Here is a 70,526-nt window from a genome sequence, read left to right on the forward strand (position 1 = left end):
CTCCTGTTGATACACCCCCTCTTGGGGGGGTGTTGCTGATTTGACTACATTAGCACCAGCATTCTTCTGTTTCAGAAACAGTAAAAGGTAATGGTAAAGGGACCCCTGACCATTAGGTCCAGTCGTGGCTGACTCTGGGGTTGCGGTGCTCATCTCGCTTTATGGGCCGATGGAGCCGCCGTACAGCTTCTGGGTCATGTGGCCAGCATGACTAAGCCGCTTCTGGCGAACCAGAGCAGCGCATGGAAACGCCGTTTACCTTCCCGCCAGAGCGGTACCTATTTATCTACTAGCACTTTAACATGCTTTCGAACTGCTAGGTTGGCAGGAGCAGGAACCGAGCAACGGGAGCTCACCCTGTCGCGGGGATTCAAACTGCCGACCTTCTGATCGGCAAGTCCTAGGCTCTGTGGTTTAACCCACAGCGCCACCCGCGTCCCTTCAGAAACAGAGGGATTTGCAAAATGCGCCAGGACAGGCAGAATGACTCCTGCTTCACATTTATGGTTAAATCCAGAGATGGGGAACCTGTGGCCCTCCATTGCTGGAAAACTCTTGTCACACACATGCAGGATGAGGCCGGCAGTTGTTCAGAACAGCACTTAGAGGGCTAACTCCTGATTCAATCAGAGATGCTGAGAGGGGTGCAGTGGGGGGGGGGTTGCGAGCGAAGCAAAGAAGACATTTTTACATTCAAGGTCTCAGAATAATTTATTAAATACATTAAAATCTGTGTTTTCAAAGTTTCACCATTTAAACAAGGCTGATTGGAAAAAGACACAAATAAAAAGGGTCGTTGAAGAGGATCAATTGTCCTATAAAAACCACGTGGTGCTGGGAATGTGAACGTTTGCATGTCCATGTTGCTGGATCAGCCACCCAGCAAACTTGAAGGAGCTCATGAAGAGAGGCTGGCCGAGAGAAAGGAAAAAGGCTTCACTACTCCAGAGGTGGTGCTTAGCAGATCAGACTTGCACACACAGAAAAACATAACGCCCAATGTGGTAAATAGCCATGGGAAAAATAAACCCCCACAAACCCACAGACACACACAGTGTGTCAGAAGACCTGCTTTAAAAGTACTTTGACATTGGCTGTTCTGTAACATTGAGATTGCAGAGGCCAGGAGCCTCTCTGGGCAACAGCTAGTCCACTTTTAAAACTGCTATGCTAGTAAGCAGCCAGAACTCTCTATTTGAAGGAGGAGGCAAGAAACTCCAGAAGGAATATGGCCAACCAGCCTCACACCTCCACTGGCCATGAGCTGCAAAGCTGCAGAGCCACTCACTGTGGAGCACAGCACGAGACCTGTTCCCACCCACTGTTGTCCAATGGATCAAGTGCATCACCACCCAAAGCTCCTAACTATTTGGAATGATGCTTAACAAACTGTATGTTTTTCTTCTCTTTTCCAAAAAGCTCTCCTCCTTCCCCTCCTCCATCTGGACTCACTTCCTGGGAGAAGCAAAGTCAAGAGGTAGAGTTAGGCTAGAATTGTGATTGTCAGTTGTCTCCAGTCTGTGGATTACAGGGGTGGCAGAGAGAGGGGAAATGGTAGCTACTACAAGCACTCAAGAGCCAAAAAAGGAACTACTACAAGCACCCAGAGTAAAAATCAGATGTGCTATGCCACATTTTTTTAAAAAAATGGCAGGGAAATGCCAGTTGCCCTACATCAGAAGGAATGTTGATAGCAGCTCTTCCTGCACTGCCTGTACTGTTCTCTAGAGGGCAAGCTAGTGCAAAAGGGCGCACTGGGCTTAAATCACGGGATGCCCAGCAGAGAAGCAATTTGTCTACACCCACACACCTTTTCTGGTTAGCACACAACAGATATGGGGTGGCACTCAAAATATATACATATGTACATTCATTCATTCATTTGTTCATTCATTCATTCATTCTCTCTCTCTCTCTCTCTCTCACACACACACACACACACACACTGATCTGCACACACCTCAATCTTTCCATACACGATGACTCCCACATTTCAGATAAGGCATCACGGGTGTTCGGATTATAAAGCAGCAAGTAAGATGATGAACTGTACAGCACAAGGAAAGAGACTGTTGTGCAAGGCAGCCATGGCCCAGGGAACTATTGCTGGGGGAGAGAGCGCCCCCTCCAGGCAATGTTTTGTACTGTCCTTTCTCCCAGCTTGGCACGCCAGACATCAGGTTGTGAGCTCGTGGCTAGTTGCCATTGCTCAGGCTGGAGGTTGCGCTGCTGCAACTTTGTTCATATGAAGGGGGTGCCTCTGGAAGGAAGCAAAAGAGAGAGAGAAGTTGAAAGCCATCTAGTTCAGAGTTTTCAAACTGTGGCCACACAGTCAGTCCCTAGTCATTCCCTAGTCATTCTTCGGAACTTAACTTCACAGGAGGCTGTGATGGCCACCAACTTGCAAGGCTTCAAAAGAGGATTAGACCAATTAACAGAGGAGTAAATTTAATGGTGTCTACTAGCCATGATGGCTATCCTCCATGGCAGCAATGATTCTGAGTACCAGTTGCTGCAACTTGCACAAGGGGAGAGGGCTCTGGAGCTCAGGTCCTGCAGGCATCTGGTTGGCGACTGCGAGAATGGGATGCTGGACTAGATGGGCCACTGGCCTTCTGATGTTCTTATGGTCCACAGATCAGTAGACCATGAGCTCTAACCGTCTGCAGCCTGAGGAACATAACAAGCTGCCAGTGGTCCATTCAGTTCAGTGCCGTTGAGGCTGCCTAGTTGCAAATTCCCCAGGAAAGAGACTCTCCCATTCTTTCTGGGAGATGCTGGGAACTGAACATGGGATCTTCTGCATGCAAAGCAGGTGCTCTGTCACAGAGCTGTGGGCCTTCCTTTTTAGTCTTGGAGGAGGAGGAGACAAAGATAGAATATACTGGCTTTGTCTGTCATCTGCTCTGGTGCCACTGGCTGCTGACCTCCCTGCCCTTCTGCCCCACCAGTCCCCATAGGCATCACACACTGCTGTCCATATGGGAAACAGCACAACCCCTGGGGTCTCTGCCCCAGCCAGGGAATCCTATCTGAGGCTAGGCAGCTGCTTACCGTAGGGGTAACCCCAGGTGCTATACTCTGGAGGCAGGATGAGGGAGCTGGCTGTGGGAACCGGAACCACCGTCCCCTCGGCATAGTAAGGGACCGTCGCTCCTGTCGAGAGGCAGAGTGTGGGGTGGTTGGGCGAGCTGCCCTGCTCAGAGTCTAGCCTTGCTTCCGGGAAGCTCAAGCCTGGTGCATAGCTGAAAGGCTGCTGCTGGGAGTGGCTCTTGGTGGGGATGGAAATGTTGTCCATGGGGTGGTAGCCACCGGCAGCCTCCTCGTCCACCGGTGGTGCACTCGGGATCACGGGCGACGGGACGTGAGGGACCGAGCGGGTCGGGTTGAGGGGGATCCTGTTCACAGCGATGTTGCCAATGTAGATCGGGAGAGCAACAGAAACCTCAGGAGATTTCAGGGAAACCTAGGGGCAGGGAGACAACAATATGACAGCAAGCATGAGGACATTGCAGGGGTTTGGACTGGATGGCCCTTACAGCCCTTCCAACTCTATGACTCTATAAGGAGCAGTCCTGTGGGGTCAGACCAAGGACCCATACATCAGGGGTGTGGAAGTGTCAGTCCCAGTGGCTGAATATGGCTCTCCAGACCTCTCTGTCTAGCCCTCAGGTCTACATTTCATCCCTCCCTAGGGATGTTGGTGCCTGGAAGGTGTTTTTTTATTATTTACAAAATATATGTGCTGCTTGATACACCTGTTTCCCTGTTAACTCACCCACTTTTGCTTCTGGCCCTCAAGAGGCTGCCCAGGAGGAAATGTGGCCCTCGGGCTGAAAAAGGCCCCCTGCTGCCTCTGCTATATTGGTACCCACAACCTGTGCTCCTAATCCTCAGCAGAACCTGGACCTTACCTGGATGTAGTAGTCAATATGGATGAGGCTGCAGCCTTGCAGGATGGACTGAGGCAGCGCTGGGACGAGAATCTGCTCTCTCCATTCTGCATGCTTCCAGGCCTTCACAGGAGAACCCTCCACTTCCGCTATGGTCCTCAGGTCATAGATCCACCGCTTGGATTTGTAGGCAACTTTCTGGGTTTGGGAGAAGAGAAGGGGAAAATAAGGTACGTATAGTTAAAGCTATGGTTTTCACAATAGTGATGTATGGAAGTGAGAGCTGGACCATAAAGGCGGCTGATCGCCGGAGAATGGATGCTTTTGAATTATGGTGCCGGAGGAGACTCTTGAGAGTCCCTTGGACTGCAAGAAGATCAAACCTCTCCATTCTGAAGGAAATCAGCCCTGAGTGCTCACTGGAAGGACAGATTGTGAAGCTGAGGCTAAAATACTTTGGCCCCCTCATGAGAAGAGAAGACTCCCTGGAAAAGACCCTGATGTTGGGAAAGATGGAGGGCACAAGGAGAAGGGGATGAGAGAGGATGAGATGGTTGGATAGTGCTCTCGAAGCTACCAGCATGAGTCTGACCAAACTGCGGGAGGCAGTGGAAGACAGGAGTGCCTGGCGTGCTCTGGTCCATGGGGTCACGAAGAGTCGGACATGACTAAACAACTAAACAACAACCAGACCTACTCCAAGTACATCTAATTTAAAAAAAATGGGCCTATTATTCTGAGAAGAACTGAGTTGAATACAACCCTATAGTTTTGCCTTGGATTCATCAACAGCTAATCCTAATTCTTCATAAAGACAGCTTCCTATGTTTGCATCTGCAGCAAGGGAACGAAAAATGAACAAGTGCCCCTCAAGCAAAGCTGAGCACCTAAAATACACTATCAAAAGCCTAGCCCGGTTACCTGGATGAGGCTGGCTACAATGGTGCTGGAGTCCCGGCCTGATTTGTTCTCAATGTCTGTCCGCAACTGGATGACCTGCCCTACAACGTAGCCCTTGAGGTCTGTGGTGGCTGTCAGGACCACGTTGCCAGTTTTCACGAGCTTGTAGCTGAACTTCTTTGTGATCGACGTTGTGTTTGGCTGCTGCAGAAAAGGAACACTAGGATGAGAAGGGAAAACACAGCCTGCCTGCCACTGAGTTAGGCCCCACCTGCACTATTCATTTAAAGCACTATGAGGCCACTTTGAACCATCATTGGCTTCTCCTCTAAGAATCCTGTGAACTATAGTTTAAGGTTGCTGAAGATGACGAGGAGATTCCTATTCCCTTCACGGAATTCCCAAAGTGGTTTAATGAACTATCCCTTGGGATTGAAAAGCAAGGTGTGGGGGTGCCTACCACCTTCTTTCCTTCCCACCAACTCTTACCTCAATCTCAGGGATATCATTCAGGTTCAGCGGGCAGAGGACATAGAATATCTTGCTGCATTTGTGATCCTTGGAAAACCGTGGTGTCTCTATCACAGCTTTGACCTGGTGCAAGACCTTCCCAAAGGGACCCTCAAAGGATGTAGGAGCTGAAGCTGTTTTCCAAAGAGAAAAGAGACAAGACATGGCATATAATGTACTTCCCCCCAGCTTTTAAACACCCACACAAACACACTTTCTTATGACTTGCACTAGAAAAGAACAACAAAAATATTTTGCCAAAATCTCATTCTACTCTAGGAAATGGTTTTGACATGCATATGTTTTGCAAACATTAGAAGTAAAACCAAAACCGTACATCTTCTTGATTTCTGATGGTTTTGGGGAGGAGGGTGATGTGGGGCATTTTACAACCATAAGCACGGCTAAACCAAGACATTTTGGCACCTGAGGCAGACCCCAAAATGGCACCTCCCTCCCCACCAGGGAAGAAATGGTGAGGGAAGATCTACATCAGGAATAAGGTGGGGGTGGGAGGAAAGGTTGACATCAGGATCTGTTGCCCTGGTGGATCTTGCCACCTGAGGCAGTCACCTCACTTCGCCTCACGGCTGAGCCGGCCCTGACTATAAGGCAGACCTGCACAACTTGGCAGTAGGTAGGGGCCAAAATTAAAATAGGCTAAACTTCTTCGGACCAATTTCCAAGTAAAGGTATAATTAATGATTAAACTGTTTTGCAAATAAACCATATTTTTAAAAAGGGAAATTTCAATTAAGATAAATTAACTTGGTGGGCTGCTGCGCAGCAAGGGTGGGGTAAGAAGCCCTCATGTTGCTGCCGCTCACCGCATAGCAGGTGTCAGCTGCGTTGGTCCCTGTCCAATGCCAGTAACGACCAAAAACACAGCGGAAATATATGACTCTCACTCCTCTCGGACTAGAGATAGATTGGCAATGGTTGGTTGCCGTGGGTTACGTGACAAACAGGAGAGAATGTTCAGTGGCAACCCATCCACCAAATTACATGATGAGCACAATCAGCGCTTTTATTCTGGGGGTACGCAGGGGTATGCAGTACCAACACCTTTTTTCCCTAGAAGAAAAACATTGGGCACAATAGCAGAAGGCAGTTCAAGTGGCACATGGAAAAGCACTCATTACATCTTTACTTTCGTTTACATTTTTTGCAGGCCATCCTTGGGGGATCTGCAAGTGGGCCGTATGTTGTGCAGGTCATAAGGACTAGAAAATTGTTGCTTTCTTTTTTTTAAAAAAAGGAAAAGCAGGCGGATATTGCAAGCTGCCTTACGAATGCCAATTGTTTTTATTTGTTTAAAATATTCATGAATCACCTGCAATCAAAGCTCTCTAAGCAATGTACATTACAGAATAACATATGGAGCATGCGTAGAACAAAAATGGTACAGTATTTTTTTTTTAAAAGGGACAAGATAAAATCGATGTTCCAGAAACAGCATGATGAAATCCATACAATCCATAATTAGTATAGATATCAAATTTCAGAATGTAAATATTCTTAGGAATGTTCAGTTCTGTGCTTTGCATCAAAGTCTGTTTTCAATTTGGTGTTTGCATGGACTATGAACAGCCCCAGACAGACACGTTCTTCAACTACCCCTCTTTCTAAGCATTTTTAAATTCTCTTTAGAAGATTTAGAAGTTCCTAGTTATTTTAGTTAACTGTTTATTCTTTATATCCCCAGCTTCCTTTAAACAAACAAACCCTCAAGACAAACTGGAAACACCCCCATGGACACCAGCTTAACAACTCTGCAGGTAGGCTAGGCAGGAAAGGTGTGACCAGCCCAAAATCCACCCAGTGAGCTTCCTGACAGAGAAGATGTTCTTATGCACATCCACAAAGTCAAAGCTCAGCCATTCAATTAAAACAAACAAACAAACAAACTATGATGAATAAGCAGGGGTTTTGGGGGGAGGGGAATAACGTTCTTGTTTAATGTTTCACGGTTTTATATAGAAACAACCAATTTTAAAAATTAAGCGAGAGAATGGAGTGCATGATTTGAACCTGAAGACCCTGATAGGTGCAAAAAAATTTTTTTTGGGGGGGCACTGCAGATCAGCTTCTGTTCCACATATTCAGCTGTAGGGCTCATTCACACTTGCCCCGTGCTTTCTAGGCAACAGACCCGCACTTTCCTGGTCTGCGCTAGAGTACTTTCCCCAACCCCACCACTTTCCCCAAGAAAATCTGATCTTTAACGCCAAACTGGAACAAATGACAATTTGGGCTTTTCTGCAAGTTGCCAAGGGCCTTAAACAGTGGGTTTCCATGAGGAAAGCGGCTGAGGAGGAAAAAATTAAAATAGAAATGCTACGACACAGACTGGAAAAGCACAGAACTGTGCCTAAAAAGCACAGTGAACCATTAGTGTGTATGAGCCCATAGTGACTAGTGACCATGTGAACTCAGATGAAGGGTCGTATATATATATATATTTAATAAATAAACCAATAAATAAGACAGGGAGCCCAACAGGAGGTGCTGCCAAAGGGGAGGAAGAGCCAACCCATTCTAGTTCTGTCCCCATCCTCCTCCTCCTCCTCCTCTTCCTCCTCCCTCAACAAAGGCAACATTGAGATGGAGTAGGAGGCGGCGCAATCTGACAGCTACTGGACTTGGCAGTAAGCAGCAAGGTAGACAGGTGGGGGCTGGCTGAAAGCAGACTGTGGTTGTTAGAACAACACCTCATTCACATTCATTCACTTGACACAAAACCATGGGTAGCTCTTGCACAGGTTTTGGAATTCCCACCCCACAGAGGTGCATCTGACATCTTCATTGAATAGTTTTTGTCGTATGCTGAAAATAAACCTCTCTTTTCTGTCCGCTGATGCAACTGAGACCCACCACACTCCTATGATTTTAACTTAGTTGTAAGCTGTTTTAACAGTGTATTTTAAATCATTGCAGCCTGCCGTGGTAAGTTAGGGTGAAAGGCAATAATAATAGCAATATCTGACAGCAGTTAAGCACTTGCATGACACCCCAGGCAACCCTGTGATTGTGCTCACAGGACATTAAAACCGAGGTTATAGGAAGTCTGAAGTCACTGTTCAGTCGCAGTCCTGGAAATCAATGGGAACAAGAGAGCAAAAGAATAAATTCACTATACCTGGAAGCAGGAACTGGAAAGGGAATGTGTGCTCCCCAGCTGCCAGGACCCCTGCAAAATATAAATGCAGAATAAGTGTAGGTAAAAGAAAAAGCCAGCAGGGAACTGTAAAACAGGACTTAAGAAGAAACAGGCCACATGCCCATCTAGACCCACATCCTGGCCTCACAGTGGCCAGCCAGGTAGCCTCAGTGAGAGGCTCAAAAGGAGGGCCTGAATGCAAACACCCTTTCTTCACTAGTAATTCTCAGCAGCCTCTATCCAGAGGCATATACTGCCTCCAACAGAGGAGACAGAACGAAATAAGAGCATGGGTCAGGCTAGTGGCCCATCTAGTACAGCATCCTATTCTCACCTTGACAAACAAGATACCTGCGAGAAGCCCAGAGGCAGGACCTGAGCACCCTCTGCACTTGCAATCCCAGGAACTGTTATTCAGAGAGGGTGGGGGGTAGAACGTAAAAAGAACCCTGTGGCTGGATCAGGCCAAAGGCCCATCTAGTCCAGCATCCTGATCTCACAGCAGCCAACCAGATGCCCCATCTTACAGGAGACTTTTTAATATATATTAATGTTGCAATACATATATGAGATGGGACACGGGTGGTGCTGTGGGTTAAACGACAGAGCCTAGGGCTTGCCAATCAGAAGGTCGGTGGTTCGAATCCCCGCGACGGGGTAAGCTCCCGTCGCTCGGTCCCAGCTCCTGCCAACCTAGCAGTTCAAAAGCATGTCAAAGTGCAAGTAGATAAATAGGTACCACTCCGGCGGGAAGGTAAACGGCATTTCCGTGCGCTGGTCTGATTTACCAGAAGCGGCTTAGTCCTGCTGGCCACGTGACCCAGAAGCTGCACGCCGGCTCCCTCGGCCAATAAAGCGAGATGAGTGCCACAACCCCAGAGTCGTCCATGACTGGACCTAATGGTCAGGGGTCCCTTTACCTTTACCTTTCAAGACATTAGCTGTAACAGCACGTGTATGACGGAATCTGTCCCATTTCTTCATTTTCTGAATAGTTGGGTGGCACTTGGGTCTTGCTTACAAGTCTCCCGTAAGATGGATTTTGATTAGATTATCAACCCTAATCAAATTTGGGCCACCAACCTGGATGGCTTCAAAAGAGGATTAGATATATTCATGGAGGAACAGGCTGCTGGCCACGATGCCTCTGTTTTACCTCCGCTGTTGGAGGCAGTCCGCCTCTGAGTGGCAGATGCTGGGAATCACAAGGGGGTGGGGAGAGGGGCTGTTGAGCTCAGGACCTGCCTGTGGGCTCCCTTATTGAGGTTTCTAGTTGGCCACTGTAGGAATAGAATGTTGGACCAGATGCAGGTCTCTTTTTACATTCTGCCTCTTACATAGAGTACAATGGTACTTCTGCTTGTGAATGGGATCCGTTTCGGAGGCCCGTTAGCAACATGAAAAGAGCGCAACCTGAAGCGCCATATCTGTGCAGGTGCGCGATGCGATTTGGTGCTTGTGTGCATGCGTGAAGTGCAATTTAGCACTTCTGCGCACGCGGGAGTGGCAAAACCCGGAAGTAACCCTTTCCGGTACTTCCGGGTTGCTGAGGGACGTAATCTGAAAGAACGTAACATGAAGCGGACGTAACATGAGGTATGACTGTAGGAAATTTACTAGTTGCTACTTCAAGTTAATTAATAATCCACAGGCCTTCAACATCTCACATGAAAATGTTTGACTTCATACGACAAGGGTGAAGGAAGCTCAGTTAAAAAAAAAAAAAAGAACACCAACTAAAAATGTATTTCTCACTGTTCAATTTTTTTTTTTTTAAAAAAAAAGATTAGGATAAATGCTGTCACCAGCATACCCTTTAGTAATACAAGTACACTCTAAATGTTGCTTGTAGATCTCCATAGCTTGGGATGCAAATGAAGACATGTGAGAAACTGAATCAGTTCCCATTTCATTGTGACTCTACCCAATTAACACTTCCCAAAGGCAGCAGATGAACCCAATGCATCTATCATTTGAAATTCACACCCCTCCAAATTTTGCAGGGCGGATCTCCAATTTTTAAAAGTATGTAAAAAAATAGAGTATATACTTGGGGAAAGTGTACATAAAAATACTGATGAAAGCAATATAATAACCTATACTATATTAGGGGAAACTGGCTGCAAAAGTGCAAATTTTAGACAAAATTACACACAATTTGCATACATCAGAGGAAATGCAAACTAAATCCTAATATGTTTAATGGAGTTTATTCCCATTTAAACTGAGAATGGCAACCAGACAGACTTTGCAACTCAGTCCCACAAGACTGTATATTCGTGGTCAGGAAAAGCCACAAACCACTGGGTGGTCCATCCTGGGAACAGAATGGCCAAATGTGCAAAATGAATCTGGTTAGCTTGTCTTTATAAAAATAATTAACACGCTACAAATATGATTATCACACAATCATCATATCATACAATCAATATCACAAAATAACAATATCATAAAATCATATCACACTGTCACACATTCATCCAATCATATGTGGGGGGTATCATTGAGGGCTATTATATCTGATGATGTTATGATGTGATTGTGTGATATGATATTATGATATAGTGATTTGTGATATTAAGATTGTATGGCCTTGTGATGTTGTGATATCTATATGGTGTTGTATTTGTATGATCGTATGATTGTAAGATACAGTGGTACCTTGGGTTACAGACGCTTCAGGTTACAGACTCCGCTAACCCAGAAATAGTACCTCGGATTAAGAACTTTGCTTCAGAATGAGAACAGAAATTGCACGGCAGCAGCAGGAGGCCCCATTAGCTAAAGTGATGCTTCAGGTTAAGAACAGTTTCAGCTTAAGAACGGACCTTCGGAACGAATTAAGTTCTTAACCCGAAGGACCACTGTATTGTGATCTTATGATTGTATGATAATGTGATCTTGTGGTTGCATGATTTAATGATATGGCTGCAAAATATGGTTGTATAATATCATTATTGTGTGATATTATGATATGAACTTGTAAACAGGGGCATTTGTGAGGGTGGTTTGAGGGGAAGGTCCCAAGTGCTGCCTCAGGGGGTACCCAGGACCAAGAGACATGGGTGCTGAAGGAGCTGCTGCAGTGACCAACAACACCTGTGCCATGTTCGTCTTCTTGCCCAAGAAGGTGCAAAACTATACTCGGTTGCCTTGCTGAACGAGAAGGCACAGCAACTTGAGCTCACTTAGCCACACTCTGAGCTACTGGCCAAAAGGAGGAATTCCTTGATATAGCAGAATGGATTGTCCTGGAGCAGTGATGCAGATGAGGCCCCCTAGGACCCAGACATGTAGGACGCGGGTGGCGCTGTGGGTTAAACCATAGAGCCTAGGACTTGCCAATCAGAAGGTCTGCGGTTCAAATCCCCGCGACCGGGTGAGTTCCCATTGCTCGGTCCCTGCTCCTGCCAACCTAGCAGTTTGAAAGCACGTCTAAGTGCAAGTAGATAAATAGGTACCGCTCCGACAGGAAGGTAAACGGCGTTTCCGTGCGCTGCTCTGGTTTGCCAGAAGCAGCTTAGTCCTGCTGGCCACATGACCCGGAAGCTGTACGCCGGCTCCCTTGGCCAGTAAAGCGAGATGAGCACCGCAACCCCAGAGTTGGCCATGACTGGACCTAATGGTCAGGGGTCCCTTTACCTTTACGAGACTGGGCAGGAAGCTGAAAGGCCTTCATGCATGGGTGGATTTTTCATCCCTCCAACTCCCATCAGCCCCACACAGGATGCCCAATGGCCAAGGATCCCATGATGGCTGGATGGGAGCTGTTATCCAACAATGTTGGCTACCCCAGTGTGCTCAGCTTCAGGCTCTTCTTGTCCTACAAATTGGCTGAAATATAATACCCTGCCTGGCCACTAGGGGGATCAGCAGTAGCTTTTCAAATATAGGTATAAATACAGGGTGAGTCCTTTAAAAAAAGTCCTGTGGATACAGAGTACACATGTTCCACGCGGCCTCTTTTAAAAGACTCACCCTGTATAAATTAAGCTCGGTGCAGTCACCTATTGTCTAGTTCTGGCATACTTGAAAAATTAACTGTACCTGTACACCACACCATCCCCTCCTTAGACAGTACAGTGGTACCTCGGGTTAAGTACTTAATTCGTTCCGGAGGTCCGTTCTTAACCTGAAACTGTTATTAACCTGAAGCACCACTTTAGCTAATGGGGCCTCCTGCTGCCATGCTGCGCCGCTGCTGCACGATTTCTGTTCTCATCCTGAAGCAAAGTTCTTAACCCGAGGTACTATTTCTGGGTTAGAGGAGTGTGTAACCTGAAGCGTCTGTAACCTGAAGCGCATGTAACCCGAGGTACCACTGTAATGCATATTGCTTCACAGCTGGAAGAGCCATAGTTCACAGGCAGAGCATCATGCTTTGCATGCAGAAGGTCTGAGGTTAAATCCCTGCATCTCCAAGTAGGATTGGGTGAGATCCCTGCCTGAAACCCCGGAGGAGCTGCTGCCAGCCAGTGTAGACAATATTGAGCTACATGTGCCAATAGCCTGATGCAGTATAAGGCAGTTTCCTGTGTTGCTGAAGCCTTGCTGTGTCTGGGGGCCCTCCGGTTCATTCTGCTTAGTGCAACTCTGTACATACAGCCCAGAGGCCTTCCTTGATGGCACCAATGACTCCTCCTCCAAAAGGTGTATAGAGGAGCACAGCTTAAAGGGGAAGCCACCCCTTGACCTCTGTGCAACTTTTTGAGGAAACAGCTGCAGCGCTGTGCTAAATGCATCCCAGCATGACTCCAAATTTGTAACCACTGGGGAATGCAAATCCCATACAACTGTAAAAGGAAAAATAAACTGCTAAGATTTTTTTAAAGCATGTGAAAGCGGTCAGCTGAGCAAAGACTGCTAGAACAGGGTGGTCCCCAGGGCCGGATTTAGGTTCGATGAGGCCCTAAGCTACTGAAGGTAATGGGGCCCTTTATATGTGATATTTTAGGGAGCTGGCTAGCAGGTGGGGGGCCCATTACTTACATCACAGGAGCCTACAGAACACAAAACACTGTTGCTATATGTAGGTTTTATTTTATTTGTTTTTCATCTTATATAGTGGTACCTCAGGTTAAGTACTTAATTCGTTCCGGAGGTCCGTTCTTAACCTGAAACTGTTCTTAACCTGAAGCACCACTTTAGCTAATGGGGCCTCCCGCTGCCGCCGTACCGCCGGAGCACAATTTCTGTTCTCATCCTGAAGCAAAGTTCTTAACCTGAAGCACTATTTCTGGGTTAGTGGAGTCTGTAACCTGAAGCGTATGCAATCTGAAGTGTATGCAACCTGAGGTACCACTGTATTTTGGAAATGTACATCCAGCTTGTTTTTTCCTTTAAATTTTTTTGGGGGGCCCAAGAGAGTGAGGCCCTAAGCTATAGCTTGTTTAGCTTATACGTAAATCTGGCACTGGTGGCCCCTATTTAACTGAAGAAGTAAGTACCTTTATGTGAAAGTAGAGTACATTGGTACCTCGGGTTACATACACTTCAGGTTACAGACGCTTCAGGTTACAGACTCCGCTAACCCAGAAACAGTACCTTGGGTTAAGAACTTTGCTTCAGGATGAGAACAGAAATCGTGCTCCGGCGGTGTGGTGGCAGCAGGAGGCCCCACTAGCTAAAGTGGTGCTTCAGGTTAAGAACAGTTTCAGGTTAAGAACGGACCTCTGGAACTAATTAAGCACTTAACCCAAGTTATACAACTTAAGAAGAACTGCTTGCTCCTATATAGGGCCCAGTATAAGGCTGGCTGTTGCTGAAGCAACATTAGAGCTCTGCTTCCCTCCCCTCCCCTCCCCAACACTGTACTGTATCTTTGTTCTCTTCTGGCATTTAGTGTGAGCCTTGCACAAGGAAGTTTAGCATCTCCTTGCTGTGGCAGAGGTCAATGCTTGCAGCAGGACAACTACCTTTTCTCCACAACCCATTATTTGAGTACTGAGCCCATCAAAATATCTCTCTCTCTCTCCCCTCCCCAACAAAATATTTCCCTTGATTGTTGAGAGAACAGAATAAAACTTGGTGTCTACAGTCTACTGTGCAATTCTGTTTACAGAGCAAACAAAAGCCTAATCCCCACCCCAGAGGGGGAAGAGGAAAAGATGCAATTGACAGCACTCACAATACTCGAAGCAGAAGCTCTCAAACACTGAGAGTTGTTACTAAAAAGAGACTTGCTGGTTAGTGACTTTAGGCAACTTCACAGTCAATGAGAGTTAAGCAGACAGAGGGCTCATCCACAATTCTGCTTGTCCCACTGCACAAACATCAGTCGGGTTTTCTGTGCATTTATGTTTGTTCTGATTCAGTGTTAATCAGTGGATTAAAAAGCAGCAGAATGAAAAACCACTCAGGCTCGTGCCTGGAAAGCATAGGACAAGTGGAAGTTTGGATGAGCCCAGGGAGTGATGCATTTGAGAGATGCCTTGGGGTGATGGGCCAAGGTTTGCACACAGTACAGGGGAATGCAAGCCTGCCTTACAAGAGGGTTGTTGCAAAGATGAATGAATGTCTGCCAAGTTCTTCACACATTCTAAAGTGTGCTGTGCTAGACGCCAACAGCAATACTAGGTTGGTGTTGTTCTCAGAGGTTGAGGTTTGAACCCCACTCCTGCTGTGTCCTCACTAGGAAGTCTGCAGCAAAGCCACTTTCAGCTTCTTGTCTGTGTTATGGGTGGGGGGAGAGATATTGACAATGACCTACCCTAGAGGGTTGTTGTAAAACGCTTATAAAAGTAATGTGAGCTAGCAGCAGGAAATGCTGGATCCATGTACAGTGGACGCTCGGGTTGCGAATGTGATCCGTGCGGGATGCACATTCGCAACCTGCAGTGTCGCGTCTGTGCATGTGCGGTTGTGATTCGGCGCATCTGCACATGCACGAAGAGTGATTTAGAGCTTCTGCGCATGCGCGACCGCTGAAACTCGGAAGTAACCCGTTCCGGTACTTCCAGGTTTCGGTGGTCCACATCCCGAAAAAACACAACTGGAAGCAACTGTAACCCAAGGTATGACTGTAAAGAAGCCCATAGCTCAGTGGGTAAAAGCCCCTGGCATTGCATGCATAAAGCACCACTGTCAACCCCCTGGCATCTCCAGCTAAGGGCATCAAGCACAAAGGCTGGGGGTTGACTTCACCCCCAGGGCCTCAGAAAGAAGTTCAAAACTCAAGCAGATACTATTGGGCTAGACTCTTCCCAAGTCACCTTGACTCTGCTCAAGTTACCTTGGTCCAAGAAGTCTTGATCAGAGAAACAAGCCCTTTTTCCCCTCCAAGATTTGCTCAAAATGCCATTTCTCCCCATTAAAAATAAAAAAAAAGTCTTGATCATGGCAGACAGGAGTTCAGTGTATAAAACTCTAAAAACCATTCAGGGCTTACTTCATTCCCAGAAGCCTGAACAAAGGGCTCAGTGTCTCCCCACACAAAAGCTTTTCCTGAAATTTGTTCACAGCTAAAAATACCTCTGAGAGAAAGTCATTATGCCTAGAGGCTGCTAGGTCAGATTCCACCTGTAAATGCCCCCTCCCATTGTCCCCTTTGTCCAGGGAGGAGACAGGCAGGGGCTTAGGTGGGAGCAGTGAACTCAGTGGAGAGATAGCTAGGAAACTTCTTGGAGAGCGTCATGCCTTATTTCTGCAGAAAGCCATATGGAGCTTTCATTTAGAAAGAAAAGAAAACTGAGCAGTATATATTGATGGTCTGCCAGTGTAAGCAAGGCTTAGAGCAAGATTTTCTGGTCGAGCCCCTCCTCCTGCTCCAGGCACAGACAATAAAAGCAACAAATATTTTGAAGGATGATTTGTTGGTTTTTCGTCAAGTTACACACTAATTTATCGTTGAGGTAATTGAAATACAGTGGTACCTCAGGTTACAGACTCCGCTAACCCAGAAATATTACCTCGGGTTAAGAACTTTGCTTCAGGATGAGAACAGAAATCGTGCTCTGGCGGCAGCGGGAGGCCCCTTTAGCTAAAGTGGTGCTTCAGGTTAAGAACAGTTTCAGGTTAAGAACGGACCTCCGGAACGAATTAATTATTTAACCTGAGGAACCACTGTACTTGCACAGATTTCACCAGCCAGCAAGATCAGGAAAGAAGAGGTTTTAAAGATTGTTTAAAAAACCCGAACATGCCAGAGCTACAATTCCCAGTAACCCTAAACTACAGTTCCCATGTACGCAGTCTCAATAGTTATAGTGGGAATTCCTTGCAGATTACCACAGTGCCTGGACACAATCAATCAGGTTGGGTATCCACAGCAGTGACAAGAGGAGAAATGACCACAGGGAGGAGAGCAGAGAGAAGAAATGCCATGATGCAACTGCAGTAGCACAACCAGCCACTTTCACCTGCCCCACCTGCAACAGAACATGTCTCTCCCATTTCGGTCTCTACAGCCACAGCAGGCGCTGCAACTCTCCAACAGTTTGACCCCCGAAGATGCACTCCTCCATTGTCTCCTGAGACAGACAGATGCCAACTCAAAACACACACAAAGGCTGGGGAAACTCTGACCTATAACTCCCATCAACTCTAAAACTTGGGGCTGATAAGAACTGGAGTCCATCAGCATCGAGAGGGGTCAAAGGTCTCTCAGCTTTGTTTTCCTTTAATTGTTGGGAGTGTGGCAGGGATAAGGCTTGTTCTTTTTATTGTATGTACAGTTGGATGAGAGTTGGGGGGTTCTGTTGTATATCATTTTAATTTGGCTTTTAATTAATTTTATCCATTTCAATTTATTTCATTATTAAGTGTCACTGAAACATCTCCCCCCCCAATAACGCGATTAACCAATAAAATAACAAGCCAAAAATCCTAAACTCTGAATTCTCAGCCCATTGACATTTTCCCCCCTGTGATGCTTTTTATTTGATTTTCTTTCGTTATACAATTACATATTCCAATCTATACTTTAACTTACGTTGAATGTAAAACAAATCCAAAAAATATCCACATTTCTTCACCCGTGACTTCCCACAACCACACTGCAGCTTCTTCTATTCTATTTTTCTTTTCATTTGTGTTGATTACCTTTGTTATCTCATTTACACACAATAAATAACATATCTATCTGAATTTTTACTTTGTGAAATTTAGTCAATACATATCAAGGGTTTGATTTGGGAACAATGTTTTATAATATATTCTTCCACACTTTCCCACTCTTTTAAGTCTTTGGTGTGATTGTTGCCCGATTACCACTGACACAAGGCCGGTACCTTTGCTGTCTTGTTTTGTGTGCCTGCTAAAAACACTTCTGTTTATGCACGCCTCCCCAGACATGTGAAGTTGACATATATTTTAATCTGTATTTTTACCTTATAAAGCATACTTTTAATTGTTGAGTTTACTCGTTCTGCTCTTCTTAAGACTTGTTTTTTTGCTGACAATTCCAATGTTGATATACTTTGTAAACTGCTTAGAGGACTTATACGCAGTTAAGCGGAATCTGTCTTTTGTTAAAATACTAATAGTAAAATGCACACTAATAGTGGGCTACTAATAGTTGTAACAAAACACAAAAACTTGCTATCCACCTTTTGAAATGGCAACAGAAATATTTGGCGTCTTTCGACCCTGAAGGTCGAAATATAAGCAAGAAATATAAGCAAGCCCCTGATATAAGCAAGAACCCTCTCCCCCAGCGCTACCTCCTTCGCCCTCTCCCCTCTGAGGTGCAGATAAGTCTGTGGGATAGAGGCCAAGTTTCCATGGCTTTGAATGCAAGCATATCTCTGCGCCTTTCCCATCCCATCCAGGTGGCTGCTACCTGCCTCACTGGCCACACTGCTGAATTGTTCCCTAGAATATAATAACAAGGCACAGGTTGGATGCTTTGGAGGAGGCGATCTGGTTTCAGAGGAGAAGAGACACTCGAAACATGAGCAGCAAAGGTAACTTCATCATTTTCTGTGAGGGAGGCTGTTTGGGAGCTGCAAGGAGCCAAGAGTGGCCAGATCCTGTCTGCTAGAGAAGAGGAACTGCATTCCGTGGAGCAACAGTCAAGGGGCTTGGAACACCCACTTGGGAACAAAGCAGCTTATTATGTTCCTTCTAGCTCAGTACAGAGCAGGCTTGTCCCAACTGTTTCAGCCCCAGGACCCACTTTTAACCCAAGCTTGCATTGGGGAACCACTGCTTAATCCTTTACCATATATTTACATGATGCTAGTAGGGCTGAGACATCACCTTGCCAACAAAGGTCCGTATAGTAAAAGCCATGGTTTTCCCAGTAGTGATGTATGGAAGTAAGAGCTGGACCATAAAGAAGGCTGATCGCCGAAGAAATGATGCTTTTGAATTATGGTGCTGGAGGAGACTCTTGAGAGTCCCATGGACTGCAAGAAGATCAAACCGACCCATTCTGAAGGAAATCAGCCCTGAGTGCTCACTGGAAGGACAGATTGTGAAGCTGAGGCTCCAATACTTTGGCCACCTCATGAGAAGAGAAGACTCCCTGGAAAAGACCCTGATGTTGTGAAAGATGGAGGGCACAAAGAGAAGGGGACGACAGAGGACAAGATGGTGGGACAGTGTTCTCGAAGCTACCAGCATGAGTTTGACCAAACTGCGGGAGGCAGTGGAAGACAGGAGTGCCTGGCATGCTCTGGTCCATGGGGTCACGAAGAGTCAGACACGACTAAACGACTAAACAACAACAAGCAGGGCTGAGAATGTCCCCTGTCTGAAACCCTGGAGAGCTTCTGTCAGTCAATGAAGACAATACTGAGCTTTATGGACCAATGGTCTGACTCAGTATAAGGCAGCTTCCAGTCTTCCTATTCACTAGTCATCTGCCCACTAACCAGTTAAGACTGCATATATTCAAACCTGTTTTGGCTTCTACATCCGAAGGTGGAAAAGGAGAATGAGATAGAAAGCTTATCATTTGAAGCAAAAGCAAGCTGGTCATATCCACTGCGACACTCCTGTATCACACAGTCATGGCTTCCCTAAAGAATCCTGGGAAGTATATCTCATTAAGGGTCCCAAGAATTGACTGGAGACAGAATCTCCATCACAGAGCTAAAGTTCCCACAGTTCCTTGGGAAGAGGGACTGAGTGTGATGACCTATCCTGAAATTGTACCTCTGAAAGGTGCAATTTATTTATTTTTAAACTTGAGGTAACCTTTTCCCCTTACCTTTTAAAAATTAAATAATAATTATTTTTTGTATGGGGCCGGGGGCCGGAATGGATATACTCCCAAAGCCAAAAATCCACTATATCAATATTCAGTAAGTTGTGGCCGTTTCTAATCCAAACCATTGTCTGCTTGAGTTTATTATTCATATCTTACATTTAGCCACTGCCCAGGGAGGGGGGTGGCACTATGACTGGCCCCACAATATACTAACCAAGCAACTTTGTGGTGAGTTCGCCCACCTTATTTTTCAGGGGAAAAACAACTGGTGAGGTGAATAGGGGTCTCTTGACAACTTTCAGAACTATGGTTCTCAGGGTTCTTTGAGGAAAGTGGCATGACAGAATCAAGGGTTGAAAAGAAGCCGTCTTACATTCTCCATTCTACGATTCAATAAACCAAAGGCTTAGTTGAACTAACAAGCATACAACCTTACTGGAAACCAATTTGGTAGTGTATTGTGTGTGTCATTAGGTACACACACACACACACACACACACAGAGAGAGAGAGACTTGGCACAAATGACGATGCAACAAAGTCAAAAGGGATAGCTGTGTGTGGAGCATACAGCTCCAATACAAAACTCCCTCAGCTACCAACCCAGCCAATCTTAGTTTTGACACGAGGGAGGGAGGGAGGGAGACTTCTACCCAGTTTCACATGTGAAGACCCACCTGTTTATACAAGAAACCAAGAACCACCTGTTGGGTCAGGCCTGCATCCTGTTCTAGATCCAGGTGCCAATTAGAGGAGGTGGGAGTGAGGTAGGGAGAGCCAGGAGGGCCTTTGGGCCAGAGTCACAAGTTTAGACATTTGTTATATATTTATACACATCAGCCCAAACGTGATGCACTCTTTCAGCTTAAAGCTCCAAATTTCAGCAAAGTATAGTTGTGATTTAGTAAGAGACATGCATTCTTTCCCCCCCCCCACCCCCATGAGTCATCAATACTTTTTTTTCAAAAATAGCCAGGGGCATTGAAAGCTGGAAGTGGCACAGGCCTCTCTGGACCTCCGAGAAGGTCTGCTGATGGACCTCTGTGGTCTGAGTCCGTCTGGTGACTCAGCTCTTGTGCATGTAGTAAGCTGCTGTTGAGAGGTTTATGTGACGCACGAACAACTCCACCTGGTTGCAAATGGAGGTGATGTCAGAGGAAAGATGGGAATTCAGACACAGAGGATTAGACATAGCCAGGCTTGTATCTGCACATGTGGCTTCAGCTTGCTGTCTGAAGGCATGGAAGAAGGAAGGGACCTTTTTGGCTTGCTTTCTGGAGTGCAGACAGACTACCCAGCCAGTGGGTCAGTGTTGCTTCCCCAAAGACTCTGTGAAATGTGTTATAGGAACTAAGGAGGTCCAGGTGCGCCCAGAACTACCATTCCCATTAACCTGGGACCAGTTTACCTGAAAAATCACCTTACCCCATAAAGGCCTGTCCAACCACTCCATTCTGCAGAGCAGGCAGGTGCCACGTAACGCTCTTTCCGCATTTGTAGGAAAACAATCTTTTAGTGTGGCAGCACCTGCACTTTGGAACTCCCTGCCTATTTACATCAAGCATGGACTTCCACCATACTCTTTTTGGTGCCTGCTAAAAACATTTCTGTTTAGGCAAGCTTACCCAGACATGTGGGTTAAACCACAGAGCCTAGGACTTGCTGATCAGAAGGTCGGTGATTCGAATCCCCGCAACGGGGTGAGCTCCTGTTGCTTGGTCCCTGCTCCTGCCAACCTAGCAGTTTGAAAGCACAAAAGTGCAAGTAGATAAATAGGTACCGCCCCGGCGGGAAGGTAAACGGCGTTTCCGTGCGCTGCTCTGGTTCGCAAGAAGCGGCTTAGTCATGCTGGCCACATGACCCGGAAGCTGTACGCCAGCTCCCTTGGCCAATAAAGCGAGATGAGCACCGCAACCCCAGAGTTGGCCACAACTGGACCTAATGGTCAGGGGTCCCTTTACCTTTATCCAGACATGTAGAAAGCTGACCTGTATTTTAATCTGTTTTTAACTATTTTTGCAAGTTTAAATTTTCTTGTTTTGAACTGAGTTGGTTAAAAAAAAAAAATCAACAAAACTGGTTTTCTTTCTTTTTTTTGTAAACAGCTTTGAGGTTCTTTTGTTTTTGTCTTGCAATCAAGTACAGTAGTATATATTTTTTTCTGAAATAAGTAAATAAAATAAAGTTTGAGAGCACTCCGGGACCAGAGCTCAGTGGCAGAAGGTTCAGCCCACGGCATCTTTAACTAAGAAAGATCAGGTACTGAGAAAGGCTTCTGCCAGAGAGCTGCTGCCAGTCAGGGCTGGATGAACCAACTACTGGTATGTGGCAGCTCCCCCCATGATCCTAGGAGACTCTGGTAATCAATTCCAGTTCTCTTTTTAAAATTATTGCTGTTATTATGTATGATCATTATCGGTATTAGTAGCAATAAGTACCAGCAGCCTCATAACCACCCAGAAAGGATCACAACAGCATCATCAAAGCAAGCACTTCTTGTAAAATAAAAACAATATTTTTAGACCCTGCACATCAAAAGCAACTAGAGCAGCTTCAAAAGCAACTAAAAACACCTCACCATAAAAACACAAAATTACCAAGCGTTAAAAAAAACAAAAAGTAGGGAAGAAAACAGCAACCTTTTTAAAGAAAATTGAAGAACCAGCGGTGCAGTCCCCAAAAACTAAAGTTAAGGGGTGGGGTACAATCCCTTGGAGGGTGGCCACTTGTGCATTGAGGGGGGGGGAGGGCAGGGGAGGAAATAGGGCTTGCTGATCAGTAGGTCAGTGGTTCAAATCCCCGCGACGGGGTGAGCTCCCGTTGTTCAGTCTCAGCTCCTGCCCACCTAGCAGTTCGAAAGAACATCAAAGTGCAAGTAGATAAATAGGTACTTCTGGGTTTGCCACGTGCGTATCCTGAAGGATACATAACAAGAGGGGCACGTAAGTAGAGGTACCACTGTATATCTCAAATAAAACATAAAACCATATAATAAAAACCACATTTAAAAAGTTAAAAAGAACAATTACACCTACAGCAGTCTATGTAGTCTTTGCCTCTCCGGGACCCATCAACTGCATTGCTTTCCCATAAAACTAGTACAGTACTGGGACTACATTTCCCATCAGCTCCAGCCATCGTGGCCAATTGTTAGGGATCATGGGAGCTATAGCCCATCAACATCTAGAGGGCTAAAGGTTCCTTTAGCTCTGCAAATGAGGCTGTGCTAGAGCTGTGTCTTAATTGTGTTAAGAGGGTCACGAGATTGCACATAGTTTCCCCTTGCTCACATATCCAATTCCCTCTGTTTGCCTAACTGGCTAGTTATCCCTGGCTACTTGTTCCATCAAGTTAACAATGGTTAACACCAGGCTTCCTCAAACTCGGCCCTCCAGATGTTTTGGGACTACAATTCCCATCATCCCTGACTACTGGTCCTGTTAGATAGGGATCATGGGAGTTGTAGTCCCAAAACATCTGGAGCGCCGAGTTTGCCTATGCCTTGGTTAACACTGATCTGGGCTCCCACCCAGGCCCTGATGTCAGTTAGCAGAACTGCAGTAAAGATAGGACTAATGTAACTATTAAAGGTTAAAAGAAAAAGAAAAAAGGTAAAGGACTCCTGGACGCTCAAGTCCAGTCAAAGGCAGCTATGGGATGCAGTGCTCATCTTGCTTCAGGCCAAGGGAGCTGGCGTTTGTCCACAGACAGCTTTCCAGGTCATGCGGCCAGCATGACTAAACCAGTTCTGGTGCAACAGGACTCTGTGACGGAAGCCAGAGTGCACAGAAATGCTGTTTACCTTCCCACCACAGTGGTACCTATTTATCTACTTGCACTGATGTGCTTTCGAACTGCTAGGTTGGGAGAAGCTGGGACAGAGCAACAGGAGCTCGCCCCATTGCGGGGATTTGAACCACTGACTTTCCAATCATCAAGCCCAAGAAGTTCAGTGGTTTAGAGCAAAGTGCCATCCACTCCCTCTAATGTAACCACTAAGCCTGGTTAAGATAAACCACCTACAGTTTCATCTAAACTTACCTTCTCTTGTAAGAAACAACGCTCCGAATTATCTAGTAGTTTGTGAGCACCACGGCATGTTTTCCCTACAAAACCAGAAAACAGTGGCCACAGAGGCTGTTTTTCGCTATAATACTAGCACTTGGAGGTTACCTAATGAAAACCTACAGACCAGGTAAATTCAGGGAAGGCAAAATAAATTGCTTCATGCAACAAGCAATTTATAGAGGAACTAGGTGTCGCAAGGTGTGACGGACACAGGTGGCTTCCGAAGGGAGTTAGACAAATCCATAGACAAGATGTCTAATCAATAACTTTTGGCAAACAATAGCCAGGTAGAACCCCCATGTTCAGAGGCAGCATGCTGGCAAATTATCAGCAGAAAGATGTCCTACAGCCTCTCAAGAGCCAGTGCCCTTTAAAGAGTCAGAGCCCAGCAATCCAGATTCAGACTGGAGTACGCGTCTGTTGCAGAACTTGCCAAAACACTTGGAGGGATGAAATCCTCAGCTGTTTTTTTCCGTTTTGCTCTGGGCATTTAAAGGCAGAAGAGGAACCTCCTACTGAAGGCAACAACCTGAAGTTTGTTCTCTCTCTCTCTCTCTCTCTCTCACACACACAAACCAAGGCTCTAAGCAAGATCCCAAGGCCACCTGCAACAGCAAAGGAACACTGCCTTGTGGGGCTTGAGGATCGAAGCTGGAGCAACACTTTGGCTCAGGGTATACAAGTAGCTTCCCCTCACCTTGCTTCAAAGTCCGCAGTCAAGCAGAAGTTGCCAAGCGAGTCTGGCTGCTCCCTTCGGCCACATTTCCCATTTTTTTCAGTGCGTCATTTGAAATTCCTCTGCTCTTACACACCCTTCCCCTCCCCTCCAGTGTACATTTACTAACAAAGCACCACTGTGCAGCAGTGGCTGCTGCCGTTTTTCACCAACTAGTTTCGATGCTCAAAATTAATCTGTGCCCTTTGCAACCTGTTTGCCAGCCAGTGGAAGGCGCCGATCATTCAACCCTAGAGAGTCTCTGGAACGTGGCCAGGTCCCCTATACACCTTACGCCGTGGATCTGTGGCTCATTAACAGGAATCTTTCAGGTGGGCAGGGGCTCTTTTCAAGAGGAGGCAGCCCCCAACGAAAGATGCTGTTCCCACCAGGGAGGAAGCCATTGTGCCCAGAAAAGCGATTTTTTTTGTACTAGTTAAATGCCCTTCCTTCTGAGGGACAGGATGTATGCAAGAAGGAGAACTTGCATTGTTGCTGGGAGCACACTGGTTCTCTTTAATATGATACTGCCTTACATTGTACATGGGGCTGCCCTTGAAGATAGCAGGGGAACTGCAGTTAGTACAGCAGGGGCCACCAACCCTCCAAGGCCCACTTGAGCGCATTTGGGGGTTTGGGAAAGTTCTGTAGGTGCCACCAGCCCAGCCACCTTTCTCTCTGCTTCTCTGAACTAGCAAGAGACAAATGATTACAGTGGTACCTCTGGGTGCAAACGGGATCCGTTCCGGAGCCCCGTTCACATCCTGAAGTGAATATAACATGCAACTGCGCAACTGCGCGCATGCGGGTTGCGTTTTGCCGCTTCTGCGCATGAGCGTGACGTCATTTTGAGCGTCTGCGCATGCGCGAGCGGCGAAACCTGGAAATAACACGTTCTGTTACTTCTGGGTTGACGTGGAGCACAATCCGAAAATGCTTAACCTAAAGCGTATTCATCCAAGGTATGACCCTTCACCCTATAGTCCCAGCACAGGTTACAGCATTAAAGCACAGTATTATAAGGAATTTTAAATTTAAAGCGCACAAACGTTTTGCTTTTTCCAAGAGTTCTTGTTAAAAGCTGTATACCCAGCGGAATTAATCTGAGCCTTGAAAAGCATATAGAGCCGAAAGTGGAAGTGGGGAAGGCTGTCACTCTCTCAACTTCCTCCTTCAGCTCAGGACTTGATCTCCTTCCGCAGGGCGTGTAAGACAGAGCTATTCTGCCTGGCCTTCAATCTGAATTAGCCTGATCCTCTATTCCCTTTTCTCTTCTATGAAGAAACCCTTTTTGGGACCCCACATTTAAATTCTTCCCTGGTCTCCTTGCTGGCCCTAGTAGGACCAACTTGGCCAGTTAGCCCTGGTGATCATTTGATGTCTACTGCCTGGGTTCCCCCCCCCTGCCCAAAATGACCCCAGAATTTTTGAATTTTATTGATATTGATGCTGCATTTTACGTTGTATTTTATGCTATTTTTAATCATTGTTTTATATTTGCTGTTAGCCGCCCTGAGCCCGATTTTTAAACTGGGAAGGGTGGGGTATAAATGAAATAATAATAATAATAATAATAATAATAATAATAATAATAATAATATGCACTTCTCAAGTGTGGTGGTGGAGAGGTAATGCCCCTCAAAACCAGTGCTTTAAAAAAAGAAGAAAAAGGTGTCAGTATTCACCACGAAGCTGTTACAGCAAGTGCTACACTTTTAACATTTGGAAGAAAAAGGTGCTGGTACGGTGAAGTTAAAAAGCAATAGTCACCACCAAGAGGATAGTAGGTGGGGAGTGGGTGCAAGTGAAACACCTCAAGGGCTATCACTCATGACCAAGAGGACACAGGGGAGTGGGGGACTCAAGAGATTCATGGGCACCAGAGGAAGACCCTCTTAAATACAGAACCTTGCCAATGCTCAATAGTTCCTCCGGCTTCCAATCCGTTTCCAGTCCCAAGGTTCTGGTGCTCAGCTCTAAAGGAGGTGTGGGGAACCTCTGGCCTTCCAAGCGTTTGTTGAACTGCAACTCACATCAGCTCCAGCAAGCATGGTCAGTGTGGCCAGGGATGACAGGAGTCAAAGTTCAGCAACACCTGGAGGACCATATGCTTCTTGCACCTGCTGTAAAATCCCACATGGTTTGGGACCTGCCCACTCCCATTACCAACCCACCTGCAAACCAAGGTCACCTGCCAATGCTGTATTCAGGATGCCCTGCAAGATGCAAGGCAGGTGGCAACTAGAAGGGGAAAGACAAGAAGAGCATTTTCCACTTGTTAAGCTCTTCCCCCCTGCCCAGCAGACACCTGGTTTTATAGCATCCTCTAATAAAAGGTGAAAGGGCCAGTGGTTTGACTCAATATAAGGGGAGAAGCAAAATGGCCTCATAATACTGGGGTAGTGGGAAAACAGACTGTAGTTACTGATTGACCCATTGCATATCTACCCCTCCCCCCTCTTTTCTCCAAGGAGCTCAAAGCTAGCCTTACTGGTTTCCCCCCTCCTCATTTAATCCTCACAACAACCCTGTGAGGTAGGTGAGGCTGAGAGGTAGTGACTGGCCCAAGGCACCCACCGAGCTTCATAGCCAAGTGGGGATTTGCAGCCAGGTCTTCCAGGTCCTAGTCTGACACTCCAAAGGCAGAGTTAGAGACTTATGCATAGCTGTGCTTTGACTTTTACCAGCTACCAGGAAAAGAGTCTGAGACCTCTTCAGGAGACAGTACAAGTCCTTGCTGCCACACAACTGTTTCAACAACCAGACCCATCTACATCCAGAGTTTCCTCCTCCAATCATACCTTTATCAGCCATTGAAAGGGTTGTATTGAAGTACTGCTCCTCCACAGTCCATGCAGTGTCATTTATTTTGCTGGAGACCCCACAGGAACCCACACAGCTCACCTTGATAGCTGGAAAGGAGAAGAGAAGAAGAAGAGGGGAGGAGAAAATATTAGCTTTCTTGGCAAGCCAAAATAAAGAGTATCAGTATTTATCAGCATATCAACATAGGAAGCTGCCCAGTGCTGAGTAAGGCAATCAATTCTCTGAAGTTGAGGAACCTTGTGGCTCCCTAACTATGCTCTGTTAGAAGTCCAGATGTTGCTGGCACCGAGCCATGACAGGGTGTTCTCGGTGTTTTAAAGCAGTGGCACAAATATACCCAAGGTTCCTCTAATACAGACCTGTCCAACTTTTCATACCAAGTGGGCCACAATAACTGCCTTGTGGGGAGGAACAGGAATGAGGTCAACATTTGATGCCCCTCCAGCCCTTGTGCTGCCTTCCCAAAGCTGAGTAAGTGAGGCAGCAGGCTTTGGGAAGGAAGCATGAGGCTCTGGCACGGTCCTAGAGCCCTCATGCCTTCTTCCCAAAGCCCAGCATCTCAATAACCAGGCTTTGGGAAGGCAGTGTGAGGGCAGTGGGCCATCAAATGTTGCCAACAGCCACCAAAAAAGTCCCCACGGACTTTGTGCTGGGCCACCCTACCCTAATACCATGTTTGTATGCCATGTTAAGAGTGGGGCAGAATGAAGAAGTTCCATATTGCCCAAAATGTTCTTCTTGTGTCCTGCCCCAAATGATGAACATACAGACTTGGCACTGGAAGTGATCCCCTCTCCCTCTCTCTCTCTCTCTCTCTCCTCCCCTCCCCTCCCCTCCCTCCCTTTCTCTTTCTCACACACAAACAAACACGCACTGTACTTGCAACCCAAATATTAGAATACGGTATTTTTTCTCTATAAAGTAATCACCCAATTTATGATTTAGGTACGTCTCCTAGCAACGCCTTTCTCTCTTATGCTATTCTTGGCGGGGGTAGGCTGGGAGGGTGGAACCAAGCAGTTTTTAGCACATATCCAATAGCAATGTCCTTCACAGTGTCCTGGCAGCTTGTTGACCCAATAGAGGGTTCTGTCAGTACCACGGGGATATTTTGTCCACGTGCCCCTGCACCCTCCAAAATCTGCTGCAGATGGGTGGTAGGGCAGAACAGCATGACTGGGGACAGAGGGAATAGGCAAAAAAATGGCTTCCCACTGCAGTGCTGCTAACAGAATCCTCCACTGGACCAGACAGCCATCTGTCAATAATGCCACCCATTGCAGACAAAGCTTAGTACAGAGTTTCAGTTAAGTAGGTAGGTATCTAAGCCACCAATTGTGCTCCAAACTAAGTCTGCAAACCAGCTCCAAAGTCCCAATGAATTAAATCAGCTTTTAAGTTAGATACCCACTGCTTTCAGTGAATGCCATGTCAACTAAAAAGGATAGGAAGCTGCCTAACACAGAGTGAGACCCTTGGCCCATCAGCTCAGTAGTGTATACACTGACTGGCAACAGTTCTCTCTGGGGCTTCAGAAAGAGGGCATTCCTAGCACTTCCTGGAGATGTCTGGGATTAAAACCGAGACCTACTGCATGCCAAGTTCACTGAGCTGCAGCTCTTCACCCACATAGCCAGGAAATGTATGCCAAGCTACACCCTCATTGCAAGGAAGTGAAAGTAGGAAGAAAACAACACAGAAATCAGTTATGAAGAAATTATGCTTTTTTTAAAAAAAAAAATCACATCCATAATTATTGTTTGCATCTGTCTGTCTTGAGAGACGATAGAGTCTGCCTTTGGGGATGAAACCAAACCTCTGCATTAGCAGCACTAAAATGACCTCCCTGGAATGCAAGCCTGGGCAGTGTGTATGGAGGTCTTGGGCTGCCAAGATGACAAGACCACCCTCTCAGCCTCACTGATGTGATCCAAAGGAAAGCAGAGTGATACATTTGGCACCAGCTTGGCTGCAGAGTTGCCAGAAGGAGGTATACAAGGCTCCACCCAACCACCCAATCTTCTCCTGCAAGGCAGCAGAAGTTTAGAATCAGAGTTTTCCTTCTCCTAGTGGGGCTACCTTCCCAGGTTGGTGAGCTCCATCTGCCCCACACTTCCCTCTACAGCAGCCTTTCTCAACCTGTGGGTCCCCAGATGTTGTTGAACTACAACTCCCATCAGCCCCAGCAAGCATGGCCAGAGCTCAGGGATTATGGGAGTTGTAGTCCAACAACATCTGGGGACCCACAGGTTAAGAACCACTGCTCTACAGCATGGGTAGGAAAACTAAGGCCCCGGGGGCTGGATCCGGCCCAATTGCCTTCTAAATCTGGCCCACAGACAGTCCAGGAATCAGTGTGTTTTTACATGAGTAGAATGTGTGCTTTTATTTAAAATGAATCTCTGGGTTATTTGTGGGGCATAGGAATTCGTTCACTCCCTCCCCCAAAAAATATAGTTCGGCCCCCACAAGGACTGAGGGACAGTGGACTGACCCCCTGCTGAAAAAGTTTGGTGACCCCCTGCTCTACAGCACATGCAGAAACTGCCTTCCTGACCATTGGAGTCACTCTTGGTCTTTTTGTCCACTCAGTCTTCCAGAGCCTGTCTTCATGTGCACAGGAAGACCCTAACTCACCAAGGATTTCAGACCCATCGGCTGCCCTCACCTGGTTTAGCCAGCCAGTCAAAGCCATTTCCTAGGGTGTGGCTGTTGCTACAAGCTGACAGCTTCCAGGAGCCCCAGGTGAGAGCTGAGTGCAGAGTGGGGACCAAAGGTGGGCAAACTGCCCCAGAAGAAGCACAATTTGCTCCCCACCAGAGATACTACCCCTCCCCTAACACCAGTGTTAGAAACTGGGATAGGACTGGTAGGAGCCATGGGGCTCATGGGACCTAGGTTGCTGGCGCCAAAACAAAAGTTTTGTCTTTTTTTCTTCTTTTGCACTGCTACCAGACCAGGCAGCCGTGCAGACACCCCCCCCCCAATGCTGCTGGGTGAATCAGGTGGTCTGCTGATTTTGCCATGTCTTTTGCTATGGCACCACTGCACAAAAAACATGATTCACCCGGCAGCGGGGGGGGGAAAGGGGATTTGTTTATTTAACTTGCTGCTGGGCTAATCAGGGGGTCTGCAGGGTAGCAGCAATTTATTTATTCATTTATGCTGCCAGGCAAATCAGAGGTTTGGTGGGGGTAGCGCAACGGCAAAAGGCACAAGGTCTTTTGCTACCGCTGTGCTCGACAGACCAGCTGATTGCAGGCAGGCAAGTGAAGGTGCCAGACACCGAGGGTGGCGCCAGGACATTTCGATCCAGTCACAAAAGGAGATTTTTAAAAAAGAGAACTGGAACTGATTACCAGAGTCTCCTAGGACCACAGAGGGTTGCCACATACCATAGTTGGTTCATCCAGCCCTGGCTGGCAGCAGCTGCCCAGAATCTCAGGCAGAAGTCTTTCTCAGTACCTGATCTTTCTTAGTTAGAGATGCAGGATAATTTCGAACGCTGCCTAACAACCCATACACCTCATTATTTCTTTGTTTGTTTGTAAAATTAATTAAATTTTTATACTGCCCTTCATTCAAGGATCACAGGATAGTTTAAATATAAAAACACAAAAATACATAGCATAGTTACAAACAAAAACAAGAACACTTCCCAATACAGTTTAAATGGCCATAGATTATTTAATTAGCCAAAGGCATGGGGAAAGAGGAATTGTTTTGTCTGGCGCCTACAGATTAATAATTATTATTTTTTATGATTATTATTTGTACCCCGCCCATCTGGCCCATCTCTCCAACAGAGATTAAGAATACATTAAAATGTCACACATTAAAAACTTCCCTGAACAGGGCTGCATTCAGATGTCTTCTAAATGTCACGTAGTTGTTTATCTCTTTGACATCTGATGGGAGGGCTTTCCACAGGGCGGGCGCCACTACCGAGAAGGCCCTCTGGCTGGTTCCCTGTAGCTTTGCTTCTCGCAGCGAGGGAACCGCCAGAAGGCCCTCTGCGTCTGGGCAGAACGATGGGGGTGGAGATGCTCCTTCAGGTATACTGGGCCGAGGCTGTTTAGGGCTTTAAAGGTCAGCACCAACACTTTGAATTGTGCTTGGATATGTAAGGAAGGTGCCAGGCAAGCCTTCTGGGGAGAGCACTCCACAAACGGGGAACCACCACAGAAAAGGCCCATTGTTGTGTTGCCAGTACTCCGGACCTCTTGTGGAAAAGGCACACAAAGAAGGGTCTCAGGGGATGATTGCAGGATCCAGGTAGGTTTCTATGTGGAGAGGGACCACATTTCAGGCTTCATAGGTCAAAACCCACACTTTGAATTGGGCCCCAAAACTAACTGGCAGCCAGTGCAATTGGGCCAGGATTAGCATTATATGCTCAAATCATCTTGCCCTGGTGAGCAACCTGGCCACCGAATTCTGCACCAGCTGAAGTTCCCAAACCATCTTCAGAGGCAGCCCCCTGTATATTGCGTTGCAGCAATCCAGCCTAGAGGTTAGCAGAGCATAGAAAAGAGAGGTTAGGCTATCCCACCCTAGATAGGGGCACAGCTGGACCACTAGCCAAAGCTCATTGAAGGCACTTTACACCACTGAGGTCACCTGAGCCAAGAGACAACAATAGATCCAAGATATGTACCTGCTCCTTCAGAGGGAGTGTAACCCCATCAAGAGCAGGCAACCTCCCTTCCATCCTGTCTAGTGAACCACCCGCTATTCCAGTCTTATCTGGGCTGAGTTTCAGTTTGTTGGCTCTCATCCAGTCCATTACCGAGGCAAGACAATGATCCAGCACATCCACTGTCTCACCTGCAGAGGTAAAGTGGAAGTAGAGCTGTGTGTCATTAGCATACTGCTGACAACATACTCTAAACCTCCAAATAACCCCACTCAGTGGTTTCATATAGATGTTAAACAGCATGAATAAAATTGTACCCCACACTGAAGGCTCCACGGGGCCGAAGAACATTCCCCAAGCATCACCCTCTGGAAACAACCAGACAAGTAAGACCAGAACCAGCATAAAGCAGTCCCACCTACTCCTAACTCATACAGCTGCTCCATAAGAACACCACGGTCAATGGTACTGAAAGCAAGGAAAAAGAGAGAATGTTTTGAAGTCGTGTTGTCATCCTTCTTACAAGGAGCCATGGGGTTATCCCATGGGGTTTCAACTTTTTTGAGTCCACGGCATCCTTGACTAACTACATGCTTTCTGTGGCACCCCTGTGGGGCTCAGGAGCCCAGTTATAGCACCCTTTACCTGCCAAGCTGGCAGCTTCTCACCCCTTTTCGAACACCCTCCCTTGTGGGGTGTTCCCTCAGCCTCCTCTCCCCTCTCCCTGGGAGTCCTCTGGGCAGGCACTGCTGCCACCCCTGATATTTGAGCTGCCCTCCCCAACCCAAAGAGAGGTGCCTCCTCACACCGCCCCACAGGGGCCTGGGAAGCACCCCCTGACCATCCCCAGAGGTACTATTCACCCAGGGAGCTTGTAGCCAGGGCTGCTGCAACTAACAGCTGTGCAGGCCTTTTGGAAGCAGAGACATGAGAGGGCATCAGAGCAGGGAGGGAAGGTAAGAGTGGCAGAGGCCAGTGTTGCCCATGGCAGCTCTGACCATCATTCAAGGCACCCTGGGGTGCCACAGCATACTGGTTGGAAATCACTGGGTTATCCCATTTCGTTCTCAGCCACCTCCATTAGTTAAGCTCCAGTACTCAGCCTAACCACTACATCACACTGCCTCTCAAATGGGACTCTGGTTTTTGTTTTTCGTTTTAATTCTGCTTGTGTATTACTTTATGTATTTCTATCCTGCTGCAACTTATAAGGGGCTTCCAATAAATCTTCCACCCAGCTGCCAACCCACCCATTTCCTGCTCAGCTTTAACCACCATACACCTTGAGCCCATTTTCTGGGCCTTAGGATTACAGATGTGGGTGATGAACAGTGCCCAATTTTTGCTGCTCTCCTTTAATCTGTAAGAAGAATATCAAGTCTGGTTCCAGACTTCTGCAGCCCAAATAGCCAAGATTTCCTTGATTAATTTCTCTTTTGAAGCCTATCTCTAATACACCTTCACAGTGACAGTGTGTTTTACGTTGATTTATGTTATGCTGTATATTGGCATTCTCTGGCAATAAAAGGCAGCATTTAAGTAATGCCACATCTGCACTATGCATTTTAAGCATCATCATAGCACTTTAAACATCCCTGGCATCCTGTAAAGAATCTTGAGAACTATAGTTTGCTAACAATGCTGAGAGCACCCTCCTTTCCCCTCACAGAGCTACAGTTCCCATAGTTCCTTGGGAAGAGCAACTGGCTGTTATGAACCACACAGGTACTTGTGGCTCTTTGAAGGAAATGGGGATCTCCTAGCAGCTTTTGGCACCCTTCGTGAACTACGATTCCCAGGAATCTTTGTGGGGAAAGCCAGAGTGGTGTGACACTGCTTGAAAGTACAGTGCAGATGGTGCTCTTTTTACTATTTTGAAGTGCAGGCAAACAAACACATTTGAGCACAACATTGGAGGCAAGGGCTATAGCTCAGCGGTAGAATGCCTGCTTTGGAGGTAGAAAGTTCCAGATTGAAATCCCACTGGCATCTCTGGGTAAAGCTAGGAAAGTCTGCAACCTTAAACCCTGGAGAGCTGCTATCTTCTAGTGTAGGAAGTGCTAAGCTAGAGATAGCATTGACTCAATAGGAGGCAGCTTCCGACTTTCGTTCACTTCCAGCACTAAAAAGAGCATCTGGGTTGTGGGCAGCAATGGCTCTACATCACCCACCCCTTCCAAGATGATGGAAAGCCAGCACCAGCACAAGGTGCATGAATTCACCCATTATTTTTAACCCGATGGGGTTTTATTCAGCATTCAGGCAAATAGGAGGGGGAACAAACACACGGGCCACCTGGAAATGTGGCAGGTGGCCCAACCTGGCTCAAGATGGTTTGCCAAATCAATTTGCTGCTGCTGCTGCTCACCAGAGTGGTGGGTTACATGCATGATCAAAACAGCAAGCCTTGAGTCCTGTAGGGTAGGCATGAGATTAGGGTTGACAGAAATGGGGGGTTGGGGGTGGGGGACGGGACACACAGCCTTTCAAAGAGAAAGGACTGCCACAGTCAACTCTACAGTTCCTTAGCAACAGACACAGAGACCCTTCGAGTTTGTGACGACGTCCCACCACCTCAAATGGCTATAAGCACAAAAGGGCATGGCTGGCTTGGAGCCCAGAACCAGACCACCCGCCTGTCTGTGTGCTAACCAGAGAGCAAACTTGCAGAGCTACAGCCATACTGTGACCCTGCTGCTCCCTGCAGATGGTATTCTGACAACACTCACATTCAGACAGGAAGGGTTACCCTCACTTGCAAGCTGGTCCTACCCCTCTGTCATCAAACACTGCTAAGGCCACATTCACACAATATGTTTAAAGCACTATGATACCACTTTAAACAGTCATGGCTTCTTTCAAATAATGGGGGTCTTCTTTCAGCATCCTTAAACTTCAGCTCCCAGATGTTTGGGGGGTAGGGAGTCATGACTGTTTAAAGTGGTGTCAAACAAGGTGCGCCCCCCACCCAAGGCAAATAAAGGAACAGGAAGAGGGGAGGAAGAGAAACTCCCTGGTAGATAGGGTGCAGTATCAGTTGGTGCCTACTAGACTGGTAGGGTGGAAAGCAAGGAGCCCAAAAGTTGTTGGTGCCAGAACCAATGATAGGAGGACCCAGAGTCAATGAGCCAACCAATCCTAGCTTTGTCCCCATCTTCCTCCCTCCTGAGTTCTACCAGGACTAACACACTTCCGTTTGTTCCAGTTCTGGAAGGAACAGGTCCGAGCTGTTTTCTGTTTGCTCCACTGCTTTCCCTGGAAATTTTGCTCTTTAAGCACTGAATTGGAGCAAACACAAATCTGTGGAAAACCCAACTGATGTTTGCTCCAAATCAGCAGTAAAGATGGGGTCTTCCTTGGGGGGAAGTGGCAGGAGAAGCAGAAGTCTGGATGAGCCCTCAGGAGGAGAAGGAAGCTGGCCACCCCCTGAGCTAGTTTGTAAGTAAGAATGGCAGGCAGACAAGGGGTGACTGAGGGAGGACTGAGGATGTGAGGCAGTGCCCCATTCACCTTAATGAAGCAGCCTCCAGTGCTGTAGACATACATCTGATGACATGGATCCTACTCCACAAACATTATGCCACAACACCTGTTAGTTCATAAAAAGGTGCTGTGTGACCTTTTTTCTTTTCTTTCTTTTTTTGGCAACAACAGACTTACCACAGCAAACCCTCTGAAAGTCTCCCTCCTGGGCACTTCATTCCAAAATGAGTAATGCACTTAATTTGTTGTTGTTTAGTCGTTTAGTCGTGTCCGACTCTTCGTGACCCCATGGACCAGAGAACGCCAGGCACTCCTGTCCTCCACTGCCCCCCGCAGCTTGGTCAGACTCATGCTGGTAACCTCGAAAACACTATCCAACCATCTCGTCCTCTGTCGCCCCCTTCTCCTTGTGCCCTCCATCTTTCCCAACATCAGGGTCTTCTCCAGGGAGTCTTCTCTTCTCATGAGGTGGCCAAAGTACTGGAGCCTCAGCTTCACGATCTGTCCTTCCAGTGAGCACTCAGGGCTGATTTCCTTCAGAATGGAGAGGTTTGATCTTCTTGCAGTCCATGGGACTCTCAAGAGTCTCCTCCAGCACCACTTCATACCAGCCTACAACACAAAGCAGTGGAGCAGGCTGCTCTGGATTGTGTGTAATGCCTCTGGGGAAGTTACAGATAGGTAGCCGTGTTGGTCTGCCATAGTCAAAACAAAAAAATTCCTTCCAGTAGCACCTTAAAGACCAACTAAGTCAGTTCTTGGTATGAGCTTTCGTGTGCATGCACACTTCTTCGGATACATTGTGTATCTGAAGAAGTGTGCATGCACACGAAAGCTCATACCAAGAACTGACTTAGTTGGTCTTTAAGGTGCTACTGGAAGGAATTTTTTTGTTTTGCCTCTGGGGAACTGTGTGGTGCCTAGGGGGCAAAGCCAGTGCAGCAGACACTCCATCCCTCCCCAAGCAAGAGGACAATGTTAGAGGGATGGAAAATGCTGACTGAAGGTCTAGTTTGCAGCTGTCTTTGGAAAGCAGGCACAGGAGGGATCACAGAGAGCCAGAGCTCATTGTGCAAAACCAAACAGGGAGCAGACCAACTTTATACCAATTCTATGCCAGATAAGAGAACCAATGAAGCGTTTGATGTGCCACTCAGGTCTGATCCCCAAACAATCTGTTCTGCGGCTGTACCCCAAAGGCTTTTTCAAAAAGTCCTCTCAAGAGTGCTGGTTCCAAGAGTTGAATCCAATAGTTATTCCTAATGGGCATGGCTAACTACCATCCCAAAAGACACCCTGCATAACAGGCAGTATATGTCTTGGGGTAAAATCCTAAAAAAGGCTCAGCATTGTAAAATAAAAAAAAATAAAAAAAAAAAGGTCAACAGCTTCAATCCTAAAAAACAGCTCAACAGCTCTGGGGTTAAATCCTAGAAAAAGCTCAACAACTTTAGGGTAAAATTGTAAAAAAAAAAAAAAAAAAGCTCAACTTTGGTCGGCTCTCACACATTAACTTCATCAAATCTGGCCCTCTTTGAAAAAAGCTAGGGCCTCCCTGTAGTGTATAAGTTATCACCCTATATAAGTTAAGTTTATATCCCCAACCTTCCACTCAAAGGAGCTCAGGGCAGGGAACATGCAATCAATAATACAGCGTACATTTGTGATTGTAAGTTGTTTGAAAACCATTTTTAATATTGTGTTTTAATGTTGTAACCTGCCCTGGGACTTTAGGGTGAAGGGCAGGTAACAAATTGTTTTTATTATTAATCTAAACACAGTTCCAATACAGATAAAGTCTGGGGAAAACATCTACTTAAAAGGCTTACTGGAAGAGGAAGGTCTTCACCAGATACTTAACAGAATGGAACTCTCTAAATCATCACAACTACCAAGGTTGCTGAGAATCACAAGTACTGGCTGTTGCACTCAGGTCCTGTCTGTGGGCTTCCCATAATAAGCATCTGATTGGCCACTGTGAGAACAGGATGCTGGACTAGATGGGCACTGGCTTGATCCAGCAGGGTCTCTACTTATGTTCTTAACAACAGTTGTTTATAAATAAGGTGCAAGGGCCCAGGACAGTGGCATGCATCAGTTTATATGAATGAAATAAATCTTAAGCTGCAGTCAAATGAGAGTAGAGTAGATATAAACATGAGAAATGGCAGCTTAACAATGAGGACCCATAAAACACTCTTAAAAACACACAGCAATTTATTGTGGCACCAGCTTTGGTGGACTGGAGCCGATTAATCTAATGCACTCTTAGTTCCCTAAAAACTTGCCACTTCTTTGACAGAATAAATTGTCTAGTCCTGCAGTGCCTCAATATTAAGTTGCTATTACTCAATTTTAATCAACTCATTTCTCTTTGGATGACCAGCATTCACAAGACATGGGAGGGGTTTTGTGAGATTGAGCAGCCAGAAGCTTAAGATTTCACACTCACCCACTTCAAATCTCAGCAAAATAACAAACTGAAGCTGAGCACAAGGGACAGGGCACAATCACAGAACAGATCTGCTGACCAGCTTCGATATTTGGCTTCTCTTTCTCTGCCTAAGCTCCCCCCACCTTTCAGAATCCACTGAGCAAATGGGAGAGAGATTATCTTCAAACAGCAGGACCAACACTGCAAGACACCACGGCCCCACTGACACCATTGTGCAGCTTTAACAACAAAACATTAATCCAACATGACATTAGAAGTCACAAAGGTCTAAAAGCATTGGTTCCCGAAAGGGGTGGTACTGCCCGATGGGGGACAGTAGGATTACCTTGTGGGGTGGGGAGCTAAAAGGCAAGGGGGCAGCAAGAGGCCACTGGAGGTGTAAGTGACTATCAGGCTTTGAAAAGCTGGTATGACTGGGTCAAGTTCATCAGTTTTGTTGAGTTAATTAAACTGAATAGTTTTAATTGAATTTTGAATAAATCTATGATTATTGGTTATTGTTTGGTACCGTATTTTTTGCTCCATAAGACGCACCTGAACGTAAGACACACCTAGTTTTTAGAGGGGGAATGCAAGAAAAAAAATATTCTTTAAAGGAAGCGCTGAGCAGAGCCTGTATGCATCCCAGGCTCTGCTCAGCACTCCCTTTCACGAGCCGCAAGGAGCATTTTCCTCCTCGGGGAAAAGCCCCCAAGAGCCACACACACACTCCGCGTGGCTCTTTAAAGAGAGCACGGCTCTTGCGGGCTTTTCTGGGAGGTGGGGGAAGAGACTGAGGGGCGGTCCTCAGCCAGCAACAGCCACACGAAGCCTCTTCAGGGCAGCGGGATAAAGGCTCCCCATGCCCTGAAGAGGCTTCATGCAGCTAAGCCAAAAGCTAGAACAGCAAGAGGGAGCGCTGCGCAGTGATCCCTCTCGCTGTTCTGGCTTCTGGGATAGCCACACAGCCTGCATTCACTCCATAAGATGAACACACATTTCCCCTTACTTTTTAGGAGGGAAAAAGTGTGTCATATAGAGCGAAAAATACGGTATTTTCTTGTGTTGCTATCTTCTTTAGTGGGTCATGCAAGCTGCTATTCTGAACAATGCTTTTTATTGGGCAGAGGACACAGGGGATGAGTTTGTGGAACCAAAGAAGGGGTGGCCCAAAAATGTTTGGCAAGCACTGCTCTAAAGAGACACACACACCCACTCCACACACACCCATCTACTCCTATTATCAGTTCCTAGCACCAGGACAGATCAAGCTCCCCAGCCACCCTTGATTATCTTGCAAGTCTGAAGGAAACTGTTTTGTACACACTCATAGGCCTGTTCATGTAGCTAGGATGGAGTGCAGTTTCTTATCCTGCCCCAATTGTGATGACTGGTGATTTGGAGAATCTTTTCAAGTCTTTTTTTCAGTGCCTGAGGGCAGGTGGGGTCAGAGATAAAAATGGGTTGAGCAAGGGATGTAAATTTCACCTTTGTACAGTCGGCTACTTTCTATGCAAATGCATGCACACACACCTCTTTATTCTCCACCCAGGCAAGCAAGCACAGCATTCAAGGACACATTCCAGACAGGCAAAAGAGCTCTCAGGTTGCAAAGCCAGGTTGGTGAGGTGTGAGTTCCAAGGACCAAACAGAGAGGCCTTGAGGGCTGCATTTTGCCCTTGGGACTGAGGTTCTCCACCCACAGTCTAGGTACTCAACTGGGCACTCAACACAGAATTGCCAGGCTCCCTTTTTTCTGCAAGACATCACGAGCAAATCATTCCCCTCATATTCACCTGTTCAGTGATTTAAATGTATAGTGAGGCTGGGGGTGGGGGTGGGGTTGGGGAATCATTAGTTGGCTACCACTGTTATCAGTGGTATTTTTTGTTTTTGTTTTAAGAAAAAAAAGGTGCTGGTACCATGAAGTTGTTACAGTAAGTGTGGCACTTGTAACATGGGGGGGGGGGGAGGAAGGTGCTGGTACTGCATACCCTCGAGAACCCCCAGAAAAAAAGGACTGGTTGTTAGCACCAGAAAATGCTGGTACACAACATAACACAAGTCAAACTGAAAATATAGGTGTCACTGAACGTGAATTAGCAATAGCTGTTGGCTTGTCCAGTAAAATTAATGAGGGGAAGGCTGTTATTTGAATTAAAGAAATATGGAACTAGAGTAGCCATTCCACTCACAGCTTAAAGGAGAGCAGCAATAATTGGGACACTGTTCAACGTCCACACCTGTAAGCACCTTTGGAAACTTGGGCGCAGCTGAGTCACTCTTCTGCCACAGGTTCCAAGGTCCAATTCACACATCATGCATGTTCATGAGTCACCAATGGTAAACATGAGTGAAGTCATCACAAATTCCTCCCCCACCGTCAGAATGTTTAAGTGTTGCTGCCCCATCAGCTTAGCACCGTGTTCAGATGATGCACAAGCAAGTAGACCCACACAATCAGGAATAGAGCATGTGGTACAACCCTACTTTAGAATGCACGTGGAGCAAGTCATAGGTTTGAGTGCTGCCCCCCCCCATTTAAATGCAGCTTTCAACAAGTTTCCACATCCTGGGACATCACACTAATTCTCCACCGACTACCCAAATGTCCTCGCCATCGATTTCTTTTGGGGTTGGGCGCAGAGAACCACAAACCTTTCTGCAGCAAAAGTCTTAGAATCATAGAATTGTAGAGTTGGAAGGGACCCTGAGGAATATTTAGTCCAACCCCCTGCAGTGCAGGAATCTCAGCTAAAGCATCCATGACAGATGGCCATCCAACCTCTGCTTAGAAACCTCCAAGAAAGGAGAGTCCACAACCTGCCGAGGGAGACCCTCCACTGCCTAACAGCTCTTACTGTCAGAAAGCTTTTCCTGATGTTTAGTTGGAATCTCTTTTCTTGTAACTTGACGCCACTGGTTTGAGTCCTACCTGCCAGAGCAGGAGAAAACAAGCTTGCTCCATCTTCCATGTGAAAGCCCTTCGGACATTGGAAGACGGCTATCATAATTCCTCTGTCTCCCCCTTTTCCAGGCAAAACATATGCAGCTCCTTCAACTTTTCCTCATAAGGCTTGGTTTCCAGATTTTTTATCATCTTGCACACCTTCCAGTTTGCCAACAACCTTCCTAAACTACAGCTCAGTAACAAATCATCTGCTTTGCATTGAGAAGATCCCAGGTTCAATATAATAATAATATAAGAATTTATTATTTGTACCCTGCCCATCTGTCTGGGTTTCCCCAGCCACTCTTGGCTGCTTCCAACAAAGATTAAAAATACATTAAAATGTCACACATTAAAAACTTCCCCGAACAGGGCTGCCTTCAGATGTCTTCTAAATGTCAGGTAGTTGTTTATCTCTTTGACATCTGATGGGAGGGCATTCCACAAGGCGGGCGCCACTACCGAGAAGGCCCTCCGCCTGGTTCCCTGTAGCTTTGCTTCTCACAATGAGGGAACCGCCAGAAGACCCTCTGCGCTGGACCTCAGTGTCCGGGCAGAATGATGGGGGGTGGAGACGCTCCTTCAGATATACTGGGCCGAGGCCATTTAGGTCAACACCAACACTCTGAATTGTGCTCGGAAACATACTGGGAGCCAGTGTAGGTCTTTCAAGACCAGTGTTATGTGGTCTCGGCAGCTGCCCCCAGTCACCAGTCTAGCTGCTGCATTCTGGATTAGTTGCTGTTTCTGGGCCACCTTCAAAGGTAGCCCCACGTAGAGCGCATTGCAGTAGTCCAAGCAGGAGATAACTAGAGCATGCACCACTCTGGCGAGACAGTCTGCGGGCAGGTAGGGTCTCAGCCTGCGTACCAGACAGAACTGATAAACAGCTGCCCTGGACACAGAATTAACCTGCACCACCATGGACAACTGCGAGTCTAAAATGACTCACAGGCTACGCACCTGGTCCTTCAGGGGAACAGTTATCCCATTCAGGACCAGGGAGTCCTCCATACCTGCCCGCCCCCTGTCCCCCAAGAACAGTACTTCTGTCTTGTCAGGATTCAACCTCAATCCATTAGCCGCCATCCATCCTCCAACCGCCTCCAGGCACTCACACAGGACCGTCACCGCCTTCACTGGTTCTGATTTGAAAGAGAGGTAGAGCTGGGTATCATCTGCATATTGATGGACACCCAGTCCAAACCCCCTGATGATCTCTCCCAGCGGCTGCATGTAGATGTTAAAAAGCATGGGGGAGAGGACAGAACCCTGAGGCACCCCACAAGTGAGGGCCCAGGGGTCTGAACACTCATTCCCCGCCCCCGGGCATCTCCGGCATCTCCAGGTAGGGCTGGGAGAAACCTCTTGTCTGAAATCCTGGAAAGCTGATGCCAGTCAGTATAGAGGATCCTAGAGGGGCCAGTGGTCTGACTTGACATAAGGCCTTTGTTCCAGCTCAGTGGATCATGGGGAGAAGAGGTGAGGTATTAAAATTGGAACCTGCTACCAATTTCTTGCTAGCTCTTAAAGGTAAAGGGACTCCTGACCATTAGGTCCAGTTGTGGCCAACTCTGGGGTTGTGGCGCTCATCTCACTTTATTGACCGAGGGAGCTGGCATACAGCTTCTGGGTCATGTGGCCAGCATGACTAAGCTGCTTCTGGCGAACCAGAGCAGCGCACGGAAATGCCGTTTACCTTCCCGCCAGATAGGTACCTATTTATCTACTTGCACCATTGTGCTTTCGAACTGCTAGGTTGGCAGGAGCTGGGACCAAGCAATGGGAGCTCACCTCGTCGCAGGGATTTGATTTTTTTTTTTTTAATAATATTTATTAAAGATTTTCAAATATAACAAAAAAAGAAAAGCATCCAAATTTAAGGCCTTATTTTCAATATCATCTTTCCAGGACTTCCCCCTCCCCACCCCCTCTTATATTCCAATTCTTTCAAATAGATTCAGCAAATTCTTACCCCAAATTTTAAAATTATTATCATTAACCCAATTTAAAAAATATTTTCCCATCCCCTAAAATCGACCTATTCCCTTCCACGAGTTCCCCTCTTTAATATAAAATACAGATTAAGATAAAAAAATTTAAAAAAGAATAAAATATAATTTAACACCCTTTGGATTCCAAATTTCCCTCCCCCCTTTCCCGGTTGCGTTCCCAATGTCCATCAATATCTACTGTCTCCTGGAGCTCCCACATCTAAGCCATAATCCTTCACCAGTCCGCTTTGCCGTCTTTTTAATAGTCTTTACCGTTTTTTAATCATCTTTAATTTCAAATGTCCAATCTTGGAAGGGGTCTATCTTCCAACTTTGTCCAGTTCTTGTTATTCTTGTTGTTCTTGTTGTTCTCTCTTCTCCTCTTTTTTTTTTCCCCCCTGCTCTCCTGCACAAATGTTCTAATTCCAAAAAGCTTGTAATTCCTCTACAGAGGCTTTGTTATTCAGGAACAAAACATTACGTCAAGTCCCTTCCATTCTTCAATAGATAAATCTATTGTCTCCTTTAGTGTGTAGACCTCTGTAGACAAAATAGTGTTCCATTTCTGCAGTTTCCCAGGAGATAAAAAGTCCGATTCAAATTCCATGCCAGCGATACTTGTAATAACCCACAGCTCCTCTAGAGGGATTATAGTAACTCAGTTTCATTCCTGATCTCACCCACCAGTCAAAGTAACTTATTATTCCTTGTTTTAAACAGTTTATATCCAATTTATAACAAATGTAACCAGCAAAGTCCTCGTAACAAAGTTCTCTTTTTGTTCTTCAGTTTTGGCAGCTCCTTTGACAGCTGTCAAAACCTCTATTTCTCCTCTCCAGGCACTCTCACGGATCGCTCCCGGGGTTTCCGGGGGGGGGGGGGGTTGTATTTTAATTCACGTTTCACTCTTCTCCTCCAGCCCAGCTTATAGTTTTCCATCGCGAAATTAATATCTTTATCAAAAAAAAAAGGTTGCACTCGATCTTAGTTGTCAGGTCCTTTGCTTTAGCTCCTCTACAACAGGGGGGAGGTTGACTTCCTTTTTATACCTCCCCCGCTCGCTCCGAATTTAAGAAAAAATTTATTCCCCTTTTTAATCCAAGTTCCAATTACTCACGGGTTATTCTTTTAAGTCCAGATTTTCAATGGAAGAAGTCAGCGCTCTCTGCCAAATGGCATGCGGCTTCGCTCGGCAGGGGAAGCGGAGGACTCACAGCACCACCACCCCCCCTGTCACCCGCTCTGCAGCCTTTAAAAAGGCTCCTTCGCGTGGTCGGGGGGGCGCAAACGGTGCCCGCCGAGTCACCATGCCCATGGGTTTCAGCGCCCATGGTTTTTGAGGGTCCCCGCGTCGCCGGCGCGGTAGAACCCAGCCCCTGCCGAGCAGGCTCCCTCCGGAGCTCGGAGGGAGTCCGCCATTCGGCGATGGCGCCAACCCGGAAGTCTCGTCGCAGGGATTTGAACCGCCAACCTTCCGATTGGTAAGCCCTGGGCTCTGTGGTTTAACCCACAGCGCCACCCGCGTCCCTTTGCTAGGTCTTACTCCAGAATAATTGCCACAGGCAGCGTTAAGAAACTATTTACAAAAGCAATGTCAGCATTCCCACCCCAAAAAAAGTTGGCAGTTGTTTGGGTGTTCTTTCCAAAACACCTTCATATATACACACACACCACTGCCAAGGCAACTTGGCACACCTCACCCTAGCCAACCAGACACTGCCTTAGCTGCTGCGACAAGAGGAGTGAACCATGCTGGGTTGGGACAGGGGTTCAGCCCCCCCTGCGCTGTGACACCCATGCATGACCTCAGGCCAAGGCTGCCATCTCTGTCTATGCTACAAGGCAGGGCAGAAATGCAAACTGAATGCAAAAATCTGAAGCCAGGGTATGAGGTGAGGGCTTATCTTGCCTGCTTTGGCAATTTCTCACCAAGCCTACCCAAGAGAATTTCTCTCACCACCACCCCCCAAAGTGTTAATATTCACAGCTCTGATCCTAGAGAGAGAAACAGAACGTAGCATACTGAAAGAGGCAAAGCCAGCCCGCTCCCTTGTTTTTGCAGCCCCCAGCCTGAGAAAAGACCAAGATGTTCCAGGAGCTGCTGAGTCAACAGTCCCTTCCCAACTTCAAGGCATCTGCATTTGTCCAAGGCCATCCCTGTGTAGGAGAAGAGGGTGGTCCTGGCTCCCTGCCTCAGTTGGCAGTCTGCTTTATAAAGGTTCCTTGGTTCCCGTTAGCCAGTTGAGCACTCAGAAGCCCATTCATGTTGCTCCAAATCAAGAGCATGGGGAACTTTCTTCGGTCTGTGGCAACATGCCCTTCTAGGAAACCTTTCAGGAGCCATATGCCAGTTGTGGGTGGGCCAGATGCAAAGCCAGGCAGAACAACTCATGTAGATTTGTGGTACGGAAACATCCCCAGGGTATTTACCTATTTATTAGCCAGTGGTATGGTGGTTACAGGCCCCTGCTGGGAACTGGGAGACCAGGGTTCAAATCACCACTCAGCCATGCTGAAGATCACTGGGTAACCTCTTGTGAGTGACTGTCTCTCAGCCTAACCTACCCCCCCCCCCCGGGTTGTGATGAATCATGTATGCCACCTTGAGCTCACTGGACGAAAAGTGGGATATAAATGCAATATATGTGTATCTTTGTAAAATTTTACCCTGTTAATGCAGATGCATCACTTAGGGTAGCTTATAACAGTTAAACTCACAGCATCATTATAAAAGCAAACACATATATACACACGCACGTATTTCTTAAAACCATACAATACAGAACACGAGTAGGCAAAACTGATTAAAAACAAAACTCTAAGATAAAAAGATGGTGATATGCCCGGCAGGGCAAAATCTACTACTAATACTGCCTTCACTAGCCTTTGGAAGGCAGTTAAAGAGGAAGCCATCCAAACTCAAAAGGGAAATAAATTCTACCTTGAGTGTGACTACTGAGAAAGCCTTATCTGTCATTACAGCCGGCCATATCAAGGGCCCCTCTATTATATCTGACTCTCAGTTCCCAACCAGCATGGTTAATGGTGCTTAGAAAGAAGGGATGTTAAGAAGTGGAGTAAGGCATCAGTATTGAGACCTGTGCTTTCCAACATATATGTAACTGTCCTGGTGTTGAGCTCCAAAAGGATCTCTCCAGACTGGGTGAATGGGCATTAAGAGGCAAATGCAATGCAATGTAAGGAAGCGTGGAGCAATGCATGCTTGGGGGGAATAAACCCCAGTTTCAAATATACACTAATAGGGTCTGCAAAGGGCAGTGTGACTCACCAGGAAATATATTGGGGCTATGGCGTTACGGTGCGTGGCTTGGCAGAAATGTTGGTCCTGTGTACAGCCACTGCCGAAAAGACAATTTCCATGTAAGGGATCGTTAGGATTGAAAAGGAACTGCTAATATTGTAACACCATTATACAAATCTATGGTGCAACCGCACTTTGAATCCTGTGCACAGCTGTGGTCACTGAATCTCAAGGAGGAGATTGTAAGGCTGGAAAAAAGATTCAGAAAAGGGCAGCCAAGATAATCACTGGGTGAGAGGAACTCCCAATCGAGGAACAGTTGGGGCATTTTTAGTCTGTATAAAAAGGTAGTAAGGAGACAAGACAGAGGTACATAAAACTGGACAGAGTTACATTTCTCCCCCTACCTTTTTCATTGTACTAGAACCTGCACTAAACCAATGAAGTTGAATATTGGAAGATCCAGGGCAAACAAAAGGAAATACTTCAAACAACACAGAATTATAAACTGGAAATTTGCTGCCACAGAATGTAGGTGATTGCCATCAACTTAAGATGGCTTTAGCAAAGGATTGGGGGTGGGGGTGGGGTTACACAAACCCATGGAGGAGGATAATGGCTACTATTCCTGATGGCTGTGGACCAATTTCAGTACTGGAGGCAGTATACCATATTTGCTCAAATGTAATGCACACCTTTTTTGACCAAATTATGTCATGAAAATTAGGGTGTGAATTAGATTTGAGGACGTGTTTACATTCACCAGCAAATACTTTTTTGGTTTCAAGGTGTGCATTAGATTCGATGGTGCATTAGATTTGTGTAAATACGGTAAAAAGGTACAGCTAAAGGACCCCTGACAGTTAAGTCCAGTCGCGAACGACTCTGGGGTTGCAGCGCTCATCTTGCTTTACAGACCGAGGGAGCCGACGTTTGTCCGCAGACAGTTTTTCCAGGTCATGTGGCCAGCATGACTAAGCCACTTCTGGCACAGCGGAACACTAACACCAGAGCAGCGCATGGAAATGCCATTTACCTTCCCTCTGGAGGGGTACCTATTTATCTACTTGCACTCTGACATGCTTTCAAACTGCTAGGTTGGCAGGAGCAGGGACCGAGCAACGGGAGCTCACCCCGTAACAGGGATTCAAACTGCTGACCTTCTGATCAGCAAGTCCTAGGCTCAGTGGTTTAGACCACAGCGCCACCTGCGTTCCCCTGGTAAATACGGTATATGCCTCTAAATGCCAGTTGCAGGGAATCACAAGCTGCTGTTTCCCTCAGGTCTGGCTTGCAGGCTTCCCATTGGGGCATCTGGTTGGCCATTGTGAGAACAGGTGGCTGAACTAAATGGGCCTTTGACCTAATCCATCAGGGCTATTTTTATGTTCTTAACCCAAGATACAGACAGTGATGGCTTCACCACCAGCCAAATATATACTTTTCACCCTCCTCCTTCCAGAAAAGCATAAGGCATCTCCACAGCCCCCAAGAGTGGCTGGGGCAACCCAGTCAGTTGGGCGGGGTATGATTATGATGATGATGTCGTCCTGGGGTGCATCCCAGGGCCAAACAGAAAGGTTTGGAAATGCCACAATTGGCCCCTGGAACTGAGGCTCCCCAACCTTGATCACACCTGATGAAGATTTCTGGAAAACTCAAGGTATTCCCCCAGCCATGTGGATTTTTGGTTTGTTTCATACAATTATATGCCACTTTGGCTGTAAAAATAAATAAATAATAAATATCTCAAATCAATTTACAAAAAGAATATAAAATCATCAGCAAAATTACCAATCAAATCTTAATATTCTTGTGCACCTGATGAGCCACAGATTTTCCACCTGTTTATAGGGACAGAGGAAAACTCAAGAAGATATGGTGGTTTTGGTTTTTTGCTATATATATATATATATATATATATATATAGTAGCACGGTTTTATCTGTTAACTACAGAGAATTGCCTTCAAGTCACCTTATGTCCAAGAAGTGGATAACTTTAAAAACAACAAAATAGTTCACTTTTCACAAGGTCAAAATGGGTTATCAGCTCCCCATTCCAGATTCCCACAAAAGTTCAAAACAAAGCACGCTCTCCACTATAACCTGTGAAGAGACTTATTGGACTGAATTCTTTAAGAAATGAATATACATGTCTGATACCTTTCAAGACTGTTATTTTCTCGATGCATCCCCATTTAGGGATCAGCCACAATATGATCGCTGTTGTCTATGTTTGCCTGTTGCATGTATTTCAGAAATAACAATAATACATTTTTAAAAGTGCAGAGGCTCGATAAGAAGTTGATGCTTATATGACCTAACTATCCCATAGCCAGTACACCTCCATGATTGAGGACCTGTCCCATGTGCAATGCAGAAGAACAATCTTCAGTAAGAGCCTGTTTGTTAGTTCTATGCTATTAAACCTGGGGTAACCCCAAAACACACTTAAAAGTAAGGAAGTGGAGGGATGCACCCTAAGCTTTGAACAACATCCTTTTTTAAAAAAGAAATAATTATTCAAAATTAAAACAAAACATATTATCCAGAAACGTATCATCCTTATTCCCCCCCTTTTTCCTCCCTCCCCCCACAGAACCCACCCACCCCCACCCCCTGGTTTCCGTCAGTTCCAGTCTTTGATTTCTCTAAAAATGCTGTTTTCTGCATGTTACAAAGTTGTATAGATCCTCAAACTATTTAGCTGATTATTATCAATAAAAAGTTTGTGAATGTTTATTCAAAACCAGCCAAGGAGTCCAGTTCACTTTGTTGCGTCTTCAAATACTTTGTAAAGGGTTCCCATTCATCTTTAAAGTCACAGTTATCCTTGTCCCGTAGCTTTGAACAGCATCCTATCCTACAAAGACACAACCAAGAATGTATCCTGCAGGAGTCTTCAACCTTTTCAGACCCAAGAACCATTAGGGATAAGGAACAGAGAGACCCAGAATCCCATTGTGGTCCTCTACACCTCTCTATCTGGTCCTCAGAACTTTCCCTAGGTCACATGCCTCATCCCTTTTCTTCAGTGTTTTTGCCTGGCTGGAATACAGTCATACCTTGGGTTACAGACACTTCAAGTTGCGCATCGCAACCCGGAAGTACCAGAACAGGTTACTTCTGGGTTTCGGCGCTTGCACATGTGCAGAAGCACTAAATCATGCTTTGCGCATGTGCAGAAGCACCGAGTCACGACCTGCACATGCGCAGATGCGACGCTGGGGGTTGCGAATGCTGCGGGTTGAAAATGTGCCTCCTGCATGGATCACGTTCGCAACCCGAGCGTCCACTGTATGTCCCCGAATTCTTATCATGCCTCTTCCTTGTCTGGATGACGGATGGAGAAGGGTATGCAAGTGAGTGTAGAATTTTGGCTACTGTGCGTTAAATGATTTACATTAGTTGCTCCACCCACTTTTGCCTCTGACCCCACCCACCCCAACCTTTGGAAGCTTTCCCAGAAGGGAACCCAGGCTGGAAAAGGTTCCCTACCCTGGAAAGAAATTAGTGTTGACCTAGAGACAACACTGGGACATCTAAGGGAAAACACTCTCCTAGCTCTGCAAGTGTATGGTTTCTGGTTGCCCAAAACATATTTGGGGGTTTATACTCCCAGCGCCTTATACATTTCTAAATACACTATGTACACTATGATTGGCATAGGGCAGTATTCTTGACAGTGCCTTGCATGACAATGCAGAGTTAAGCTTGGTGTAATTTTGGAATGTTTCATAGAAAATAATTTCCTGGGGCAATAGGCATGTAATCCAATATCTTCTTTCAGAATGACTTGAACTGTGATTCCTGTGGAGTTCCATTGTACCTAAAAGAGCTTGCATGCCATGCTCTTGAAAATGGAGCTCCTTGGGTTTTCAGTAATCCTAAATACTTAGATTTGGAGTAAGGGGTAAAGGGACCCCTGACTGTTAGGTCCAGTCGCTGACGACTCTGGGGTTGCAGCACTCATCTTGCTTTACTGGCCTAGGAAGCCAGTGTACAGCTTCCGGGTCATGTGGCCAGCATGACTAAGCTGCTTCTGGCGAACCAGAGCAGCGCACGGAAACACCATTTACCTTCCTGCCGGAGTGGTACCCATTTATCTACTTGCACTTTGATGTGCTTTCAAACTGCTAGGTTGGCAGGAGCAGGGACCGAGCAATGGGAGCTCACCCCGGCGCGGGGACTCGAACCGCTGACCTTCTGATAGGCAAGCCCTAGGCTCTGTGGTTTAGACCTCAGTGCTACCTGCATCCCAGGGCCACCTGCATCCTTATTTGGAGTACACAGTGGCTAAAAAGCCCCCCTTTCATGCTGATGGAGCGGCTCTAGAATGCTGGAAGCAGGGACCCTGCTGCAGAAATAGCAACAGGTCTCTGACAACAGACCACAGCACAGCTGGCTGTTGTACTAAAATTCTCATCCTCTCTGACCATGGGCCATTCCGGTTAGAGTGTCACACCAGGTCCAAATGCCCACTCAGCTTTAACGTTCAGTGGGTGGCCTTGGGCAAATCACCACCTCTCAGTCTATCCTACTTCTTTGCAAGGCCATTGCAATGATACTTACCATTTCAGATACTAGGCATACTCAGAAGAAATATAGGTTATATTTTGCAATAAAAGTTCTAACAAAGGTGGCCAAGAGATATTAGGGTTGCAGCCTGAAGTACACCTGCTAGGAATTCCCATTGAACTTAGAGGGGCTTACTTGTGAGTAAACATGCTGAGGTTGAGCTATACCAAGTCAATTTACTAAGCCCCAGGGGGACTTACTCCCCCAGTAAGCATGTGGAAGTATTTGCTGCGTATGATGAAGAAGTACCCCTCCCCATTGGAACCTCACCTCCAACAGGGACTTCACTGAGCTGCCTTATTTCGATTATGCATTTTGCGTTTTTATATTGTGATTTTATCTTGTGAAGCATGGGTAGAGGGTGGTATATAAGCTTAATAAATAATAACAACATAATAACAACTCAAGTCCAACCTACACAAGCTGCACTATGTGGTTAATATCATCAGCCTACCTGAGAGGGCTACTGTGAGAACAACTGAAGATATAAGAAAATCACTTTGAATGCTCAAAAATTGCACTACAAGTATCAGGAAGGGGGAAATCTCAGGACCAGAGGGCCAGATGTGGCCCTTGGGTCTCTTCCTAGGCCACTCCTTCTCTGCAAGCCACACCCCTCTTCTCAGACCACACTCCTTTCCACTCCCACTTTGTGTCCTCCTTGAGTGCTTCTGTGTGACTGAAGAATGGAGGGTTGTGCGTATACGCAGACAAACCTGAACTATGTGACTTCAAGGCTCACTCCATTCCTGTGACTGCAGTCTGTTTTCACTGCTTTTAATGCTGAATTTTAAATTACTGTAACCTGTCCTGGGACCTGCTGCTAAAGGGTGGTTCATCATAATAAAAATTATAGACTGAACTTGATCTTGGTTTTGGTGTACTATATCCTACTGTACAAGCCATTGTTCCATTTACTTTTGGGTTCTGGTTGTACCCGCCATTGTCATGCAACCCTTGGAACACTGCCTACGAGAGGAAGAAGTTTCCCTACCTGCTGATGAATATCATGGCATTATATCTCATTGGGACAGGTTGAAAACAAGAAAACTGGAAGCTTCAATCCCTACCTTGCAGATCTGCACAGTTGAAGGAAATCTACTTCCAAATCCACTCCCAATGTAGGCATCTGTTTTATCCAGGTTCCTCTGTGCCAGAGCTTTCCAAACCGTGTGTCGCGACACATTAATGTGTCAGGCCTGCAGTGCATAGGTGTGTCACACAAACGTTCCCCACACTCCCTTCCAGGGCTGGGAAGGGGTTAGTTTAACCTCTGGTTTGCTAGTAAAACTGAATTACTGTGTCGCGAAAGGGTGCATGTCTTAAAAAGTGCGTCGCCAACATGAAAAGTTTGGAAAGCTCTGCTCTGCACCTTCCCCAACCACCACCTGGCCACACAACACCCAAGCCTAACCAGCTTATCCAAGTCCACCATATGTTCCAATCTCCAGATGTCAATGCTACATACATTTCACACATTATGCGCACTCATGCAAAGGGCACAGCAAGTCACTCTGCCTCCAGATGCTATTCATGCGTCTAATAGTGCAGGTACAGCTAGTGGTGTACTGGTGCCTGCCAGATGTTTCCAGACTTCCAGCTCCCATCAGGCCCAGTCAAGTGCAGCCAATGGTCAAGGGTGAGTTGCACTTCAGCAACATCTGGCGGGCACATTGGCTTCCTCTGGGGTAGTGGCTAAGAGCAATGGATCAGAGCTAGGGAGACTTGGGTTCAAATCCTCACCCAACAAAACTCACCTAGTCACTATGGGCCAGTCACCCACCTACCATGCAAGGTTGGTGGGAAGCCATAAAATTCAAGATGTCAATGTAACAATATCTCTCACCCAGCCTTTTTCTCCTCGTGCAGAAAAAGGTTTGTCCAGAGTTCATGCCACAGATAGAGCAATGCTATAGGTAAAGGTAAAGGGACACCTGACCATTAGGTCCAGTCGTGGCTGACTCTGGGGTTGCGGCGCTCATCTTGATTTACTGGCCGAGGGAGCCGGCGTACAGCTTCCGGGTCATGTGGTCAGCATGACTAAGCTGCTTCTGGCGAACGAGAGCAGTGCACGGAAACACCGTTTACCTTCCCGTCGGAGCGGTACCTATTTATCTACTTGCACTTTGACGTGCTTTCAAACTGCTAGGTTGGCAGGAGCAGGGACCAAGCAATGTGAGCTCACCCCGTCGTGGGGATTCGAACCGCCAACCTTCTAATCAGCAAGTCCTAGGCTCTGTGGTTTAACCCACAGCACCACCCACAGCAATGCTATACATGTCTACAACAAGTTGTAGGGCTTACTCTCAGGTAAGCATGCACAGGATTGTAACCTCAGTCAACCATCAACAAGGAGGGATGCAACTTGGACTTTTGATTCATTCTGGCTCAGCTGAATATAGAAAAAGTTGTCTCCCCTGCAACCAAGATTTCAGAATGCTCAGGGTTGCTTCTTATACATGTGGGGAAACCTGAGGCACTGCAGATGTTGCTGAGCCACAGCTCCCATAATCCTTTACTACTAGCCATGCTGGTTGGCACTGGTGGGAGTTGGACTTCAGTGACATCTGAAGAGCCACAGGTTGTCTCCTGCCCACACCGCCTTAAACCAAACAGAACACTGTCCCCTTCCAGAAGACCACTCCCCATCCCAGTTCACACAAACTCCCTAACTGTGCTGAACACACTTAAGTTCTACTAAGAGAGTTCTGGGGTGCCTGTCACTCTCCTACTCCACCAAATCTGGAAGCATTGAGCCCATTAAGCTCAGATGCTTAAGATTACTCAAGCACCAAGAACTTGAAGCACTCTCCACATGTTCAGAAGCTCCTAACATAATCACGTCACAAGGCAAAGCAAAGCATACAGAAAGCAGTTTTACCAGACCTGACCACTCACTTAGGAGTTAAGCCTCTGGGGCACTCCTTTCCGAAAGAATGCTGAAGAGTTAGCCAGACAATGGGGGGGGGGGTTTCCCTTGTGTGTGGCTATTACTATTATTAATTTATTACCTGCCTTTAACCCTAGGGTCCCAGAGCAGGTTATAACACTAAAACAAAATGTCAGCAACAGTTTAAAACAACTTACAATAATAAAAATGTAGGTCCTAAAGTATTTTAAGATTCATCCCACCACTTCAGTGGATCTGGATGGGGTTAAGATTTTTACCACCATAGACCTACAGAAGAGACACAGAGAGAAATACACCTACATGGCAGCAAAGACATGGGCCACAGACAACAGGAAAAAAGTTATCATTTCAGACAGGTAGTTGTGGGGTGTGGCTTATTTGACGTTAAGGCCTCCTTCAACGCCCCAAAATCAAGTCTCGCTGCTCAAACCAGGCGAAGATACAATACACAGTCCCTGAGCATAGACAGAGGATATTTTCCTCAACCGTAATTAAACTTCCCCCCGCTGCGCGCACATCAAAGCCACTCCTCTTTCTCCCCCACGAAAGAAAGTGGGAAGAAGAAAGTAATCCTGGCGCTACACGGTGCGACTGTGAGCCTCGGCGCCTAATTGCAAGGGGGCTTAGAGAGTGAAAGAAGATGGACGACAGGTGGAAAGGTCCCCCCCCCCACCACCCAAAAAAGTGTCCTGACAGCTGTGCACCCCTGCACCTATTCGCAAGCAGGCTTCACGCAGAGGGTTAATGGGAATAGGAAGACGTGGAGAGGGTAGTGGAACGGACGTGGGAAACGGAGTCCCCCTCCCCTCCCGCTCCCTCCCTACTTGCTCGCTCACCGCGGTACTGGAGCGCTCCAGCCAGGCGGACGGTGACCGTGCCAGTCAGAGGCTCGCCGGGGCTGTAGACGACGCGGCTGTCGCCCAGGCGGATCTCGAAGAGCTGGATCTTCCCCATAGCCAAGCCGGGGCTGGAAGGGGTCGGACGATGGAGGCCTTGCGCTCTTGCTGTCGCTACGGGCTCCTCTTTTTTAGCTGCTTCGGGACGACGGTCGGCGGCGGCTGATGCCTGCTGCGCTTTTACGCTCCGCTCTGCTCTCTCCGCCTCTCCGGGCAAAACTGCGGAAGGCGCAGCTCGTCTCTCGTTCGCTCTCCACCTGCTTGCTCAGGGGACGGCCTGCGCATGGCCGGCCCCTTAAAGGGCCATCCCGTGGCCCCGCCTCCTCTCCTCCTGCCTTCCTTAATCCTGGTATTCAGCTTCAGAGGCAGCCAGTCAAGGAAACACTAACCCCGCGCCGCCGCTATTTACGCGTTTGGATTTCATCCCCGCGAGATGAGATGATGGGTTTATCTTGGAAGTTGGGTCTATGTTTGGGTCTCTGTGTGTCACACGAGGATCAGCCGCATTCATAAGACGCTGTGCAGGTTTATCTTCCAGACAGAAGAGCTGAGGATAGAGCCTCCGGGCTCGGAGGCAGTCTATCGCCGGGCCGCAAGCAGCAGCGCCGTCAGGACAGGGCTTTGGGGGCCATTCTCACTCAAGTCCAGTGCAAAAGATACCTGCTGAATCTCTCAATCATCACCCCTGCACAGCTTCAGAAAACCACAGAATCAACAAGTTAACAGAAGTAAAATCTGCCATCCTATCTTACCCAGTCTTCTGCGCGGGGGTTGGGGGCACCTTAGTACTGAGTCACACCATCCGTCCCTCTAGTCAATATCCTGTGCATTTGGGGTGGGGGCTTTTTTCAGTCCGAGGGCCAAATTCACTTGTGAATTACCTTTTAGGGGCCATATGTCCGTGGATGGGCAGCGTCAAGGGCAAAAGTGGGCAGGACAATGGATGTGCTTCTTCCCTTTCTACAATAGACTACATTCCAGCCATTCAGAGCTGGAAGTTTCTCCATACTATAAACTTATAGTGGTTTTTAAGCGTGCAGTGCCCCACACTGGTGTGGAAGGAGAGGATGGTAAGTGTGGCAGGAAGATTCAGGGACAAAGAAACATTAAAGATTCCCATGTAGTATGGAAGCAGTACCCATGCCTCTTTCCAAGAGCATTGGCTATTCTTCTATAGTTCTCCATGATGCATTGTTGGGAACAGGGATTTTCAATTCTGACAAATATTAAGGATTAGAAAACAGAAAGGTTTGTTTGTGTTGAGGAGATGAGAGTTTGTTTGTCTCAAGTTAGACCTAATATAAATGAGATAACCCAGCAAAAGCAAGTTCACGCCTCTCATTGAATGCATACTTTTACATATTTAAGAGGCTCGTTTGTAATTATATTTTGGGAATGATTCATGCCCTTATGCAGCTGCATTGTTTTATACTTTTTGGATGTCCCATGGGAAGGAACAAGGAGTATTTCCTTCTGTAAGTTATTGTAGGATCCAAGTGGGATTTGGGGTCTTACACTTTCTGGGTGCAAAACAAAGGAACGCAGAAAGTTGCTTTATACTGAGTCCTGGTCCAGCTAGCCGACTATTGCCTTGCTGACTGGCAGAAGTGTTTTCCCCTCCTGGAGAGTGACCCTGGGGTCATCTGAATGCAAAGCATTTGCTCCACCCATTGAACTATGCAGTTCCCTATGGGGTGTGTCGTGTGTGTGCCTAAAACATATCAGATATCAAATAACACATTAAAAAGCCACATACATTGGCATCTATTGTTGTTGTTATTGCTGCTGCTGCTTCCATCTCATCCTTCTGCAAAAGAGCTCAGGATAAGAGTATAGGTCTGTTGTTGTCCACCTGCCCCTAGCCAGCTGCATTTTATCGCCACAATAACCCTGTGAGGTAGGTTAGGCTTACATAACAGGTCCCAAAGCCACCTAGCAAGCTTAATTGCTGCTGTGAAAGGGCATTTGAACCAGCATATCCCAGCCTAGGGGATGCAGATGGCGCTGTGGTCTAAACCACTGAGCCTTGGGCTTGCCGATTGGAAGGCCGGCGGTTCAAATCCCCATGACGGGGTGAACCCCCATTGCTCGGTCCCAGCTCCTGCCAACCTAGCACTCTGAAAGCATGTCAAAGTGCAAGTAGATAAATAGGTACCACTCCTGCGGGAAGGTAAACGGCATTTCCGTGTGCTGCTCTGGTTCGCCGAAAGTGGCTTAGTCATGCTGGCCCCATAAACCAGAAAAACTGTCTGCAGACAAACGTCGGCTCCCTTGGCCAGTAAAGCGAGATGAGCGCTGCAACCCCAGAGTTGTCCGCAACTGGACTTAACTGTCAGGGGTCCTTTACCTTTCTTTACCTTGTTATCCCCAGCCCTAGAATGACTTCTAAAATTACTTCTTAAGCATTAGAATGGCTTAAGCATGTGCTGCTCTGGTTCGCCAGAAGCAGCTTAGTCATGCTGGCCACATGACCCAGAAGCTGTACGCTAGCTCTCTCGGCCAATAAAGCGAGATGAGCACCGCAACCCCAGAGTTGGTCATGACTGGACTTAATGGTCAGGGGTCCCTTTACCTTTACCTTTATAGCACTCACAAAGACTCGGAGTGCTTGGAAGCAACTGGACCAAGCAGCCATGCTTTTCATGTCATGTGCAAAGTGCAGAGTACTGCAGGGAAGGGGGGCTTTTGAGCATACAGTTGTACATGTGGAAGTTTTCATGAAACCTGGAACCATGCACAATGAGGGCTGTGGGAATGGACACCAGGGAGCAGGGAAACACGCCAATCATGATGGCAGAGCTGTGGCTATACGGGTGCACTTTTTCATCTGGAAAATAAAAGGTTCCCCTGCCCCTAGAGTAAGCCATGATGGCACACAAGCCATTGGTAACCCTATTAAAGAGAAAATCTAGCCTGCTGCACATTATCCCAGAGCTGTTTTCTCTGTCACGGTTAACAACAGGCTCCTGAGCTCAGAGCACTGATTCATGTTCCAGGAACTTAGTGGCCGGTGGTTATCGGCAACAAGAGTGTTTAGCCACATGAAGTGCAGCCAAGCGTATGCGTTCTCTCTCTCTCTCTCTCTCTCTCTCTCTCTCTCTCTCTCTCTCTGTCTCTCTCTCTTCATTGACTGCAGTGACAAGATGCAAGTCGAGGAGTGGGTGAAATAACACCCCCTCCTATGGATAAATTACTTAATTTTGACAGAAGCAAGTGGTCCCCTGTGTAGAACCAAATGGTGAAAATGTTCCAGAAGGCCTATAAATGCCATCTTAATTGTCAAGAGCTGCAAGAATGAGCTCATATACGTTTACCTGCTTTGAAGCCTTAGTTTTAGGTAAGTGGGGGAGGAGCCAGGAGCTACTCCCTTACCTGGGAGATGGATGAAGAGCTGGGAATGGGCCTCTAAGCCAGGGGTGGGTTAATGATGCCAGCCTTTCTGTATAAGTAATGAGTAACTTAACGGATGCGGGTGGCACTGTGGTCTAAACCACAGAGCCTAGGGCTTGCCGATCGGAAGGCTGGCGGTTCGAATCCCCACAACGGGGTGAGCTCCCGTTGCTCGGTTCCAGCTCCTGCCAACCTAGCAGTTCGAAAGCACGTCAAAATGCAAGTAGATCAATAGGTACCTCTCTGGCGGGAAGGTAAATGGCGTTTCCATGCGCTGCTCTGGTTTGCCAGAAGTGGCTTAGTCATGCTGGCCACATGACCCGGAAGCTGTATGCCGGCTCCCTCGGACAGTAAAGCGAGATGAGCGCCACAACTCCAGAGTCGGCCACGACTGGACCTAATGGTCAGGGGTACCTTTAGCTTTACCTTTTAATGAGTAACTTAACAGCACCTAAGTGTGCATCACACGAAAGCTTATACCCAGAACAAACTTGGTTGGTCTCTAAGGTGCTACTGGACATTTTTTTTTATTTTTTTTATTTATTTAGACTGCATCAGACCAACACGGCTACCTCCCCGAATCTTTAATGGCACCTAGCAGACAAGTCATGGCGACAGCTTGGTGCTTTGGCATCCCTCTGGAGTCTGTAAAGGGCTGTGTTGTAAGTTTACACCTTTCATTAATAAAGCACTAGAACTGGCCATTCTGGTGGTTTTGACATCCTTCTTTCGTTTCCTTGCATCAAACCACTCGCATAGGCCCTCCTTTGGGCCTGTGGGTCAGGACATCCTCTCTGACTTCCCACCCTCTGACCTTTTTCATAGCTCTCCCAAGTGGAACCCAGCTGAAGCAAAGATTGAAAAGAGATTAGCTAGATCAGAATCAGGGAGCTGGAAGGAATCCAGAGGTCATCTAGCAACCCCCCAGCCAATTTGGGAATTCCACTACCCCAGCATCCCTAAGTTTATATTTTTATAATCTATAGCTTATTTAAATGTTTATAATCTCACCTTTATAATCTCCAGGCAGGTTACAAAATAGAATAAAATCGATACATAAATACCTCTAAAAATAATTTTTAAAAAAACATCAAAAAAGTATCAGTAGATACCAGTTGGTTAACAAAAGAAATTCATATAGCAAAGGCAGGTCTAAACAATAGTTTTCAGAGGATGTCTGAAAAAAGGCAGGGATGGTTCCTGCCCAAACCTCTAGTGGCAGTGAGTTCCACAGGGCACCTAGTAAAGGTCAACCAAACCCTGAGGAGTGTGGAGAACCCCGTAAGAATTAAGGTGGAATATAAGGGATCAGATGGTTCTAATGTACTTTGGATCCAAGTTGCTTAGGGCTTTTGGAATTAACACAAAATTCTTGAACCTGTCCTGGAAACAAACTGGTAATGTGTGTGGGGGGGTTGTGTGTGTGTGTGTTAATAGCCTACTGTTGACTGCCCTTTCCACTGCAAACTTAGGGTTGTCTCCAACTAAGTTCTACTGAGAGTAGACCCTGATCTAAGTTAGCCATGTCCATTATTTATCAATGGCTCTCCGCGGCATAGAACAAGCTTTATATACAACCCGTTGCCTTTTGCACACTTACAGAGGCATGCAAAACATTTGTTTGTTTGTTTTAATTGCTACTTTACTGGGCTCAATTCAATGTTTTGTTTTCAGCACAGTATTTTCAAAGCCCAATGCAACTTGGGGGTCAGGTACCTGAAGGGCCCCTTTGCCTCTACAGTGGTACCTTGGGTTAAGAACTTAATTTATCCTGGAGGTCTGTTCTTAACCTGAAACTGTTCTTAACCTGAGGTACCACTTTAGCCGCCACGCAATTTCCGTTCTCATCCTGAAGCAAAGTTCTTAAACCGAGGTACTATTTCTGGGTTAGCGGAGTCTGTCACCTGAAGTGTCTGTAACCTGAAGTGACTGTAACCCGAGGTACCACTGTATAAGCACCTGCCCTGCAACTGTACGCTTCCATAGCAGTATTGTTAAGAATTCTGCAAACTGAGGTTCAGTGTGGTGGCTCCATCTCTATGGGATCAGCTCCTGGTCAAATGTAGACAAGTTTGTCTAACATTTTTGCTTTTAGTTTTGCAGAACTTATTTTTCAAGAGGGCTTTCAGTGACGGGTGACTCAGCAGTTTTATATGGGACTGATAAGGGCAGAAGGCAGGGCAGCCAACACGAAGTGGAGCCAGAGCCGAGAATAGGCGGAGCCAACTAATTTTAATTTTGCCTCCTTCCTGCTGAGGGATTACAATGTGGGGGGAGGGACTGTGGGACGGTGTGCACACACCACATTTTTTATTCCCATACACCTTTTATTCTCACCACAGTCCTCCAAGGTAGGCTAGGCTGAGGGATAGTGATTGGCTCAGCAACGTACAACCTGCAAACTTTGCATCTGAGTGCGGCTGTGAATCAAGGACTCCGCAAACATAGGCTAGCACTCCAACCCCTAAACCGCACTGCCTCTTCTTATATCTCTGGTGAGGCATAGATTATTTGACAGTGACATTCCCCCTGCAGTGCAGAGATGCAATAATGGGGGAAACAAACACAGCCTCTCAATCCAACAGGGATGGAATACTTTTATAGACTTGGGGCTGCAATCCAGCGATGGGTGGGGCCAGATGTAAAAGTGGGTGGGACAAGGGTGGCGAGGGACGTGGCCTTGAGGCTCCCCATCGCTGTTCTACAACACTCAGGCGTGCTTGTTTAAAAGACGCAACCAGCGTGCTTTCCTTTTTGCTGAGAAGACATTTCACAGCCTTTGATTTTATGATTCCAGGAATATTTTTTTTTACATGAGCAGTGATCAAGAATGGTGGTGACAAAGCAGGTTTGCCTTACAAAACACAAACAAAGCAGGGGGAAGTCCAGGAATGCAGGACCAAAGCCTTGCGGATCAATCCTGAGCCTCCAAGGCTCTTTGTCAAGTGCACGGTTACACACCTCTCCTCCTTAGTCACCTCTGCACGTCAAGTGATGAAAGTAGCTGATAATCATCTGACTGAACACACAAGGCAAAAACTTGCAGATATGCACATTAGGTCTATGGCTGGCCCCTGAAGATTGCTCTTGATGACAAGGCATCTGAGAGGAGCATCACAAGCAGTTGGAATGTAAACGGACACCACAATTAATGCGGCTGTGACCAAAGTGTGAAAATAAACGCACATGTCCGAAAGAAACAGCTGTGTGAAAGCTTTCTGGTGATCAGTGAAAAGAGCAGCAGTGGGGAAGCTCAGGGCAGGGGCTGGATGTGGTCATCCAGGCCTGTCTGTGTATCCCTCAGAACTCTTGCTAGGCCACACCCATTGGTCCTAGCATTAATTTGCTCCACTCGCTTTTGCCTTTTGCTCTGCCAACCCCTGGCATGTGGCCCTCAGAAGATTGCCCAGAAGCGGAGATTGCCCAGAAGCGCCGCGGAGCGCAACCCGAAAGTGCTCAACCTGAAGCACATCTAACCCGAGGTATGACTGTAATGGAAACAAGCACATCTTACTAGGCAGGACATTCCACAACCAGGGAACCACCACTGAGAAGGCTCTGTCATGGGTCAGCAGCAACCTTAATATTACTTAATAACAAAAATACATTTCTACCCTGCCTTTCCACCAATGTATGCAAGGCAACTGCATGGAATTTTAAAAAGGCAAATAGTGGTGGTAGACAAACCCCAATGTATATCAATGTATTCATCCTTCCTCCTCTCTCTCTCATACACACAGACACACAGAGACACTATGACTTCAATCTGAATTCAGGCTCTCTGTGCCTACATTGGAAGAACGGTTCGGTTTTGCACCAAGGCTCCTCGTCTTCCAGAGCAGCTGTGATTTGTATCCCAACTAGGTCCTCCACAAAGCAGACCCACTGGAATTCATGAACCTAAGTTAGGTAAAGGGGCCCCTGACCATTAGGTCCAGTCGTGACCGACTCTGGGGTTGTGGTGCTCATCTCGCTTTATTGACCGAGTGAGCCAGCGTACAGCTTCCGGGTCATGTGGCCAGCATGACTAAGCCACTTCAGGTGAACCAGAGCAGCGCACGGAAACGCCATTTACCTTCCCACTGGAGTGGTACCTATTTATCTACTTGCACTTTGATGTGCTTTTGAACTGATAGCTTGGCAGGAGCAGGGACTGAGCAACGGGAGCTCACCCCGTTGCGGGGATTCGAACCACCAATCTTCTGATCGGGAAGTCCTAGGCTCTGTGGTTTAACCCACAGCGTCACCCACGTCCTACGAACCTAAGTTCATTGCCCATAAATTTCAGTAGCTCTTCCTTAGGTAGAACTAACTGGGACTGGGAGTAGGCATGGAATAACAACTAGGGATGATTGGGTCTATTTCCAGAGCTCACAACTGTGTTTGCCAGAGGGCTCTCGTGAGGTGACGCAGGAGGAACCTGTTTCTCCGCGTGGCCCAGTTACAAAGGGCACACTCCTACCATGTCACAACCCACAAGACAGTGACCCACAAGAGATGGCAGATTATGTCATCTCTTCACCTGAGTCAGCTCTGAACGGTCTGCTATCTATCAGTGTCGTGACATGGGACACGTAAAGGAATGAAAGCTGCCATGTTGGAACTGGCTCATCAGCTAGCCAGCCTTTCTCAACCCATGGGTCCCCAGATGTTGTTGAACTACAACTCCCATCACCCCTAGCCAGCAAGGCCAGAGCTCAGGAATGATGGGAGTTGTTGTCCAACAACATCAATTTAAAAAAAGTTTTGATCAGCTAAAAATCACTCCCAGATAATCATAAACATATTTTTTTAAAAAAAAAAAAAACCAAATGATTAAGATGAATGTGGGAAACTTTTAATTTATTATTTAAATTTGAATGCTACATTCCCTATAAACAGGCTCAAAATGACTGACAACAGAGCAATAAAAATGCAAGTCAATTGTTACAATAACATTCAAATACTAAATCATTTTGAAACTTTAATTCGACAATCCAGCAAACAACTCGGTTTGATTTATATGACCATTATGAGGACAATTAAGAAAAACATACTGTTCTGTAACAGTCAGCTGGTGGCTTGCTTAATTTTTGCATTGCTCTTATTTTAATTGTTGTTAGCTACATTTTAAAAAAATAAATGAAATTGCAGTATACAAATATTCTTATCTTACTATATAAATTTAAGGTGCCATCATGCTCTGTGGTTTGCATGCTGAGATGTGCCTCTTCCAAACCCCTGTTAAATATGCCTGCAGCAGGGTGAGTGGGGGGGGGCACTACACACACCCGTTTAGCAAGCCACTCTGTGAAGCACCTCCAGGTCTTTTAAAGGTAGGCTGGGTGGTGGAGTTTGGGCCAAGCCAAGCCAACAATGGGGGAATAGGTGAGGAAGTGGGCAAGGTGTAAAGGGAGCAAGGTCTGGCCAGGTGTGAGGGGATAGCAAAGAGATAGGGTGCAGCCAAGGGGGGCAGGGAGGGGCAGCTGCCCGCCAATAAAAAAAAATACAAACTGAGGTTCTCTAATTGGGACGCGAGTGGCGCTGTGGTCTAAACCACAGAGCCTAGGGCTTGCCCATCAGAAGGTCGTGGTTCGAATCCCCACGATGAGGTGAGCTCCTGTTGCTCGGTCCCTTCTCCTGCCAACGTAGCAGTATGAAAGCATGTCAAAGTGCAAGTAGATAAATAGGTACCACTCTGGTGGGAAGGTAAATGGCATTTCCGTGCTCTGCTCTGGTTTCTCCAGAAGCGGCTTAGTCATGCTGGCCACATGACCCAGAAAAACTGTCTGCGGATAAATGCCGGCTCCCTCGGCCAGTAAAGCAAGATGAGCGCTGCAACCCCAGAGTCATCCACAACTGGACTTAACTGTCAGGGGTCCCTCTACCTTTACCTTTTTGCCCCCTCTAACAAAAGGCATGTCCCCCCACCCAAAAAAAATCCTGGCTACGTTCATGGGAAGTGATACAACCAGAGCCCCTAGCAAAAAAAAAAAAATCATCATAAAATAAACATGGAACCATATCAATTAATGACAAAATTAATTGACTATTGTGAGTTGAAAGAGCTTCAGGTGACAAGCCCTGTCTTAGAGGCTTTATTCCCTTAGAAGAGAGAATGCTTCTTCATAGACAAGGCTTGTTGTGAGACCTACAGGCAATGAGGGGAAGTGGGGCGGAGGGTGCTATCTGAAGAGAGAGGATGCAGGCTGTGACACATACACAGAACCCCACGCAGCACAGTCTCTTCCAAGAAAAGACATTCCCTCTTCCTTTAGCAGAGAGGAAACCTCTTCTAATATGATGCCTGCACTCACATGTGCATGGATAACTGTGCAACACAGGGAGATGGGTGACTGGTGACATATGAAAAGAGGCATTATATTCTCTCTCTCTCTCTCTCTCTCTCTCTCTCTCTCTCTCTCTCTCTCTCCCTCTCTCTCCCTCACACACACACACACACACACACACACACCTTTAATTAACAACACTGTTGTCTTGGCCCACAACTTAAGTGCCGCTATGTGTCTTTTATAAACAAAGGATGCTCTCCTCACTTTGGACCATTTGTAGTTTTTAACAGGTGAAAAGGGATACAGGATTAATCAATGAAACAGTTAATCAACTAAAACAGAGTAGTATCCCAACTAAGTTCTACTCAGAGTGGACCCATTGAAGTTAATGAACTTGACAAAGTTTGGTCCATAATTTTCAATGGCTTGACTCTGAGTGAAGCTTACTTGAATATGATCCTCAGTGATTAATCAAGGTTTCTCAAATCAGCTAACAGGTTCAATACTAATAACTGAGGCTATGAAACCAGTGCTCCAACCCACCATCTGTGATTCTAACTTTGCACAGGGTTGTTCAAGATTGGAGGCAGCTTGGGCGCATTCTCAGTTGGCACCCCCTTGCTTCTTGCAAGATAAGGGGACCCACAGAAGTTGTTCTGCCCATGCAACGGGTCAGGGCAGCACTGCATTTGATATCAAGCTGAGAATTCAGCAATCTTGAGAAACTCACTGCTCAAGTTTCTGGCCCTCGTGAAAGAAATGTGTGAGCTGTCACTGATGAAATCACCAACACTCGTGGGAGGGGTGGTCATAGCTCCTCCCTGTAATTAGCAGAAGTTTAGCTAATTAGTACTTGTTGCACAAGTGCATTTTACCTGACACAGGATTTTAGATGAATGTGCTGCAGGCATGTGCGTGTGTATTGCTACTTGCAACCCCAAGCTCCATGATCAGTGCAAGATTCCAGGGGTTGCAGAATCGCTTGCCAGGGTCTGTGTTCCCTTTTGGAGAATGAGGTGCAACAGAGACTGTGGTGTCTTTGTAATGTTGTTGTTGTTGTTGTTGTTGTTGTTTAGTCATTTAGTCATGTCCGACTCTTCATGACCCCATGGACCAGAGCACACCAGGCACTCCTGTCTTCCACTGCCTCCCACAGTTTGGTCAAACTCATGCTGGTAGCTTCGAGAACACTATCCAACCATCTTGCCAGTATGGTGTAGTGGTTAAGAGTGGTAGTCTCGTAATCTGGGGAACCGGGTTCGTGTCTCCGCTCCTCCACATGCAGCTGCTGGGTGACCTTGGGCCAGTCACACTTCTTTGAAGTCTCTCAGCCCCACTCACCCCACAGAGTGTTTGTTGTGAGGGAGCAAGGGAAAGGAGAATGTAGGCCGCTTTGAGACTCCTTAAAGGGAGTGAAAGGCGGGATATCAAATCCAAACTACTACTACTCCTTCTCCTCCTCTTCTTCTTCTTCTTCTTCTTCTTCTTCTTCTTCTTCTCTGCCGTCCCCTTCTCCTTGTGCCCTCCATCTTTCCCAACATCAGGGTCTTTTCCAGGGAGTCTTCTCTTCTCATGAGGTGGCCAAAGTACTGGAGCCTCCGCTTCAGGATCTATCCTTCCAGTGAGCACTCAGGGCTGATTTCCTTCAGAATGGAGAGGTTTGATCTTCTTGCAGTCCATGGGACTCTCAAGAGTCTCCTCCAGCACCATAATTCAAAAGCATCAATTTTTCGGCAATCAGCCTTCTTGATGGTCCAGCTCTCACTTCCATACATTACTACTCGGAAAACCAGAGCTTTAACTATTCGGACCTTTGTTGGCAAGGTGATGTCTCTGCTTTTTAAGATGCTGTCTAGGTTTGTCATTGCTTTCCTCCCAAGAAGCAGGCGTCTTTTAATTTCGTGTCTGCTGTCACCATCTGCAGTGAGTCTTTGTAATACACAGTTTTATTTACACATATATACAACCTGCACCTAGATGGAGGGATTTCTGAGCATTCACGTGCTATGAGGTTCTGGCTGCTTCTCCCATAAGTGCAGCATTTACTTCAAAGGACAGCAAAAAGCCATCTTCTGTATCTCATTGTTCAAGCCTCTGGGGATCTATCATCCCCAGCTCACTTGGAGTTCTGCCTCTCCTTCTCCTTCTTGCTGTTAAGTGACTCCCAGGACCTCCCTTCAGCATATATCATTAAATGTTGGAACACTAAACCTGGCCTTTGCCTCTGCCTACTAGCACCCAGTGAGAGCTGGACCATAAAGAAGGCTGATCGCTGAAGAATTGATGCTTTTGAATTATGATGCTGGAGGAGACTCTTGAGAGTCCCATGGACTGCAAGAAGATCAAACCTCTCCATTCTGAAGGAAATCAGCCCTGAGTGCTCACTGGAAGGACAGATCCTGAAGCTGAGGCTCCAGTACTTTGGCCACCTCATGAGAAGAGAAGACTCCCTGGAAAAGACCCTGATGTTGGGAAAGATGGAGGGCACAAGGAGAAGGGGATGACAGAGGACAAGATGGTTGGACAGTGTTCTCGAAGCTACCAGCATGATTTTGACCAAACTGCGGGAGGCAGTGGAAGACAGGAGTGCCTGGTGTGCTCTGGTCCATGGGGTCATGAAGAGTCGGACATGACTAAACAACTAAACAACAACAACTAGCACCCTGCAAAGAAGGGACCCAACTCCCCCTTGCCTGGCTGTTGCCCTCTGATGGTTTCCTGGATGGACCATTATTGGACTTTGTCTAATCATGGCCCATTCAGATACTTCTAGGAGCTGGCTTGGCTCATTAGCATAAATCCAGGGGGTTTCCCTGCTCAACAAAGTTTAATCAAACTTCGATTAATTCTAATTTTTACTAAATCTTAAACACATTTAGGGAGATCTAGTCCCCCCAAAACCTCATAATATCATATACGAATGCTGCTGCCTCTGCTTGTAAATTGTTGCAGTTGTCTTTGTAACAGGAGGAATATAGCAAAATCAAGAGTAGTTCCTCTTCTTATCTGCCTCAGCTTCCTACCTAATTCCTACCTGAAGCACTTACTCTTCAAAAAACAGGATTGTAGCCAATGTTTGCCACGAGCAAGCCCATTAAAATTAATGGACATGACTAATAAGGATCAATTAAATTAAATGGTGGTAGACAGGGCTTTTTCTCAGCTGGAAGTCACTTCCAGCATCTCTCAGGTAGGCACCATTGCCATTCTAAGAGAACAAGGGAGGTGTTCATTGTGAGTTCCAGCACCTTTTTCTCTAGAAAAATAGCACTGGTTGTAGACAACTCAGAAAGATCTGTGAAGTTTGAGCTGCTGAACCAAACTACAGCTTATTGTGATGAATTGCTCGTTTTGAAAAATAAACTAATGTTGCTTTGGAAAAACACCTTTCATATTGACAGTTAGATACCTGAATCTGGTGCTTGGGAGGTGGGTGGTGGGTGGTAGGGCTGGGACACACATAGGATGATCCTTAAAACAACCCCTATGAGTCAGGAACCCAAGCTGATGGCCATGAATGACCTGTAACCCCTGGTTATGAAACAGACAAGTGCTACTCTCCCCATTTCCCAGGTGGGAAGGATGAGGCACAAAGGAGACATGCTCTTTCCCCCAAGCCTGCAGAGTGATTCAGACTGCTGAGTAGCACCTCCTGGTGTCCAGTCTCTTGATCAACTCAATGCATTGGATTCTACTGAGGAAGGCAGGATATGACCCTGATGATTCAACACAGGTGATCCTCTAGTGTTTGGTGAGATAAGGCCGGCTTTGGGAGGCAGAAAGGACTGTTATTAGGCTATTACAAAACGAGAGCCCTTCCCTTCAAAGGGGAACTCAGAAGCAGTGCTACAGTTAGGTGATTTTAGTTTCAGAGTAGATCAGAGTTTAACGGTCTTCAAGGCAGTATGTGTGCTTCTTCAGATGGTAATGTGGAATCACAGAACTATAGAGTTGGAAGGGACCCCAAGGGCCATCTAGCTCAACCCCCTGAAATGCAGGAGTCACAACTAAAGAATCCCTGACAGATGGCCGTCCAACCTCTGTCCTTTCCCCACCCGCAGTTCCCATCGTTCAGAGGCATACCACATCTGACAGTAGGGTGGGGGGAACATACTAACTGTGGGTACTAGCCACCAATAGCCTTAACCTCCATGAATCCACTAAAGGTTTCCCCTGCCCGACCCACCAACTAAAGTAATCGTAAGAAGAGCCCTGTTGGATCCTGTAGTCCTTATGATGGAGGCTCAGTGGTTTAGACCACAGCACCACCCAATCCCTATTGGAGGCAACGGGCAAGGAGTCTGTTGGAGGTGGGTTCAGTTCACCCTCCGCATGGGCTGCCCTAGCACACCACCCTGTCTTGCTCCCCCAGCTGCCCAGTCCACCAGGGGGACACAACACTTGCCATGCTGTGGGTACCAGCAACCCACGCTACACCACTGATTGAATGGCTCTGAGTTCAGGTATTCTTTACGTGAGACGGATAGGCATAATTTGGTGGTGAAATCAAAGGGCAGGTGGGTGGCACTGTGGTCTAAACCCCTGAGCCTAGGACTTGCCGATCGGAAGGTTGGCTGTTTGAATCCCTGTGATGGGGTGAGCTCCCATTGCTCGGTCCCAGCTCCTGCCAACCTAGCAGTTCGAAAGCATGTCAGAGTGCAAGTAGATAAATAGGTACCCCTCCAGAGGGAAGGTAAGCGGTGTTTCCGTGCGCTGCTCTAGTTTCGCCAGAAGCAGCTTAGTCATGCTGGCCCCATAAACCAGAAAAACTGTCTGCGGACAAACGTCGGCTCCCTCGGCCAGTAAAGCAAGATGAGCACCGCAACCTCAGAGTTGTTCATGACTGGACTTAACTGTCAGATGTCCTTTACCTTTTTAATGCCGATTTGGGAGTAAAAATTCCACCCCACCTTTCTGTTCATAAAGAGAAGAGGACATCCAGAATGTACTGGAGGGCAAAACAAGGACAATTTGTTAATTTACACACATGCTCCACATCTCTTTCAAAAGCTTTCTGCTCTTTAATGAGAGTTCCATGGAATCAAAATGAATACATACAGCTGAAAGAATATCCATTATCACGTCTAAAGATGCTTCCAATCCATGTGCAAATCAATAGGTATGTATTTATAACATTCACTGTAATAAAAATGATCCAGTCATTTTAATAACTTCTCCTTAAATCCATTTTGTTTTTGTTTTAAATCAATGCAGATGCCTTGATTGTTGTGTATCTTGAATGTGAAGCATACAGTATTGACTTTAATTCTCTCTGTTCCACAGACAGAGTGTTCTTGAGTGTTGTTGATCATCCATTTTATTTTTTTATAATTGTTGTTGCAGTGACCATAATTAATTAAAAACACAAATATTGATATACTGGGCACATTCTTTAGGCATGATAAGTAGAATAATGTCTCCATCTTTCAGGGATGCACATATATTTTTTGCTTCTTGGTATAGAAGAGGGCTGGGGAACGTGTTTCAGCCAGTGGGCCTCAATCCCTTGGGAGGGGGACACATACCGGGGTGGGCAGGGCTATGAACTAAGGTGGGTAGAGCAATGAATGCACACCTTACCTTTGTGCAGTAGGCCAGCTTCTACAACACTCACATACAGTGGTACCTCGGGTTACATACGCTTCAGGTTACATACGCTTCAGGTTACACACTCCGCTAACCCAGAAATAGTACCTCGGGTTAAGAACTTTGCTTCAGGGTGAGAACAGAAATCGTACTCTGGTGGTGCTTCAGGTTAAGAACAGTTTCAGGTTAAGAACGGACCTCCGGAATGAATTAAGTACTTAACCCGAGGTACCACTGTATTCCCTTCTCTGTTCTCTATTCAGTCAAGCAAGAGGCATCATCAGAGTTCAAGGACACATCCCAGCCAGGCAAAAACACTCAGGGAGGGTGAGAAGCAAGGCTGGTGAGCGGTGTGGCCTGGGGACAGTCCTGAGGGCCAGACAGAGAGACTTGGAGGGCCATATTTTGCCTGTGGGCCTGAGAATCCCCATCCCTGCATGGGCGTAGCCAAGGGGGCTGGGAGGGGCAGGCAGCTGCTCCCTTGATCAAGTAAAACAATAGAAATACTTAACGAACTCACCAATCACGTCAGTTCCGCTACCCACAATAAAAGTCCTGCCCTCCCCCCCCCCCCCGGGAGATAGAACAAAAAGCTTGAAATGTATTGGGCAAACATACAAAAAAACCCTCTTGATTGTTGAAAGTGATGGCAGGGTATGTGGTGGCTCCAGTTGTTTCTGGACTCCAACTTCCATTGGCCTCAGCATCTCCAGGAATGATGGGAGTTGTAGTCCAACAACATCTGGACGGCCTAGAGTTTCCCATCTCTGCTCGATGATACCTTAATGTGATTTCCTCTTAGGTTCAGTCCTGGATTCAGTTAAGGATTGAATTGCGATGAAGGCTTCTTTAAAATCACACTACGGGTGTCAACAGGATTGCCAGTGCCAAGATGGCTGTGTTATCAACA

The 70,526-nt window shown here is 46.7% G+C and overlaps 1 protein-coding gene across 2 annotated transcripts; it reads right to left on the bottom strand.

Moving 5' to 3' along the window:
* Positions 1 to 692: 692 nt before the first annotated feature.
* On the bottom strand, positions 693 to 54,729 carry ARRDC1 (arrestin domain containing 1). Of its 2 annotated transcripts, none has more exons than XM_079962179.1 (8): positions 54,309 to 54,729; positions 27,199 to 27,309; positions 8,443 to 8,493; positions 5,283 to 5,437; positions 4,815 to 4,994; positions 3,915 to 4,091; positions 3,055 to 3,466; positions 693 to 2,260 (listed from the first exon to the last, which is right to left on the bottom strand). In XM_079962179.1, the coding sequence occupies exons 1-8, from the start codon at positions 54,424 to 54,426 to the stop codon at positions 2,196 to 2,198; spliced, it is 1,269 nt and encodes a 422-aa protein (XP_079818305.1). In that variant the 5' UTR covers positions 54,427 to 54,729; the 3' UTR covers positions 693 to 2,195. The 2 variants fall into 2 exon arrangements, with proteins under 2 accessions (XP_079818305.1, XP_079818304.1); XM_079962178.1 differs by having other exon boundaries at positions 4,815 to 4,997; positions 54,309 to 54,726.
* Between the last annotated feature and the right edge of the window lie 15,797 nt (positions 54,730 to 70,526).

The sequence above is a fragment of the Podarcis cretensis genome, assembly GCF_951804945.1.
Source record: "Podarcis cretensis genome assembly, chromosome: Z".
Taxonomy (NCBI): Eukaryota; Metazoa; Chordata; class Lepidosauria; order Squamata; family Lacertidae; genus Podarcis; species Podarcis cretensis.

Bases quoted from the DNA above. Each gene is read 5' to 3' on its own strand.
- ARRDC1 (XM_079962178.1), bottom strand. From the start codon at position 54,426: ATGGGGAAGATCCAGCTCTTCGAGATCCGCCTGGGCGACAGCCGCGTC. The intron at 27,310-54,308 runs GTGAGCGAGCAA...TCTCCTTTCCAG, and splicing joins TGGAGCGCTCCAGTACCGCG to CTATCAAGGTGAGCTGTGTG. The intron at 2,261-3,054 runs GTAAGCAGCTGC...GCTTCCTTCCAG, and splicing joins CACCTGGGGTTACCCCTACG to AGGCACCCCCTTCATATGAA.